This window comes from Saccoglossus kowalevskii, chromosome 6 (assembly GCF_978046115.1).
Source record: "Saccoglossus kowalevskii chromosome 6, keSacKowa6.1, whole genome shotgun sequence".
Classification (NCBI taxonomy): Eukaryota; Metazoa; Hemichordata; class Enteropneusta; family Harrimaniidae; genus Saccoglossus; species Saccoglossus kowalevskii.
In genome coordinates, this window is record NC_140646.1 from 18,058,903 (window position 1) to 18,130,991 (window position 72,089).

Consider the following 72,089-nt stretch of genomic DNA (forward strand, 5'->3'; position numbering starts at 1 on the left):
ATGTTTAATGTTTACTACATTTTGCAAACAAGTATTTTGATTTATTGAGTTCCCGGTGACTCTTGATTCTATTGGGTTAAGATTGGTTAATTTACGATGCGACTGGAAGCATGGTCGCCAACTTGATTAAGTCCTGGCAAATACACTGCTGCATTTGTACTTTTGTGAACTCAGCAGCCCTGGAATCCAATATTACATATAATAACGTGAATAATTCCTTCATTGCGTTTTCAAGTTTTCCCCGTAAAGACGTGTTATCACCACTTCAATAATTTCGCAAAGTGTGCTGTCAGTATAGACAAACAAATTGTGAAATAACGCATATTATGATACTGGTATTGTTTTTAATTTAGTTATTATTCCGTCTATTTACAATTTACATTATTTGAAACTAAACTGACTTGAAATATGTTATTTTAAAATACTTCCTACTAAAATTACCAAGATGGTGATCGTAATAGAAATACCACCACTATAACAACATGACAAAACGATTATTTCTCTCGCCCACCCATTGTGCTAATAAAGAAAAACCTTGCTCTGTCTTATGACATTGATATCACAGTACTTCAGCCAAGGAAAGTTCACGACTGTTCACAGCAGCTCGACCTATTCTCGATACAGTTGCTGTTCTTGACCATAAACAATTTTCTTGTTTCTAATAGAGTTGTACATATATTGTTGTTTGCGTAAATTCGTGTCAACGGTCAGACTGCGTTCCACGTCTTGTATTACACGCTTCGCCATTGTCTGAGAGACTGCAGACATCGACAGCTTTCTCTCTGACATGTCGTGCCTAGATGGTGTGTCAGGGTGGTTGACAATTTCGTCATGTCATGAAGTTTTCATTTGATGTAAGGCCACACTGATTTAATTTTATGGATGACATCCTCTGGGGACCCCAAAACTAATGCGAGAGGGCGAAAAAAAATCCTGTCAAAAAAATGCTGCTAAAACCACAGGACTACGGAGCTGGTATTACGAATTGAACCACGGAACAGTGTATCAAAAAAAAACAAGTCTTTATTTGTAGGAGGCACATGTTGATGTACACATCTCGTACTGTATTACTGTCACATGTATAACCATTTCAGACAAGCTCTAGTACATGTAGTCATACTGAAGTACCTTCAGTCAGAAACACTGCATTCAAGGTACAGCATGAACACCATTTCCAGTGCAAGTCAAGGCGGAATGTACATACCACTACTTTATGACAATAACTAACAAAACATTGCACTGTGTGTGCAAGCAAATTATCCGAATCAGAAAATGAAATAAAAAATAAGAAGAAAATATTTTCTTCACCTCGAAAGAGGACTTCGGCCGAGGAGCTCCTCTGCTTTCGTTGCAGTTTTGACAACTTCAATGCGGACAAAGCAACCGAACTGACTTGTCGCCTGACCAACTTTTAGGCCATCATACACCTCCACTCTTCTCCCATTTCTTTCATTTTGCAGGGAAAACGTTACTTTGCACAATATGTTCTTAAAGTTGTCTGGGCTAAATTCACTCGAAAACTAATGCGCGCGCTAATGTCATAAAATTAAGTCGGTGTGGCATAACCCGGATTTCCTCAAATTCTAATCAGATTCAGATCAACCTTAAGGTTTTATTTAGTCATCAGTTTAGCTTTTTTCGATGCCCCTCAGTTTCAAAATACTTAATATAGAGCAACAGTGGCATAGCGAAGAGACGACAATGCAATGTCACTAAATTGAAAGTTATTTGCAAGAATACGAGTGTTATTGTACAAGTGTTATTGTTTAGGTTAAAAAGAACATTGGCATTTCGGCGATTTTTGTGTTTTCTAATTTCAAACATTTAAGCATTTTGAAAGTATAACGAAATGATATTGCATTTCCAAAATACCTTTCTTGGCCACTAAAATGATCACGGTTTTTTGTGTTTGCTAATTTATTGTCTATATTAAACTTTGGCAAAATGTTGTACGAAATACAAGGAATTCTTCTGAAAGTTTGAAGAATATTATATCATACTCAGTGTATCAACAATGTAGATCCAGTTTGAGAGGAAATTGTACAAATTCAATACATTTTGCATCGTAGTGAGTTGTGAATACAATATTCTTTAATTGACATTTAAACATGTCCACAACAAATACGTGTTCAGTTTGAAAGCAAACAATTTGCATACCATTTAAGTAATGCAGGAATTACCGCAAAACAGATAAAGCCCCACACGTCAGACATGCTGTGTGTTCCATACATTTTAGGAAACTGTGCTCCCTGACATGACAGACATGGCACACTTACTAAAATAAGTGAGTGTTCCCACATTATCTTACAAACTGTAATTCTCACACTACGTGAGAGACTGTATGCACACTCCCGCAGTGAAACGACCGTCTGTGTTCAATACAGCCTAAAATTCTACACGTCATAGCAACGACGACCACCGTTCTTTAAATGTTTTACAACCAACACGGTTCTCCAGTTATTCACAGGTTTGTCTTTATTGATGGAAATTTTATCGTATAATTTGGCCTTATTGTTCGAAAGATCGAAAGTAAATTATAAATGTAAGTAGCAAATTTAGGTACTGTTTAGACGCTAATATTACGTCAGCCTAATTACTGTATTCACTGCCGGCCTCAATGTATTAGTCCTGGCACCTTTTCTTCTGGTGGTGGGTAGTAAGACACACGTACTCCTCCTATAAAACTGTCCGCCGATTATAAATAAAATGTGACTTGTTTCCGTGATTGTCGACTGGTTTATGATACCCTGGGTAATATGCGTTTGGAGACAAACTAGGGTCGGTATTTAACCAGAAACATATAAATTTGTAAGCAAAATATTTGCGCAATTTTACTGTAGTAAGTGCATCAGTATGATATTAACCCGTTCAATATCTGTATTTTATATCATAACAAAAGTTTACTAAAATGGATTGACGTACTAGTATCATCGGTGTATAGTTTGTATGTAGACTATCTGACACTAGTCTTTAATTATTCTTGTAGTATTAATAAACAAATTTGCATGTGCAATAACTATTACATTTACTATCAGCTTCAGTGATAAAAAGTCAGCTATGCAGATGGATGTCTCTACGTGAATAGACAACGACCCGCTGTGTGGCATTATAACAGCCCCGAGGGTGGGACGTCCGTTGTTAATAAAGTTACTAGGCGTTCGTTGTGGTTAAATAGTTGGAATAAATCATGCAAAATATAGTAGAAAGCATACATGGGCACTTTGCATTTTTCTTAATTACAGTAACTGTAATACAATATAGTGAGGTCGGTTCTTGAACATATTCATAATAGATATATTTCTATTAGAAAATGGCGTATCGCGTGCAATTTCAGTATCGAGGCAACATTCAACATTTTACCCTTGGAAACGATTGCGATGTCAAAAATACTATTGACACTATAAGCTGTCAAGTGAATTTGAGTTTCTAGCACTGTACAGCAGGCATTAGGGGTCAAATGGTAATGCCCCGTAATGCTATCGAATACACAGGCTCAAATTTCAAGTTGTCTCCGGTAGGTTTGAATATTGATGATCTCCCCGGTTAATCACTCCAAAATTTACATAACAAATTAACGCTGAAATGAAAGATTTTTTTTTGTTATGCAGATTTAATGTTTTCATGATTTCATTTTTTAAAGTAAACTTTGCACAGATTTAAATTCGTTTTTTGCGACAGGTCTGGACATCAAGAAGTGTGTAAATATGGGTAATCAAACGTTTCATTAAGAAAAAATAACTTTATAAAACGTACCTACAAACATGGGACGCATTTTCAAGATAATGTGTGGTACGCCAATTCGGCTGTGATGTTGATTTCGTATAGATTGCAGATTATGTAACGTAAACATTTGCACTTAAACAAAACGAGGCGAAGACAAAATGCCAGTTATCTAACCATTCACTGTGCACAAGTTAAACCGTGAGTTGGTAGTTTTTAATAATAGTACTGACGGCCTAATGACGTCATAATTGGATAGATGAAATAATGTATGTTTCCTTTGTGGAAAACATTTACTTACCGTTTAATTTGTGACGTCAAATCGAAGTAACTATCGAGATAACAGGTTTCAAGTAATTACGCCTTATAGCATGATTGCAAGATAGAAATGAAATGTATATGCAAATGTCGAATGGCGTGTCGGTTTCAGGGGGTGTTGCTTATGACGGTTACATCAACTGACGTATATGTGGTATGCAGTACAAACGCTGCCGGCGACTCTGTCTAATAAGGTCAAATGAATGTAGGTCAACTTTACGGGTTATATTTTCAGCTGTATATGGCAGACTCGGAAACGTGATTGTAAGCTACACACACAGTAACGGTAGGATACAAGTAATATTTCGGGGCAGTGGGCTAAATGCGGTCGTGGGGACTCGGGTTCGATAACAAAATACCCAGCTCAGTGTTGCATGTAAAGTTAGAATGTTGTATTAACGCTGAACAAGCAAAAACACAATCGTGGTTATCGCTACTTGGATACAGTAATACACAGTAATGTGTCACGTAACGCAGTTATTTCTCAATAAAAGTCTCAATAAAAAGTAGAAAATACAATTACAAGTATTCTGTAATGTGCTATGAAAATGTATTACAATATACTACTCATTACGTTGTTACTATAATGACTAACAGGAATATCTATGCACAGTAATGTATAGTGCCACTAAGTGCTACAACCATATAGGCCAACACATCAGTCCAGAGTACTGAAGAGAATGTATGGCATACACAGTAATCCTAACTTACTCAATACAAATGGCTACCACATACACAATACAGTATTTACTAACTAGAAACACTGAATGCAGATAGATACTACGTAATAGGTACTAAGGCTATGAATGCCTGAGTATTCCCTCAGTACATAGAAGTATATACTAGTAACAACAGAGATCAGCACTCGGATACTAAATACAGGTAAAATAAAAGGAAAATACTTCAAAGTTACTATAATTGAAAAGATTACTAAATACAACAGTATGCATTAGCTTAACTGTAAAATACTAAGGCTATCGTAATGCAACGTATGCTCTCAAATAATACACAACCAAAGCGGTCATCTACAATACCGTAACAGTAGGGAAGTACAAATAATTCCCACACAATCACTGAAATAGTATATTCACAGGTTTATATAAACAGAAAATAGTTAACTATTCAATAATAAAATATTGTTTGAGTTCAACTACTGAATACTAAAGACATCCAAAATACAAAATGTTTTAAACATGCAAAGCAGACCAAAGTTCCAAATTATGCATGTAACACTACAAGTATCAACTATAACAATAAGATACCTCAGAAATAGTTTGGTTTAAGTGAATACCAAAATGACACAATTTAAGATAATTATTCAGTAATATCACTCACCAGAATGGTAGTCACAATATGTATGTATAGTAAAATACACAAATCCAGGTAAAGCACTCTGGACTAAATAAATGTATACGACACAAAATAATTATCGGTAAAGAAATATCATGCAAAATGCAAACTACACACTGGCTTACGCAATGCCAGAGCAGGCGAATTACACTAAATGCAGACTAACGTTATAGAAAATAATAAGTTTGATCACAACGTAGGTCCGGGAAAGGCACAACAGTAAAATGTCACAGTCAATTTATGCACTTTCTACTTGATGCTGAATGTCACACGAATCAAAGTTTGGTAGATGTCTGGGACGGTAAACAAGTCAGTCCAACTGGATGACGACAACAGAAAGTCACGTGATACGAATGGCGGGAATTTCCACAACGAAGAACAGTCTTTACTTTAGTTGAAATCTCGACGGGACAACATAATTGGTCGAGTCGATCTACTGGAAACAGTTAATACTGGCGTACAGAACTCAAAATGTCAACGATTGTACTCACAGGAACCTGGATACTTGGTTCAACCACGGTTTCGTTCAACACAATGGCAACAGCAGACTGCAACCTCTGCGGTCGATCCACACAACCACAACTTTCGGAAAAGACTTCTGCCAGCCACTAAATTCCACGCAAACACGATTTCGCCTGTCCCAAGCGTTCCACGACATCCATAACCACTTTAGTTCAGCCTTTGGAAGGTATTCAGTCGATTTAACAGGAAAATCGACTTGCCCACACAGACAGAAACAATTCGAACATGACACACTAACCCGCCATGTTGACCGACACCTCGACGCACAGACTTAAGCATAAACAAAGTTATTCGCACACCATACTATAGATGGCGCTCTCACTATAGACCGCCACACACTCCCCCACTAGGAGAAATGTCGTCCCGACATTACATCACCAAATTGCAAGAAGACACCAAACATGTCAAACAAGGTTTACCCTTTAGTAACAATATCTATTATAGCACTGCACAGATCAGCTTCAGAATTCTTAGAAAACTGATTCCTCACTGCAATAAGAAAGTCTGCTTTCGCCATCCAATCAGACGTTGCAGTCACCATTTGTTGAGAATAGCCATAACGGTCAGGAGGATTAATCGTTCTCTTTGATCTTCTCAACTGAGTGTCAGACACCTCTGGCTCCAATACATCAGATTCTTTGACCTCATCAGGACTGCCACTGCACTCAAGTGATTGACGCTCTGAGCTAGTTTCTAACACTGGCTCCGTGACATCCAATTCACTTTCTTGGTTCTGTTCAACAACTACTTCATCTTGGCTATTAGATTCAGTAGGTTCAGGATTAGCAGTACCCTCACTCTCAATCCTATCAGGTTGTCGCACACATGATTCTGCAGTTGGAGTTAACATGCTCAGTTCAGGTAGTGCAGACTGATCATCACGTCCATCAAGGATGATTGAGACAGAGTCACTTGTGTTGTGAACAGTGTCAGGGACACTAATCTTCGGGTCAGGTTCTGCAGCTTCAGAAGTTGCATACACTGGCACATTGATAGGAAAAGTTGGTAGAGATATATCATTATCGTCCTCCTCAGAATCAGAACTGTCAGTAGTAGTATCTTTATCTTCTGACTGTCGACGCTGTATACGTGGCAGCCTCCTGGTTCTACTTGGTCTACTGCATGTCGGTTGTGGACATGGCAGAGCTGTACATGGAAGTAGTAAGTTACGATGCAATGTGCGTAGTTTACCTCCCCTGCTATTCTCAGGTTGTACCACATATACTGGTATATCATGATTGGGTCTCTCAACCACTTGATAGGGTGTGCTCTCCCATAGATTTGCTAATTTGTGCTTTCCTCTAATCTTAACGTTCCTAACCAATACCCGGTCACCTGGTTCTAAGATTGACTCATGTGCCTTGAGATCATATCGTTTCTTGTTACTACCAGCAGACTTCTCTGCACCTTGGCGTGCCAATTCATAAGCAAACTTTAACCTGTCCCTCAGTGCATGGGCAAACTCGTGATGACTTCTACTTTCTGTAGTCTCAGGTTCTATACCCAAATACAGGTCAATCAGTAGTCTAGGGTGTCTCCCAAACATCAAGAAATATGGCGAGTAGCCCGTAGTGTCATGCCGGGTGCAATTATAGGCATGAACAAGCGGCGCAACATACGATTTCCAGTCCTTCTTCTGGTCATCACTGAGGGTACCTAACATCCCTAACAATGTGCGGTTAAATCTCTCCACCTGTCCATTACCTTGTGGCCGATAGGGAGTTGTTCTGGTCTTCTGTATGCCAGAAATCTTGCAGAGCTCACGAATCACCTCACTCTCAAAATTTCTGCCCTGGTCCGAGTGCAAGCGTTGGGGAAAACCATAATGGATGATGAGTTTTCCCATAGGTGCTTAGCAGTAAGTCTTGCCGTTTGGTTACGAGTTGGTATGGCAACTGCATATCTCGTAAAATGGTCACTTATTACCAATATATTACAGATTCCGCCCTTGGACTCTTCAAGTGTTAAATAGTCCATGCACACGAGCTGCATAGGTTGAGAACTGTGAATACTAACCATTGGCGCTATTGTTGGTTTACCCGAGGAGGCCTTTCTTAAAATACAACTCGGACAATTTCTGATCTTCTCATCCAAATCATGTGCCATGTGCGGCCAATAAAACCGAGAACGTAGAAGATCTAAACCCCGTTCTTTCCCAAGATGACCTATCTTATCATGAAGTCCCTCCATGGCTACTTGACGATATTCTGGTGGGAGGACCAACTGCTGGTGTTTTTGTCCATTACTATCAGTACGTTGACGATATAATACACCATCTCTAAACAAGAAGTGGTCCCATTCCTTCAGCATTAACTGCACATCTGCACTCTCATTTCTCCTTTCTGCAAAGTTAGGGCACTTGTTCTGTTTGAGATAATGGATGAGTCTCATTATCGTAGGGTCTTTCTGTTGATGATGTTGCCATTCTTTCATGGTGATAGATGGTAAGGGTTTTGTGCCTTGAGGTGAAGGTGGATCCTCAACTGTTCTGGGCACTCCATCAGGATCTCTGCACACTGACTCAACTAGTGGTAGCGACTCTTTTAGAGCTTGTCTGTAGTTAACGCTACAAATATGGTATTGGCAAATCGCTTTGATGGCATCCTGTAGAACTTCTTGACTGACCTCTCTGTGTTGGTCACCAGGATGAGGTCGCCGTGAGAGCCCATCTGCATCACTATTTGTCCTTCCTGGCCGATAGTGAAGAGTAAAATTGTATGTGGACAATGCTGACAACCATCTATGACCGGTTGCATCCAGTTTAGCTGTGGTCATCACGTAGGTTAACGGATTGTTATCCGTAACCACCTTGAACTGGTTACCATAGAGATAATCATGAAACTTGTCTGTAACTACCCATTTGAGGGCTAAGAACTCCAACTTGTGTGCTGGATAATTTCTTTCTGATTTTGATAAGCTTCTGCTGGCATAAGCAATGACTCTCTTCCTTCCCTCTTGTTCTTGACATAACACCCCACCAAGTCCTGTGTAACTGGCATCTGTGTGGACCTCAAACGGTAAATCATAGTCAGCGAATGCCAAGATTGGAGGTGATGTCAGACGATCTACCAGCATGTCAAAGGCGTGTTGACATTCCTGTGTCCATTTGAATTCTGGGGGCTGTACGTTTGCACCCCTAGCCTTTTGTCTGCTTTTGCCTTTCCTACCATATGGTCCTCCCGTGAGAGCATGAAGAGGAGCAGCAATGTTTGAAAAACCCTCCACAAAGCGCCTATAATATCCGGCAAATCCCAAGAAAGATCGAACTTCTGGTACATTCTTAGGTATAGGCCAGGTCTTCAAAGACTCAACTTTCTCCGGGTCAGTCTGGATACCCTGTGCAGAAACAATGTGGCCAAGGTACTTTACTCTCTCCTTAAAAAAATCACATTTAGAAGGCTTAACCTTCAGGCCATATTCATGTAGACGAGTGAGGACAGCTTCCAGTCTTTCCATATGCTCCTCGAAAGAGGATGAATAAATGATGATATCATCCAAATATACAAGACACAACTTCAAATTGTAATCACCCATACATTTCTCCATAAGACGCTGAAACGTACTCAGACTATTACATAAGCCCATGGGCATTCGGCTACACTCGAAAAAACCTACAGGTGTTGTGAACGCAGTCTTTGGCTGGTCTTCTTTGGCCACTCCAATTTGCCAATAACCACTCTGTAGATCAATGGATGAGAACAAACGAGCCCCCTTGAGAGCATCCAAGGTTTCCTCAATTCGGGGCAAGGCGTAGGAGTCACGGATAGTGCGTGCATTTAACCCACGGTAGTCAATGCATAATCTGGTAGAATGGTCCTTTTTCTCCACCAGAACTATGGGTGCTGCCCAGGGACTATGGGACTCATGGATGACCCCACTGTCCATCATACTCTGTAACAGTTCTCTCAACTCTTTGTACCGTGATGGTGGTATTCTGCGGTGACGCTGCTTGATAGGTGGGCCTTCAGTTGTTGGTATTTCATGTTCAACAGCAGTTGTAAATCCAAGCTCATTCTTATGCTTAGCAAATACAGGATCCATTCTCTGCAACAGCTCCTGTGCTTGTTCACGCTGACTGGACGTCAATGGAGACTCACTCAAATCAAAATGCAATGGACCATTGGGAGTCTGACTGTAAGCACGAGCTCGGGAAGTAAGCCCTGGATCAACCCCTCTCGCACACTGACCATAGGTCTCATGGTGAGAGTTGACCGTGTTCATCTCTACTTTAGCAGATTGTCTGTGGGACACTGCTTCATAGTTCACTGGGTTTCCAGCCCAAGTGACAGCATGTATCCCACCGATCACATCACCTGGTCGGATTGTTATCTGTTTGGATGATGCATTGTGGATGTGTACCGGGACAATTGATTTCCTACCCTTACACTTCAATGTAGCAGCCACAGGGGCAACCACCAAACTGCCTGACAGCCTGGAACACTCTGTTGATTCCACCACCGTAACATATTGATCACCAGATGGACCACCCTTAGTTTTACCACTGATGATAGTTGACATTCCTGGCTCAATTTGAACAGGTCGCCGCAAGTTGGCTCTCACATTTCCCAAGTTACCATCACTGCCTAAGTATTTCTCTCTTGCACACATGCGGCGATAGGCAGCAGCCCATGCCAAGGATTCGGTTTGCTTTCTGGTTGATCCTCGCTGGTTCTGCTGATACTGATGACACTGATGGATGAGGTTAGTACCAATAGTCAAGGGCACATGCTTATTGTATCCGTTAGGTGGAACAACTAATGCCAGGACACTAAACACCTCATCACTTCCAAATACCTTAGGTGGAAAACTAATATCAATTCCAACGTAACCTAAGAATGGAACCTCTTGACCACCAGCACCCTCTACTTTAAGTTCTGCAATGGGCCTGATTGGACAATCAAACAGATGCTCCTTGTGAAATGTCTCACTGATTGTAGTCACCTGTGAGCCAGTATCAACTAGACTGGTACATGATACACCATTAACAAAGGCAGTCTCTTCATTTGGATCACCAACAATCTTCCCCAGAAGAGGTCTGACATTACCAAGCAAAATAGGTTTAGTCTCAGGACTGTTGGTACCCTGGAAATTACTTGTTGACTTAAACTTCTTACTTTGTTGCTCTGTGGTCGGGTTTCTACAGCCGGTAGATACATGCCCTTCTTGACCGCAATTGAAGCATTTGATGGGTCCACGCAGCCTTTGCCGTCGACCCTTCTCCCTTTTATGGTCAGAAACATTCTCTGCACTCTGTCCCTGCCAAGGTTGAGGATTCTGTTTCCTATCAGATTCTCTAGCACTGTCTGGCTCCTGACTGCCACTGAACTCCAACCTAGTCAGTCTATCTTGCAAGGCCTTCACAGTAGCAACCAGTTCCTGGACCATTGTACTGTCCTCAGACACCATGGAGGTGGTGGTCTGGTGTGCTTGGCTCTGCTGTCTTTTGGCAGCAATTGGTGCACTTGGTTGCTCACGAACTTCTTGCTCGGCAACTCTGACAATTCGTAACAATTCATCAAAGTCCCTTGCTGCCTCATAACGATGTCTGGAGATATTTTTAATCCTCTCATCTTGTATGCCTTTCCAAAAAACTGTTCGTAGTGCATCATCAACTGCCAATGCAGCAATTCCACCTCGCTCACGAGCTCTGTGGATGTCTGACTCAAGTCGACAACCATACGTAGCTATGGTTTCTCCCTCTTCCTGTCTGCTATTGTAGAACTTCTGTAGAAGTGTGGCTCCGGTATCTACAACACCATATATACCTTCAAGCTTGTGTACCATTGCTTCTATGGTAGAGTCGGTTCCCATACGCATGATAACTTGTCCAGCCTCACCTCTCACTGATTTGCGAATAATAGGAGTGAGCAGTTCCTGGCTGTTTATGTATGCCTTATCTTTCAATAAACAATGTACCTCATGTTTCCAAGACTCAAAATTTGCATCACCCTTCGCTTTAGGATCACCCGAAAAAGTAGATACTCGTGGTGGGTGTATCAAACTAGCTGGGAGAATAATAGGAGGTGAACCAACAATCGTGTCCTGTCGTCCAACAGGTGGACCCGGCTCAACATTATCATTACTTGATCTCATCACCAGAGTCGCTTGTCTTCCAATGTCGGGATGAGGTGGCGGTGTGGGTAGGCTCACTTCAGGCTGTACATCAGAGTCTGTTTTAGAATCACTAACAGTAACCTCATGACCAACCATCTTCAGAAGTTGGATCATTTTTGCAATGTCCTCCTGCGACAATGATGGTGTAACTTGACCATCACCAGCAGATTCTCTCAAGGCAAAATCACCAGATGCACCCACAGCACCACCACTAACTTTATGTGCTGGTGCAAAGTGAGACAACATAGTAGCCGGAACACTAGAAACAGACAACTTCCCATCACCAACCTCCTTAGCATGCAATGACTTAATGGCACTGGTTGCGATTGCCTCATCCCTATACTGGCAAAACCCACAACCTGTATGTCTACCAGTCTCAAAATCAAAAGGTAATAAAAACTCAACAACTTCACCAACCTCTGACAATATTGTCACCATCTGATCCCTATTCAATGATGCAGGAATATGATCAACCATAACAGTAGAGGCCACATCCTCAATGGAAATTGTTACTTGAGATGCCATGATGCTCACAATAGAAAACGTTACCTATGTTAATAAACGGTATAAAGATGGTTAAACATAAAGCATGTATGAACCAATAAACAGTTCAGAAAAATTACAGTGCTCATAAAATAATGAATAACTAATAATATGTAAAAAAAAACTACACTAAGAGTCCTGACCACATGTGCCAAAAAATGTGTACTACAAAATGTCTACTCTAAGAAAATACACTTGTAAAAGTACATTACATGTATTCAAGTGATACAAAATGTCTGCCCACTAGCCCCACGTTGGGCGCCATAAATATGTAAGCTACACACACAGTAACGGTAGGATACAAGTAATATTTCGGGGCAGTGGGCTAAATGCGGTCGTGGGGACTCGGGTTCGATAACAAAATACCCAGCTCAGTGTTGCATGTAAAGTTAGAATGTTGTATTAACGCTGAACAAGCAAAAACACAATCGTGGTTATCGCTACTTGGATACAGTAATACACAGTAATGTGTCACGTAACGCAGTTATTTCTCAATAAAAGTCTCAATAAAAAGTAGAAAATACAATTACAAGTATTCTGTAATGTGCTATGAAAATGTATTACAATATACTACTCATTACGTTGTTACTATAATGACTAACAGGAATATCTATGCACAGTAATGTATAGTGCCACTAAGTGCTACAACCATATAGGCCAACACATCAGTCCAGAGTACTGAAGAGAATGTATGGCATACACAGTAATCCTAACTTACTCAATACAAATGGCTACCACATACACAATACAGTATTTACTAACTAGAAACACTGAATGCAGATAGATACTACGTAATAGGTACTAAGGCTATGAATGCCTGAGTATTCCCTCAGTACATAGAAGTATATACTAGTAACAACAGAGATCAGCACTCGGATACTAAATACAGGTAAAATAAAAGGAAAATACTTCAAAGTTACTATAATTGAAAAGATTACTAAATACAACAGTATGCATTAGCTTAACTGTAAAATACTAAGGCTATCGTAATGCAACGTATGCTCTCAAATAATACACAACCAAAGCGGTCATCTACAATACCGTAACAGTAGGGAAGTACAAATAATTCCCACACAATCACTGAAATAGTATATTCACAGGTTTATATAAACAGAAAATAGTTAACTATTCAATAATAAAATATTGTTTGAGTTCAACTACTGAATACTAAAGACATCCAAAATACAAAATGTTTTAAACATGCAAAGCAGACCAAAGTTCCAAATTATGCATGTAACACTACAAGTATCAACTATAACAATAAGATACCTCAGAAATAGTTTGGTTTAAGTGAATACCAAAATGACACAATTTAAGATAATTATTCAGTAATATCACTCACCAGAATGGTAGTCACAATATGTATGTATAGTAAAATACACAAATCCAGGTAAAGCACTCTGGACTAAATAAATGTATACGACACAAAATAATTATCGGTAAAGAAATATCATGCAAAATGCAAACTACACACTGGCTTACGCAATGCCAGAGCAGGCGAATTACACTAAATGCAGACTAACGTTATAGAAAATAATAAGTTTGATCACAACGTAGGTCCGGGAAAGGCACAACAGTAAAATGTCACAGTCAATTTATGCACTTTCTACTTGATGCTGAATGTCACACGAATCAAAGTTTGGTAGATGTCTGGGACGGTAAACAAGTCAGTCCAACTGGATGACGACAACAGAAAGTCACGTGATACGAATGGCGGGAATTTCCACAACGAAGAACAGTCTTTACTTTAGTTGAAATCTCGACGGGACAACATAATTGGTCGAGTCGATCTACTGGAAACAGTTAATACTGGCGTACAGAACTCAAAATGTCAACGATTGTACTCACAGGAACCTGGATACTTGGTTCAACCACGGTTTCGTTCAACACAATGGCAACAGCAGACTGCAACCTCTGCGGTCGATCCACACAACCACAACTTTCGGAAAAGACTTCTGCCAGCCACTAAATTCCACGCAAACACGATTTCGCCTGTCCCAAGCGTTCCACGACATCCATAACCACTTTAGTTCAGCCTTTGGAAGGTATTCAGTCGATTTAACAGGAAAATCGACTTGCCCACACAGACAGAAACAATTCGAACATGACACACTAACCCGCCATGTTGACCGACACCTCGACGCACAGACTTAAGCATAAACAAAGTTATTCGCACACCATACTATAGATGGCGCTCTCACTATAGACCGCCACACAATGTATATAGCACCCTGCTTGTCAAACAGTTTCAAGTTATAATTTAAAAATATGCCAAAAACAATGAACAATTTTCTAAGGTGGTTCATGATGAGTCGGTCACCGTCTCGTGCGCATAAAGCAAATAAACCAACGAATGCAACAAGGTCACGCGGCATTTCAAATAAAATATTTACCTCCCATGGAGTTGAGTGATAGTTAGACACAGCGAAAACCAGCGAAGTTCGATAATTAGATACTATTAGTCACACCGTTTGTAATGATTCAATCACGAAACTGTCTAGACAGAAACAATCCAGACAAATATGACTGACGTTGATTATTATAAATGACATTTCGAAATCAAATTTTTATTAACATTTAATTCGGAGATTAATTACAGAATATATGTAGATGACGTCGTTATTAATTCACAATTATATATATATATGTAACGTAGACCACTAATATATAAATATCCACGAATAAGCAAATAATTATCAATCACTTATAATAATACTACATCGGATTTTAATCAGATTGACCTCGTTGAAACAACAACCTTCTTTTTACAGATTATCAATTTACCGATTTCTGTACAAAATAATTCGCAATAAAACTTTACATAACATATTGTGTTCCTTTATTGCTAAAGTACAATATCAACGTGCTTCTGCATTATTTTCTAGCAGAAAACAAGTTTACAGGCCTCTTATTAACAATTTATTCGATTATTTTTTAACTTGTAATGACAGACTCAATTTGGAACTACACTATTATCTTAGTGTAATGTCATCATCTATACTGAGAAGATTGTAATTATAAATATATTCAAATTAGATGATTTTTCTGCCAACCGAGTCATGCATTTCCCCTGGCAAATACAGTGGTATATTTTCTATGTTTCGTAGAAAAGCAAATTAAGCGTCCTACCATATTTAGTAACTTTAAAGCATATGGGCGTAACAATCATTTGCGTAGATCAGTAGAAAAACTTACCCACTCCTTCTCCCATACTCTACCCACAAACTTGGTCGTTGTATTTTTTACATGTTAATCTTTTATTGCAAAAACGTTTCTCACAACAAACTAATCCAAGAACCATAAGCTATAAAGCAAAGTTCTAACAATGCACATATATTGATCATACTTAACGAACGCAAATTAAAGAGAAGATTTGTTATCAAAACTTCAAACTTACTTGCAACATTTTATCGATATGACATTTTAATTTTCGTAGTTCTTTTTATATATACCATGCATACAAATGTGGTTTCTAACACTTATATTATACAGTATGCATTTATCAAGTACTGAATACCCAAACTCAAAATCTTTGTGACCATCATAGCAAAGGTTCCTCCCAAACGTCACCTTGGGAAAAGCACACTTCTCCCGCGCTCTCCACATAAATAATTAACTAATATCCTACATCTATTAAAGCAGTCTGCTTTTAAGGCAAAATGATTGGTGTTTGATAATTGATTTGTGAGTGATTGTGGTATATCAATTTCTTCTGATTTTCATTAAAACCCCAGGATAATGATAACCGAGTGAAACTTCATCGAATAATATATGTTTGTAATGTTGCAATGCTTAACAAAGGGCCTTTCTGTAGCTGAAGTGCTTTGCCTCGTCTGCCAAACAAAGCATTTCGTTTCGAATTATACACCGATTCTAGCGATTGTGATATTTAAATCGTTATTGATGAACTGCCTAACACGTTCAAGTCATGTTAGTTTCTTCCACGTGTTATTATTAGACTATTCAGGAACGCATACGTTCTACTCATATCCCAACCTCATTTCACCTCATTGCAAGAATTGCAAAAATCAAGACCTTGAGTTAGCCATTCCAGCATCTTGCGATGTCTCATCGACGAACCAAGAAACTGAAATTACGAGTCAAAGTAGCGCTATCCCATCCAGTCTTCGGAAATACTTGAAAAGAGAGAATACATGTTAAATTGAGACGAAATTATTTACCCAACTACTGTCGGTCAAGGGCTTTTTGCCATATATATATATATATATATATATATATATATATATATATATATATATATATATATATATATATATATATATGGAAAATTACACTTCCTATCATGTTGCTTAAACGTTGGTTCTGTTGCGTGTCCCCATTCATACGCATGTGACCTTCGATCTCGTGCATGCCTCGCCCGTGCTAATTCCATTCACATGCACATTCTAACTTTGTACTCCTGTGACGTTCATTTGACTAATCGTACTTGCCATGCAATTGTCAAGGTTTCCTGTTCAAAGTCCCTCCGCGTTCAGCAAGCGACCTGAACCCGTCTCCAAGCTATTACTCCGGTTCTTTTTACACACTCCTGTCTGAATTCCAGTCCGAACATTCTCTGTATTCGACAGTTCCTTAGAATCTTTCTCAAAACCACCGTCATCCAACATGGGGAAGGCCAAGTCAACCAGAAAGTCAACTCGCGCTACACGGAGACCAGCCCGTCTTGTCGATTCCCCAACGATGTCACCAACGCAACCAAGATCAACTCCAAGTCGTCTATCCAACAAACTCGCCAAACGATCTTCCCAGTTATATCGTCGACCTCATTCGAGCTCGAATTGCAACGGAGCTCGCATCGTTGCAACCGGTAAACAACACTCGGTCCATAACTGTAAATGGTTTGGAAGAGCACAGCGTCACAGCACCCACTAACTACTGAGATGTCCCAAATTCGTCATAAAAATGTCTCCATTTTCGGTGATCGATTTGACTACAGAGCCACAACAGCCCACCGCTTCTCACGCAAGACACTTTCCAACATCGCTACTATCACAAATACGTCAACAAACGGCAGTCATTAATTTTCAACTTCACGGCATCCTGGATCTGAGACAGATTTCCGGCGTAGGTGGCGCACTCCCCAATACGAACTCAAACATGGCTGAACCCATATATCAACAACCAGCCGTTCAGCTTTCCAGATCAGCCAAACAACCAGCCGGACTATCAGCCGCCATCGCACTAGCAGATCTTTATTTGCATTATGTAGACTCATCAAAGCTTTCAGCTATTTCTCATGATAAGTTCATCGAACTTAGTAATTTACATCCTGACACTCTCAGGCCTTCAACTACTCAGACTTTGAAAACAAACATCAGCTTCGACCCGGACAACCACGGAATTGCGTCATTCACAACCCAGCTGAAACGAAAAGAGAGTTATGCATCTTGGTTAATCAAGACTCTAGGAAGATGGCGAAGGGACGCATACCAAGTGTATATTGACACACCTTCGTCAACGCTACAAGCCGTGCCTCACATTCTCCGTGGACATTCATCATAGGTGCCTCCTCATCCTACCATGCGAATTCTCAACCTCGAGTGACTCTCATGCTGGCATTTCGTTTGCCACATCTACGTACACGTGTTATGCCGTCGTGCTACCTTTGACCATCCAACTTTGTACTCGCTCCATATTACCTCGTTCCATTTATTTAAGATTAATTATATTTTTCTTTAGATATTTACCTTGACATGTTCGTATCATTTATTTCACTTTCAGTCGTAACCACCATCTTTCGCATTTTATATATCACAAGCAACATCACAGTTATGTATTTTAATGCCACAACATTCCCATGTGGGCACCACACGCTGCAAGTCTTCGTGAACTGAGTCAAACATGCACGGAAATGGTTTCCGCAACGACGGTCAGATAGTGACTCCTGTGTTGACTGGCCTTTATCAAGTACCGTTGACAATTCGAAAATGCGAATAAATATTTCGTAAATTGCTGTTAAATTACCTTAGTGTTGCTCCAAGTGTGTACAGGTAATAGGTCAATCTAGAAGGTACTTCGATATCAATTTAAAACATCAAAAAGAATAAATAGCCGCCAAATCGTCTTAAACGACCTTTTGAATATATTTTTTCCATCACAAGAATGCCTCATATATAAGCAGATTACAGTCAACCGAAAAATCGACAGCAAACTGCTTAGAAAGTTATGAAAAGCGATTGCAAAGTTGGTAGTTTCATTCGGGATTGTTACCTGTGATATCATATTAACAAGTCCCATGGTTGGAAATTCGAAAATGTGAATAAATATTTCGTAAATTGATGTTAAATTACCGTAAAGTTACTCCAAGTATGTAGAGGTCATAGGTCAATCTAGACGATAGTTGTGCAAGCGATTTCGATTTAAAACATCAAAAAAGATGAAATAGCCGCCAATTCGGCTTATTTTCAAATAATCCATGCAGCTGTGTGGTTAGGTGGCCGACAAATGTTTAAAGTAAAGCACAATCGGGCGTGGTTAGTGCTTGCAAACTACCTGTAGAATATTATTTTTTTTTTGTTTCATCACACACACCGAAACGATATAAGGCAACGTTCCTGCATTTGTTCTTACTGTGATGTCAATCATTTATAGTAAAAAAATCGTGTCAATTTTGTAACTTTTTTAATTAATAGAAAGTTTTCAAATTCCTTTTAATTTTCACGAATATGTTGTTGATGCTGTCGGCACGTAGTGGGTTTTACGCTATTAAAGCATCATGCAAAGTTGTTCAAAGTGATTGCAAAGTTGTGCAAAGTTATCGCAAAGTTGGTAGATGTATTTGTATATTCGACCTAAGTTGTTGGCGTATATGAACGCGCAGTTGTGAGGTCGACGAATTTATTAAAAGCCAGTTAAAAGCGGCAAAGTTGGTAGTTTCACACGGGCTTGTTACCTGTGATATTATATTAACAAGTCCCATGGTTGAGAATTCGAAAAGGTGAATATATATTTTGTAAATTGCCATTAAATTACCGTAAAGTAATTCCAAGTATGTAGAGGTCATAGGTCAATCTAAAAGATACTTGTGCAAGCGATTTCGATTTAAAACGTCAAAAATCAAATCAAATAATCCATGCAGCTGTGTGGTTAGGTGGCCGATAAATGTTTAAAGTAAAGCACAATCGGGCGTGGTTAATACTTGCATGGGAGACTCTCTGAGTAAACTACCTGTAGAATATTAGTTTTTTTGTTTCATCACACACATCGAAACGATATAAGCAACGTTCCTGCATTTGTTCTTACTGTGATGTCAATCATTTATAGTAAAAAATCGTGGCAATTTTGTAAGTTTTTTAATTAATAGAAAGTTTTCAAATTCCTTTTAATTTTCACGAATATGTTGTTGATGCTGTCGGCACGTAGTGGGTTTTACGCTATTAAAGCATCATGCAAAGTTGTTCAAAGTGATTGCAAAGTTGTGCAAAGTTATCGCAAAGTTGGTAGATGTATTTGTATATTCGACCTAAGTTGTTGGCGTATATGAACGCGCAGTTGTGAGGTCGACGAATTTATTAAAAGCCAGTTAAAAGCGGCCTATAGTTGTTCACATGAGGTGACTGTAAAATGCTAGAACACAGCGTGCAAATTTGGAAAAAACGAACAAAATGTTGGCGGAGTTGCTTGTATATTTTACCTAAGTCATTATCATGACAACCCCGCAGTCAAATCTCGAAAACATTAAGTACATGTTCTGAGAATGCCTCATATATAAGCAGATTATCACAACAGTCAACCAAAAAATCGACAACAAACTACTTACAAAGTTGTGAAATGAGATTGCAAAGTTGGTAGTTTCACACGGTATTGTTACCTGTGATATTATATTAACAAGTCCCATGGTTGAAAGTTCGAAAAGATGAATAACTATTTTGTAAATTACCATTAAATTACCGTAAAGTTACTCCAAGTATGTAGAGGTCATAGGTCAATCTAGACGATACTTGTGCAAGCGATTTCGATTTAAAACATCGAAAAATATGAAATAGCCGCCAATTCGGCTAATTTTCAAATAATCCATGCAGCTGTGTGGTTAGGTGGCCGACAAATGTTTAGAGTAAAGGACAATCGGGCGTGGTTAGTACTTGCATGGGAGACTCTCTGAGTAAACGACCTGTTGAATATTTTTGTTTTGTTTCATAACACACATTGAAATGATATAAGGCAACATTCCTGCATTTTTTCTTACTGTAATGTCAATCATTTATAGTAAAAAATCGTGGCAATTTTGTAACTTTTTTAATTAATGGAAAGTTTTCAAATTCCTTCTAATTTTCACGAATATGTTGTTAATGCTGTCGGCACGTAGTGGGTTTTACGCTGTTAAATCACCATGCAAAGTTGTTCAAAGTCATTGCAAAGTTGTGCAAAGTTATCGCAAAGTTGGTAGATGTATTTGTATATACGACCTAAGTTGTTGGCGTATATGAACGCGCAGTTGTGAGGTCGACAAATTTATTAAAAGCCAGTTGAAAGCGGCCTATAGATGTTCACATGAGGTGACTATAAAATGCTAGAACACAGCGTGCACATTTGGAAAAAATGAACAAAATGTTGGCGGAGTTGCTTGTATATTTTACCTAAGTCATTATCATGACTACCCCGCAGTCAAATGTCGAAAACATTAAGTAAATGTTCTGAGAATGCCTCATATATAAGCAGATTATCACAACAGTCAACCGAAAAATCGACAACAAACTACTTACAAAGTTGTGAAAAGAGATTGCAAAGTTGGTAGTTTCATACGTGATTGTTACCTGTGATATTATATTAACATGTCCCATGGTTAAAAATTCGAAAAGGTGAATAACTATTTTGTAAATTGCCATTGAATTACCGTAAAGTTACTCCAAGTATGTAAAGGTCATAGGTCAATCTAGACGATACTTGTGCAAGCGATTTCAATTTAAAACATCAAAAAAATTAAATAGCTGCCAATTCGGCTAATTTTCAAATAATCCGTGCAGCTGTGTGGTTAGGTGGCCGACAATACTTTAAAGTAAAGCACAATCGGGCGTGGTTAGTACTTGCATGGGAGACTCTCTGAGTAAACGACCTGTTCAATATTTTTTTTGTTTAATCACACACATCAAACGATATGAGGCAACGTTCCTGCATTTTTTCTTACTGTGATGTCAATCATTTATAGTAAAAAATCGTGGCAATTTTGTTAATTAATGGGAAGTTTTCAAATTCAATTTTCAGGAATATGTTGATGATGGTGTCGGCACGTAGTGGGTTTTACGCTGTTAACGCACCGCGCAAAGTTGTTCAAAGTGACTGCAAAGTTGTGCAAAGTTATTGCAAAGTTAGTAGATGCATTTGTATGTATGACCTAAGTTGTTGGCCTATATAAACGCGCAGTTGTAAAGTCGACAAATTTAATAAAAGCCAATTGAAAACAGCCTATATATGTTCACATGTGCTGACTGTAAAAGTTGCGTGCAAAGTTGGAAAAAGCAAAGGAAATGTTGTCGGATTTGTTTGTATATTCAACCTAAATCTGAATCAAATCTGCGACTGGCATCACAGAGCAGGTTTCGGCGACGACGCTTGACTCTGGCTCGCACCCATTCTGCTCTCAGCCAAGACTTGGTCTCTCGTGTCGTTTCCTAACATTAACAATCGTTTATTGGAAGAAGCTGACAATTACCATATTTAAAACAACGAACACTTGACTAAATGCAACCTATTTCTAGAACGAAAGACACAACCGTCTACATAACCAACCAACCAATGTAGCATCAACTTCGAACGCATCCACAACGTCGTCCAGCACAAGTAATCGAAACGTCAACCTACCCAAGCTTCAACTACCGATGTTCAATGGCGAGTACTTAAAATCGACATCATTCATCGACATGTTTAATGCCGCCGTGCATGACGACACTTCGCTGGGATACATTCAGAAATGTCAGTACCTTGCAGCTCAATTAGAAGACGACGTAGCATAGAAGAATATAAATTGACTAATGCAAACTACAAAGAATGAATGCGACTCTTGGAGCCAAGATATGGGCAATCACACAAAACAATTTCGTGCCATATGAAAGCTCTATGGGGACTTCCCAAACCGGACAAAGCTAACGAAAGTATCCACACATTCTACGATTCCCTCGAATTACACACCAGAGAACTGAAGGCATTAGGAAAGTCTGAAGACAGATACGACTTACTCGTTTTTAATTGTTAATTGTTTTTCGAAAAACTACCAATGAGTATAAAAACACAAATATCTCGTGACCACGGTAACCTCGTGACCAAGAAATACAGGCCAACCAAGCAGCTTCGTATATAAATATCAACGATGAAATCCCGATGTCAACCGCATTAATCTTTCACCTACGTCCGGCCCTGTGTTGGTGAAAACGTCTTCAGTTACCCGTCACCGTTACAGTTATCGTTAATATTCTATCAGACGAAGGAGCCCAGCGCACTTTCATAACGAAAGAAACTACCCGTTGTCTAAATATCAGAGACAACAAATGTCTGACTTAACATCTCAGCATATGCGGGTTTGGTAAAGACAAAAAACTGGGTACGTGCGCTAAAGAACGTATACAATTAATTAAAAACAAATAAAGGGCATATCGACATACAATTTCTCGTTGTGCCAAACATCCACTCACACATACAAAATTACGTCCATTCTGCGGTATGGAAGTACAAAAAATTGCCACTCGCATCACAAGTAAACGCCGAAGCCACGAAATCGACCTGTTAATCGCCGTGGATTATTACTGGTTCATCATTGAAGATCATGTTGTCATGGGAGACTGACCAACCATAGTCGCTTCAAAACTTGGTTGTTCATTATCCGGCCCTTCGAAGTAAGACAACGTTTCTGCCTTTCGTATTCGAAAATTTTTTCATTGTTATGCTATTCACACATCGTTATTTTTTCACATCTTTGAATTTTGAAGTAAATTTCAATGCGTTTCTGTAGATTTTAATCTGTTTTGTTACCTTAAATCGTTGCACAGACTTTTTGGCCGCCCGGAGAATGTCGGGAATTCATTCTTTCATTTACATTGTTTATACAACATGTTTATGTCAGAGTTTATATTTGAAGTAAATTTCAATGCGTTTCAGTAGATGTTATTCTGTTTTGTTACCTTAAATCGTTTCACAGACTTTTTGGCCGCCCGGAGAATGTCGGGAATTCATTCTTTCATTTACATTGTTTATACAACATGTTTATGTCAGAGTTTATATTTGAAGTAAATTTCAATGCGTTTCAGTAGATGTTATTCTGTTTTGTTACCTTAAATCGTTTCACAGACTTTTTGGCCGCCCGGAGAATGTCGGGAATTCATTCTTTCATTTACATTGTTTATACAACATGTTTATGTCAGAGTTTATATTAATCCTAAGGTCAGGTAATCTTAATCCTTGGCCGCACAACTTAATTATTACTGCTGGCTATTCAATAATTAATATTCACCTTGTAACTTCTTTATTGCGTAACTTTACCGTTAAGTAATATAAACGAGTTTTAATTGTGAATACAATTCTTAGTGAGCAGTCATACCTTGTGTCGCCTAGGTATTAACCACATATTCCTTCACCTACCCGCCACTATACGATCTACCTATACGAGCCACACAGGTAATAGTGTATATGGAGTCTTTTAATTCTAATTGGCCAAATGTCATACGAACATTTTAAGAAAATGTATTGCAAACATGAGTTTTAAGGTGTCGTCCAATGTAATTAGCATAGGTGTCATCAATTCAGAAATTATGGAAAATATTGTTGCCAGGCTAGTGTATTGTAAAAAGGATGGTATCATGTTGGCTACAACTGGGCTCTAGAAAATCATTATTGGACTTGGGAATGATCTAAGTTGATTGGTTCGTGTAGAATGCATAATTATACAGATTGGCGCGATTCAGCTGACTTGCATCCTCAGCTCGATGCTCCAGTGTACACCAGGGGAATTCAGGCACAGCGGGCCAAGACCAAAACGAAAATAAGCTGATACCATATGACAAAGACACAATACAAGCAAGCTGTATAAGAGACACGAGTAAGCAGATCAAAGACACACAATATATAACAAGGTTTTGACAGAAACATGTGACCTCGCCATGATGTTTGTGTTGAATGAAGTGATGTGGTGTAATCTGTAGCCGTATTATCACAAGAGAGTGAGTGAGTGAGTGAGAATGCAACATACATTCACCATTTCGTGAGTAAAAATAATCTGTACACACCCATAAAAGTCAGGGCGAGGCAATTTCGTGGTAATTAAAACATTCAGTGATTGGCTAACTGGCATTCAGTTACATATGCAAATATTTGGTGGCACGCAAATGCAGCAAACAGAATAAATTCAAGAGTTGTTCGAAATAAAAACATCACAGTATAATCCACCGTTATTACGCTAAATGTGACGATCTTCGTCACTGATTTTAACATCAACATCAAAGAAAAAACGTGATATACATATATATAACAAAAATATTGTGCATAACGGCAGTGAAAATACAGGTCGGTCAGAAGGCCCAGAATGCAGTTGTCATAACTTACTATGATTTGAAAGACTGGTGGAACTGAGGAGGCAAATAGAAATGGAGGAATGAATTAAAGGATACAGAATATGGAAATAGAGAACACAATTAAAACAGGGAAAGTGAATAACGAAGCCCGGAAAGACCACAAAATCACCAGGAGATAATGAGCTACCATTGTAGAGACATAGGGCACGTCTGGATAGTGTACCCAACACCAAGAGGTCGTAGAACATATAGTGTACTATATTATCTTGTAAAAATAAAATAAGCGAATACAAATTTGATGATTTATCATTCACATTGAATGTCCATGAATGAACAACGTCGGGTATGTATGTGGAAGGCAAAATAGGGGGAAATTCAGCAGACCCAATAATCAACACCATTACTGTTTATAACACCATTGTGACATGCTTGCACAAGAAATACGCTATAGAATGTGTGTTTATATCACGTTGCTATGTGTAAATTTCCAATCCTCTGAACATATTGTGTGATCAAGAGTCTTCTTTTTTTCTAAAAAAACACCCAATAGTGTGATTATTCTGATAACCCAGATTTTTACCATATTGTGTTATATAATGATTGTCACGTGAATTTGGGTATAAACTGGCATTCTAATATATTTTGAGTGGTCAGAGTTTACCCGTAATATTGTGCACATTCTAGCATTTCTTTTTCAAATTCCAGGACTAAATAGAACATATGCATAGATTGCTGACAATTTTATTATATTTCAACGAACCCTTCATTATTTCCGCACATAAATGGAAAAAAAAAATACTATACTAACAGAACGAGGCGGAGCAAGTGGCATTTGAGGACGCATAGATGATGTCACATGTTCGATTCCAACTCTATTCTGCAGCGAATGTGCAGGTTCCTCACGGGTAGTTTTTTTAAATTTACAATTTATTAACGTGTATAGCAATAATAATTCGTATTAGTACGAGGTTTCCCTATTTTCAATAGTTGGTCATATATCCGCACTCTGCAGTACTCAGTCATGTAACCTCGATTTAATTGTATACGTAAGCCAGTTTCTTGTGGGATTACATGTTTTCTAAAGAGAAGATTTCAACCAATAAAATAGCTGGATTAACAATATTATGTGTGATATAATGAACACATTTTAGTTTCTTCTAGCTTTGCATGATTCTCATGGTCTGGTTTTTTGTTTCTCTGTGTCAGATTGTTCTATCCTAGTCCAATTAGACTATTAGACAACACCTGAATATATTCAGTGTTATAGATCTTCAAAGAATGAGCAGAAGCGAAGTTGTACATCCTGACCACAAAATGACCACTTCCTGCTGCACAAAAACTTTTGGCAGATATAATATAATTCAGCCAGCATTATTTCTATGTCTAACCAACTAACACAGTCAAACACTTTCACCATGAGCCCATGAGACAGTTGTATAATATGCAATTCTCATTGTGATATACTTGGCATTACCAATTTGATCGTTTCGTTTTTCAGCCTCTGATTTTCCAGCATCTTTTATACACCATATCATGCATTTTATGGTATGATATCATGTATTTTTGGTATGAATGGCTAGTCCAAATAACATTTATTCAAACAATCAAGATAACCTCCTCTGTAGTTGGTAGCTAGTACTACAGGAACACCAGAAAAACAGTGACCGAGAAACTCGTGTTTGAAAACATAAACCTCCTCATATGGTACCCTCGATAATGCCTTCGTTTGCTTGATCCAATCAACTATTAATTCATATCACGATTTTGATTTGTTACATATTTGTTATAGTATCAATATTTCTAGTGGTGTGCAACGAAACGTTCTCTTTATTTGTTCACATATGATAGTGTATGGTTGTTTATAACGGTAAATGAAGTTATTCCAAAAATGTATTCAAGTTGTGCATACGATTGAAATGTTATCTGTCAAATACATTGTTAAAAGGCTCAGAATGTGCTTAAAACTATACCAATATTACAGTGATTATTACAATTAATATTTTGAATTTTAAATTATAGGAATATATTCAAGTTTATAACTGTCTTTGCAAAATAGATCAAGTAAATTGTAGCAATTACACTAATGTATGCTTCATGTACATTTATAAAGAATTGAAAAGGGAAATATTAAGGAACACTTAGATCAGAAGTACATAATTATTGTGTTTTTGAAAGTAATTATTGAATATTACATGTAACTTATTCTTAACAACTTATGGCTTAAATGCGATAAGATCTTCCTTTCTTATACTGAAAAGCAATATGTCCCCTTCCATTTTACATAACATTTTGAAATACCCCCATCAACTCCTTTTTGATTTCTGGTTTGGAGAAATATCAGAAATTCGACGCTGCGGCATACCTTTGACGGTCTCTGAACCAAGGAAATGGAACTTGGATACAGATGTAACAACTGATTAGTCAGAACATTGTACATTTTCCAATACATGTTCTGATCAATGTTCAGGTGTGAACAAATACTTTGAAAATCCAAACACTACATATACAGGAATAGTTTTCAATACACGCATTACTATTTGTATATGTAATTCAAGATGCAGTTTCTGACAATCGCAGTATTATATCAATGTTGTGTTTTTTCCCTTGCACGTTCAATTGAACCTGTTTATAATTCATAGTTTATAGTGTCAATCACGCTATGTATGACAAGTTAAAAAATAAAACGCAGCAAATGTACATAGTCTGCAATAAATCCATAGCCAAAACCATGGATCAAGTAACCGAGAGTGGTTTATTTAATGACGATAACATGATACGCACCTGAAATCATCCAGATGAAAAACATGCCACCTTTGACCAGATTATCATTGTACAATTGGGCCAATGTGCCCTCTAGATTCGTTAGATGATAAGCTGATTGTGAAACAACGATTAAACCGAATTTGTTATTCTCTTTTTCTAAATATTCTCCAAAAGTAGTTGCTTGGAAGTCAAATTATCTTTGACTATGTACGGGTCAGCATATTTCACTACATGTAGAATAGACTAAACTATATTACTGGATGTACGTGGTTTAGACAACACAACTTAATAACATACAAACTCATACAAACATATTGTACAAGTGGTTGAATTAGTCCACCAATTTAGCGGCACATCGAACATTTATTCAGTGTCCCGTTTCTTTGCTGGGCCGACATCGGGGGGTCATGAATATTGCGCTTCAAGTGCGTGCAGCGAAATATGTCTTTGATGAATTGAGTGAAGAAAACACATATTCCAGTTCCAATATGGTGCTGACAAGGTCTCAATGGCAATTCAATGGCACAGTTAATGAGCGTCAGTTTTTTTGAAGTGGTTCCCACAGGCTATGGATCGATTCTTTTGACTATCAAAATGTTCTCAGTTTACACCCTCGGAAACTACCCTAAATTCAGCCACTACGTATACATTTAAATTTTACTAAGTCTAATTGTTGTCAATCAACACTGTAATAAGCATACATCCGTGAAAATAATGATTTTCAACGTGGAGGCGATGATTTTGAATAGTATGAAATTAATGTTTTTTTATCGACTAACTATGGCCGTGGCATGAGGTAAGTAGGTACATGCTAATGAAGTATGTTTATGAAGGTTCCGATGAAGCTGTAAATAATTAGTAATTTATATCGTCGCAGTTATACGCCGTGTTGCGGTGGCGTTCAAAACGAATGTCAGATATTTAGTCCAAATTTCTGGATCGGTGTTTTAAACATTTGCACATGTCAGCTTATAGTGTATAACTACGTGGAGGGCGTCAAATTAAAAATACGTAAAACACAAACCGTTACAAATAAAATACAATATAATGAAAAAAATGTATAAAGTGTATTGGATAGGAACTTATGATCACTTTGAAGTGAGTGGAAATTAATGTTAATGTTTTAACTACGTTAGTCAGTTATTTTATCGCTGGTTGCTATGGACGTTAGCGTTGTTGGAAACACGTCCATCGCACTCCTGTGACGAATGTTGATCATATTCATCTGGTAGTGTATCTGTATCTAAAAATAGGTTGCTTTTAATAATTTGTATGCATAGTAATGAGATCACGTGACCATCCTATAATTCTAAATTTACATAGAAAAGAATACATTGACTCTCATATGCTGTTCTACCATGCAATTCTTAGCATTCCATCTTGAAAGGCACTTTTAAGAATGGTTAGAATTGTCATGGTATGTCATGTCATGGTATGATGTCATGCAAAAAAAATCAATTATCTGCACAAACGATCTAAACACTGCCATATAACAGTTAAAACAGTTATGCTGAAGTAAAATAGAAAATAAATGATCTTGTCACGAAGATCTGATGAGAATGTATTTTAGAATTTGTCATTTGCTCATGAACAATTCAATGCATATCACTTGACTATGACATTTTAATATCATTTTTTCCTCGTAAATATAATAGCTCAGTAGTTATAAGGTATACATGCTGCGTTTGGTGTTGTGAGTACCCCTACGCTTTCTTTTGCCATTTTTCTTTTCAATATTTGCCAATCCAGATGTTGCACCTTGATTAAAGTCGCCTAGTCCTTGCCAAGGTCTGAATTACTGGTTTACAAATTATGTGAACACAATACTAGTTTACAAAATATGCCACCGTTATATGTAGAAATTACACTTAGAATATGAAGGTAACTGTAGAAATTACTCTCCACAAATGAATACAAAATATAAAAACAACGGTCGTTATTTCATCATCCTCCACAGGCACTGCTAGTCCCAAAATACGAATGTTGTCAGTGAATACTGATGGGCATGTTCCCACAACGCTCCAAACCAACAATAATTCATTAAACATTGCATGGAAAATTTCGGGAAATTTGAAATGAAGAGCGCCATCACTTGAGACAGTCACTTCCTTATTTGACGATGAACGTGCACGTTTTTTCTTTTTATAATTTGAGAATGAGAATAAATCAACCAGGTACGAGTTATGATAAATGTGAATACGTACCACCACGTGACACGGATCTTGCTGCGTGTGTGTGATTTGTTGTTTAATTTAATAATAGTTCCCACACCTACAACAAAACAACACTCCAGGAAGCCACTTGATTGCGTGAACGCACAGTATGAAAATAAATTGATAACAATTTAATAAAATGTAACATAGATATGTCATTAAAAATCGATTGTATATTGTGATTGAGGTGGTTATGTTTATATCAAAAAGAAAACAACACACTATTTGTACCACTTGTGAACAATATATGAAAAGGTTTCCGGAATTGACTGGATATAAGTAGAATGCTAATTGAATATGAGTCAAATTTGCGTATTCTAAGCGATGATCCTCCGACCCTACCCACCACCCGACATATATGTTCCCATTTCTCTACGATCCAACGTTACTTCTATGAATTATACATGTCACACTACGATTAACGACGTTAGCAACATAATGGTCGAAATGAAACAATGTTCGGGTGTCAAATCAAACATAATTTGCATTGATTGTTTTAAGCTAGGTTTAGTTGTAGAGCACCATTTTGACTGGATTTAATGAATTGCATACGCTTTCGTAGCAAGAAGCGAATCAGTAATCTAATCTGTTGCATGGCATTCGAACTAACAATGACAGCCCCACAAATGTGACCACGAGTTTTATCAGCTTGCGAAATTGAGACCATGCTGGAGAAAGATAAAATGCATAGGTAGAACGTATATAGGTTTCTTCTTTAATTTGTGTTAATGTCTGATTTTCAAGGAATATGTTAGTGAGTATAAATCGACAAGCTACGAACGAGAATGGATTTGCTTACGAGTCATTGTGTGTCACTAGTTTAGTTGTGTGTTTGTGAATGGTTCTCACGGTTGCAACACAAAATAATTTCAGAAAGGCACTTGATTGTTAAAAACATCTACAACTATTATAAATAGCACCAGGACAAATCGATAACAATTTGATAAAATGTAACTGATCCCCCACAATTGTTAGACATACATACACATGCCATTAAAGATCGGGTGTGTAGTGTGATTGATGTGTTTGGTAATTGTAATTTCCGTCATCATATCAAAAAGCAAACACCATTTTTACCAGTGCTTAGTGCACACATATGTAAAGTTTACGGGACTGACAGGACATAAGCAGCATGCTATTGTAAAGAACTTTATTTTCGCTTGGCATTTCCCAACTCGTCTAAAATCAGTGAAAATAAATACAAAAAGATAAAATTTATTTCAGCTAAAATATTTTACAGTATACTAAGTCAAAAATGTCGTCACGTCACGTCAAAACTGCATCGTTTGAGTTATGCACACAAGACACGCTGCCCACCAACCACATATACACATATTCCTCCACACACTTTACTCTTATAAATGTAACGGTATTATATTGTATGTACACACATAATTACTGTTGTAGTAGAAGAGCTCTTACAAAAACATAGCCTAAGTCACAAATGATGGTGTTTGATCTGCCTTGTTTAAGATTACCAGAAACGGATTACACGGTAGATAGAAACGAAATGAAAGGAGCAGACCAGCATCATCAAATGTTTATTCAAATGAGCTTTTGAATTCGACAATAAGGTAAATTTTAAACAATATGGCCCCGGTTATTTTTACACAAATTATCATGTCATGTACAAACTGAACCTTTTAGTGGCAGTGGTTGAAGTTGGCGGGTTGATGCTGGTACGAGAAATACAACCACATCTGCGCATGTGCCTCTGGGACTATTCAATAGAGCAATAGAAGTAAACGTCCGTCTGGTGGATTACATATATTTCGGACTGAGAACTGTTACACTTGAAAGTTCTGATTGTTAAACAATGAACATCTATTGACTGTTTCAACGGGTATTGTTAATGGTTAATTGGTTAATCATATCTTAATTTGTAAAAGACCTTCAGGGGAAATAAATGTTTAGCTAATTATTTTTTGTTTCCATTTTCACTATTATTCAGAAAATATTGCATTTTTTTCTAAATATACAAATCGCGTGTTCTATCTATCCACTATTATTTAAAGAATTACTGATTCAACAAGTTGGCTTGCTATTTTCATCAATAGCCGTTTTCAAATTACACCAGTGAAACTGTATACCTACACATAAAAAACAGGTATCGTCATAAAATTGATGATTTTAAATTATATTAATTTCAAAATTTGTACCACTCAAAAATTGTTTTCAATTGTGTAGATGCATTAATAGGTATCAAGTTACTTCCTGTTTATCTTGTCCAAATATGTACTTGCAATGTTTGATGGATGTACGGGACAGATGTTTTATTACGTTTGTCGCTCTATAAATTCGATTCATCCATTCTCAAACATCGTCACTTTTGTCGAATTACAGGTCGAATAGCTTATATAGTAAGTATGACATCTATGTCGTCGAAACATAATATTTCAAGTAATGTATTGCTCTTAATAGAAACATTTCATCTTAGTCGTTTATGTGATTTATTGTCTATTTTTGCTTACAGATTCAAATGACATTGGTAATATCAGAATGAATTGTCTGGTGTCAGTAATCCTTCTTTCATCGGTGTCGTCCATTTTGGCGCAAAGTATGTAGTGAATCCCGGGAGTGTACTTACGTATATGTATGAACACGTGGGCATGATAAATTGCAGTATTTCGTAATGAAAGGGACAAACATTCTTTCAATTGAGTTATACATACAATTGATGCATACAATTTGTTGAGCGGGAAATGCTTTTTATGGATTTGGCGGGAGTCGTGCTACCAAAGTTAGACTACTAATGTTCATACACGAGACCGCGTTTTGTCAAATTATGTTTCTATTCACTGTTGTAACTAGATTCAATTCAAGCACAGATTCAAAATTGGAATGTATGCGCTTATTTCACTTCAGTTGGGTATTAACAGTGCCATATTATAATTTATGCAGCTTCGTTTAAATTTATTCACACATTGAGAGGTATCTGTCAGAGATCGGGGTTTCTGTCAGGATTTGAGAGGCCTTTCTATCTGGGCCCCCCTTTCAATGTTTGAGAGATCTGTTTGTCAGGATTTGAACGACTTCGCTGGAAGGGTACCATATTAAAACCAGAAGCCTCATTCGTTTTTATTGAATATAACATAGATATTAATTTGTGGGGCTTGACTCAAATAATTACGTGACCAATTCACCTGACGAGCGAGCTCCCTGAATATTCTATTTAATTTGTGCATCGTGGTCTCAATATCAAAAAAAAAGATATCACATGAAGAGTGCCCGTATTATTCTGTATCTTGTGGTTCAGTCTACTGTCATGGAATAGTAATCATACAAATTGTATTTGACGCAGTACTTTAACTCTAGTGAATATCACTTTAATTAACACTTCATATTACTTTTCAGACGCTTCACAGTATGACACTGTATGTAACCGTGTACCTGGCAATACCGTACAATATCACTTGTTCACGGATGAAATGTTTTGGCTCGAGGCTCAGACGTTCTGTGAAGACAAGCTTGGGGGAATCCTGGCTAGAATTCCAAACAAGGAAACAGACGATCTCATACGTAATCACATAATTTCTTCTGGTGCCGGCGATGTCATTCAAACTGGATTTTGGATCGGTTACAATGACATTCGAGCCGAAGGCGGATACGAGTGGGCCGGTGGTAAAATCTTATGTCAAGATTACATGAACTGGGCGAGAAAGGAACCAAATAACAATACCAAAAAAAGGACAGAAGGACAGGATTGTGTACAATTGAGGTGAGCGCAATATAAATCTATTTTCATGCAGTGGTTTACTGTTTTCATGTACTGTCATGCAATGAGTTAATACCTTTGTTTAAAATTTGACATCTAAATGACCAATTGAATGAGTACATCTCAGCAGGCACTCATCAGGATTTTTCATTTTTTTCAGGGACTGTAGATGTAATATATGCGAACATAGATATTTAAAATCGGTGTGATTGTTAAGTTTCTCGTGTATTATACTACATTTTTCAAGAAAATATTGTGCCTTCCCTTTCAATTTCTTCGCAATACTCATTTTAATCTTCAATGAAGGATGTATTTTACATTCACATAACCACATGAAGGTTATATCTAAAGTAACATCAACTTGTAATTAGAGTGAATTATGTGCTTTCATAAAATATATAGTTCGATGTGATTTAAAACAATTCTTCTTTGAAAATATTTAGTGTGGATTTTACTTTCTGAAAAACTCTACTACATCCTTAAAACAACAATATGAATGATATAATAAGTTTTTTATATTATAATGCGCTATTGTGATTGGTGTCTTCTCAGAAAAAGGGCTAATTTTCAGTGGGATGACGACTACTGTGACTACAGAGAGAAAGGGTTTATTTGCGAGACAGCGGGTAAGGATAACACTACATATTATTTACTATTTCTACTTTCAACACGTAATCGCCTAGCTTCATGCCACTACACGTCTTCCCCTCGGCCACCGGGCATCCCAAAAAAAGGATGCTTAATAACCGAGCTTATTACGTGCAGAGAACATGAAACCCGTCCACGCGATCCGCCGATGACACCCACAATAGAATACGCGAGCGCCGGTTCGAGTCACGCACGCAGTACGTGTTTACTATAATTATACGTAGTATTTTAGTAGACTTGCTAAGGGGGTAAACGCTGCATTTTTTAGTACAAATGTCCTAGTTGGCACACATGTCCCTTGGGGCAATTGAAAATTTTTCATCCAAAGAGACACTCTGCATCTATGCAAATAAGGCCTAATTTGCATAATTTATGCAAATTATTAAGAACATTTTCTAAATATTATTAAAATATATTTATTCATGTCAAACAAATGTCTAGCTTGATATAAAATATCTATGGACCAAGCAGAAAAATATCATGCAAAATAAATCTTGTATTTATGCAAATAACCAGCTAATTTGCATAAATTATGCTAATTAGTGCATGAAAATTATTAACTTTCGAGGTTTTTATGCACTGCATTTCTCGGTACAAACTTGCTATTCGGCACACGTGGTCTTTGGATCACAAGGAGAAGATTCAACCTAAGAGACACACTGTCTCTATGTAAATAACACCTAATTAGCATATTATGCATATTAGAACCTCAAAATACAAAATTCACCAATGGTAAAAAAAACAGACACAAAAAAAATGGTCTTACTTTGAATGATGTCCAATTAGGCAGTAGAGGGAATCTGAACTAAATTTTACTCAGTATTTGTTTAAATAACCCCCAAATTGCATATAATGTACATTGCTATGTGAACGTGGGAATAAACAAGCAGCATGTCGACTGAGATACAAGGGGCGTTCAATAAGTAATGCCTCTGACTCACTTCCAGTTGTCTGATCTAGATGAAATTTAGCATCTGTAATGATTTACATCTCTATGGGTTATGTTGCTAAAAAAAATGTAGTTTCTGATATACAGGTGTTTGAACTGAGTCAGGTGTGAAATGGGGCCAGTGATCCGTTTTTTGTATCTGAAAGCACGCACTCCAAAGGAGACTATTGATGAAATGAAAGAAACTTATGGTGGTGATGCCCCATCACATGACCTTGTAAAACGCTGGCATTGTGAATTTAAGGTAGCGAGATAGTTTTTTGGCATGGAAAATGTAAACATCTATAATCGGAGTAAATTTTACAAGAACCTATACAATCTATATATGTTTGGAAAGCCCTTGACTTGTACTTTTCTATTATTAATATTTTGTGAACACTGTGTTTGTTTTAGCGTCACGTGATTCTGAAAATCGGCGCGGCTGATAATCAACTAACGTGAATACATTTTTAAATGTCAGCTCTACGGTCATGCATGCGGCCAAAAACTTTACACTGTTTTGAAGCAAAGGTCATGAAGTTTAAATCCGTATTTCTATTTTTTAAATTAACTTTTTTTTTCCTCTCCGAAAATGGAAAATTTCAAGCACGTTTTTTGGTGTTGAAGTTAGTGTATACCGGTGGTTTGCGCGAGGTTTGTGAAGATACGCGATAGAATTTCGCAAAAATGTAAATACGGATACGAAGCCAACATATTCGAGAGTACGGAAAGCCAAACGGCGACATCGTAGCGCTACTCACTGAAACGCCATTTAAAATTAGGTCAACGGCAATTGCCAGAAATCGAACACCGAGAAATCGGCACTTTTATGATTTTAAACTTTAATCAAGGTTAACTCCCGTTTTAGCAGCAACAATTATATAGGTTGGCAGTAAATAAATTACCTTGAAGGTTGTTTTCAGAAAAAATCATGATTCGACATTTATGTCTGTGAAAAAACTGTATTTTTACCGTTTTCTTTCACGCTATGGAGTTTTGACACGGTCTGTGCTGATAACGAACGGTGACGTCATTCATTACAGCTGGGATTATGCAAAGTGGGCGGTTCTGTTTGCAGGTAGCAAACAACACAAATACTACACTGGGCTGTTGAAGTGTTTGTCAACATAGCGTATTTATGTTTAGGCCGTTTTATTTGCAAACTTATTTTCTTGAGTATTACACAAGTTTCAAAGTCTTTTAGAGACACAAGAACACTTTCCGACAATAATTATCAGACTCCCGCGAGCAAACTTGCGCAGATTACGGTAGAATAAGAAAATGGAATGACGGCTGTGGGGTAAGTTTTTTCATGTGTGGAATTGGAAGAAATGCAGAGTAAATTTTCAACACGAAAATATTGTAAATCATCATCCGACGAGACCGTTTTTGTTGGACTTGTTATTTTCGGGAGGGACCTTTTGTAGTGTTCGTGCAAGTTTAGTTTTCATTTTACCTGAATAAGCCTAAAGCGATTTTCAGACAAATTCGAAGGAAACTCTGCCCCTCCTTACCAAAGTGTTCGTCTTACAGCACATTTACATGCACTCTTTTTGCAGGTACGTCGGACTTTGGTTTGATTTTATTTTAAGATAGTAACAACCACCATCAGCTAAATTCAAGTCCATTATGTTCGAAAATAATTGTGCTGCATCAAGTTTTAAACTTGCCACTTTATCGTGAAGATTCTGGCGATCTCGGCAAAGGAAGCTACCGTAGTGTGGCTCCCCAACAGCAAGTGTATTGCAGATAACTCTTTTTTCTCATGATGATAACAGTGATCAGTGATTGACGACTCTTTCAACGTAATTCGACCAATGAAAATGCAGTGTTCTAAAATATTGACAGACACTAAACAACCCCACGTGGTTTCTTGTTACGGCTATGACGGGGCTTCAAAGTGTCTTTTTGTCGTCTTTTTGTTGCTTTAACCGGACTTTTCTGGTCTGTCTATAATTCACACTTACGCATTGAATACGTCGTACTATCTTGGGAAACATCCTTTACCATTGTGAGTACCGCCGTTGAGGAAACGAAAACTGCTGTGAATGACGGTGGAGTCAATGAAAGTAAATTACTGAACAGCAAACTTCAAGAGGTGTTAGCTGGGGAAGCTAACTGTGGAGAAGAAGATGGCGAATTTGACTTTTTAGACGAAGACAGTTTGAAGGTGAAGATATCACAGATGCCCTTCAAGTATTTGTGAATGACGCTGACGAATCCGACGTTGGGGGCTTTTAGTTTTACAGCCAAAACAAAGTCAGCTTGGACTTTCAGTTGGGAGACGTGACCCCAAAAACAACGCAGCGAGTGATACATTTCGAAGACAAAAATACAAAACAATCGCAATCAAAGACGCCGACCACGCGCGTTAGAAATAAATAGAACACGCTGTTTCACTGGCTTCTTTCACTCACGCAATATAATTATGCTATTTCCAAACGCTTATATTGGTCACTGTAAAAGTGGATATATTCAAACCAGCCATCAAATTAAAAATTCGGATCTCGTTGAATGTCAATCAACACGGAACTCGGTAAGGGTCAAGGCCCCCTGATCTGATCCTAAAAAGCATATAATGTATCAAACAGAAATAAAAAAAAATAAAAAATCTCCAACTGTGACATTGTACTTTTATTTTGACAACAGATTTATTAAAATAACATTTAGAACATAAATTTGTCTTCCCAAAATATTTTTAAAAAAATCTTAAAAAATACCAAACTGCCGTTAAACGGCCCGGGCGAATTTATGGCAAAATCCGGTAACATGTGATACACTCATGTACTATTTTGTTTATACAAAATTTGTTGTGTTTCGAAAGTGTTTTTTGTTTTTGTTTTTGCTGTACAGCTTCCTCCTCTTGAAACGAAGCAGTGCACACATCTTATCAGCTGTGTGTAAACTACAAACAGATATCTTATCAGTTGTTTGTAAATAGCTTAGCCCCAGTTCAGTTATGTTTGTTAACCATGAATATTAATGAGAAGCACTCATGGGGTGTACACTGGATAAACAAAAAACTTGGGTATTTGTTTGCCCACAAGGAAAAAACCAGTTTACTTGTACAAGATATTATTTTTTCAATAAAATAAATACACTAATGTATGTGGCATGCCTTATGGAGCTATGCTTGTGATTTTCAAAAAAAAATGTGAAAAGTGCCCAAAAAACTATTCCGCTACCTTAAACATAACCAGAAGTCCGTGGAAACAGATCCCAGACCTGGTTGTCCCTCTTCTGCCATTGAGGCATCTGTCCGTTATAAGTTGAGGCGGCCATTTGGAAGATCGACACATTACTGTTCGCCAAATAGCCCAAGAGGTCAATATTAGTACAGGGTCTGTGGAAACTATCATTTATGACCATTTGCATATGCATAAGGTGTCTGCTAGATGGATTTCCAGAAGCAAGAACGCGTCGAGTGCTCGAGGATGAATTTGGAGATGTGCCAAGAAGATGAGTCAAAGTTTTTCAAAAGACTGATTACACAGGATGAAACTTTGGTCCATCACTATGATACAGAGACCAACGCACAGTCAATGCAGTGGAAGCAATTGGACTTACCACCTACATGGCAAGGCCATGCTCACAATCTTCTGAGACCAGCACGAAGTAGCGATGACAGATTTCCTGTACCACCATTGATTAAATTAAGAGAAGCTATCAAAATCGAGAGGTAGGGCAAGATCAGCAAAGGTATCCTCCTCCTGCAGGACAACGCTCCAGTCCACAACTCGCATGTCGCCAGATCAGAAGCATGGGTGTGTGGCTATGAACTCCTCCTCCACCCCCTTACTCTCCTCACCTTGCACCCTCTGAACTTTCATCTCTTCCCAGCCATGAAGTTGTTTTTGAAAGGAAAACGTTTCCCAGCCTTGATTTTTGAAGTTACGACGTGGTTGGAAGACCAACCTGGGGTGTTCTACAAATACGGTGTCCAGAGCTGCATCAAACGATGAGAGAAATGCATAACTCTGGGTGGTTCCTATGTAGAGAAATACTAATAACTGTGCCAAGTGTCATTATTCTCCAGCTATAGGAAATGGGTCAGTGGCATTACTTATTGAACGCCCCTCGTATATATGTAATATAAAAGCAATCGGACTTGTTTTTTTAAAAGAAGTCGAAAATATCACTTTTTACCAAATATATTCACCAAAATGAGAGAATTGAAGAAATCAGCATGAAATTAACAAATCTAAGAGAGGTCTACCCAAGGTACATATAGACCAAGTATCAAATCATTCAGGCTTGTAGTTTTCAAGAAGAAGACGAAAAAGTAAAACATTGAAACGGACAATCACTCATATGATAAGCTCCGCTTTAAAGAGAGAACTATCGTTATTTCAATAAGTCTTCAAAGATATTACTCTCAAACATTGATAAATAATTTCTAGAGGAATTAATTCACAACTACATAAATATTGAAACTTGTATACTTTGTATTGAGATCTCAGTGCGTATGTTGAGTTGCCTTGCTTTGTAGTAGTAAACATTTGTTAGCTGGCAATGGTGATGGTGCGGACACTAACAGTAGAATTGTCCAATTAATGATGACAAATAAAGTAGTATGGCACAAAAATTGCAGGAGCGCAGTATAATCAACAGAAAGTGGATCTGGCCAAAAGAAAAGCAGAAGTTAGCGTACAATGTCAAAGCCCGATTAAGGTGAGGTGGCTGAATTCTTGCCGGGAAAATGTGCCATGATCATCAAACGTGAAAGAAGATTATCTCAATACTAAATGTTTCTTCTGTGAGAAAGCCAAGAATGTGAAGAACTTAAGAAAGCCATTGACACTTGGTTTGATGAAAAAGTCCATGATGCGACAAGGATGACTGGTAATGGGCATCTCCAGGATAAACTGTCAATAGATGACATGATTGCTTTGGATGCAGTTTATCACCTGACATGCACACAGAAAGGCAAGTGCAGCAGACCAATCTTCTAGTCAATCCTATACAGCCAAAGTAATGAAGGCCCGAGCTTTTCAGGAACTCATAAAGTACATCAAAGATCATTGCACAACTGGCATAGTTTTCAACATGGCTCATTTGAAAGCGCTATATGATAAGCGTCCTGCATCTCTTGGTTACCCTCAGAGTCAATGCCATACAACACGACTATGATATGATATTACCAGTCGTATACCTGATATCAAAGCGATCCAAAAGCCATCTGGTAGCCGGGTTTGGTATTTGATGAGGACCTCAGGCAAGCGCTCTAGGAGATGAAGAGCACGACACGAGAACAGACATGAGAATATTGGCACAGGCAGTGAAGATCCTTCGCAGAGATATGTTGGACAAAAGGCAGCCATTCTGGTTCTTTCAACATAAACCCAAAAGCGGATTCTGTTGTGCTTTTGTTGAGATCCTTTTTGCATATGTTGTTAGATGGTCCTGGTATTGCTGTTGACATACCTCCTGCTTCTTCAGAGAAGATTGTATCGTCATTGGCTCAAATGATCATGTATAATTCTGTAGGCAAAGTGTCATCGAATCCACAGAGTATGCTACGCCATCCACGTGAACAGGAAACTCTATTATCCATCATGCTAGCAATGAAGGTGCACATGAAAACAGGTAAGGAGAGTCTTGTGGATACACTTGCAGAGCGGGGCATTGTGTGTTGGGAACATGAAGGTTTCGTTCTACGTTTTCAAGCCATCAAAGGAGTCTTCACAACAGGAGGGGTTGAACATTGATTACAATCCATCATCTGCAACTGCATCCTCTCAGTCTGTTTTGCATGGGACGGGCATCAGCACCCTGCAGCACTTCTCAACATATCAGGTACATACAGAGCAGAAGATGGTTTTAAATGCTTCACAAATGGGTCAAAAGACCGTGAAACCACTTCCAAAGCCGCCCCTGTACCAGTTTACACTACAATACAAATCATCTCAAGAAAGTTGACCCAGCTGTACGTGTTGTGTGAACAGCCCTGCACGAGCACAAATAACTTAATTAAGTATAAGAAAGAAGAAAATGCGCCAAAAATGGTCCTTAGTGAGAGTAGAAACTCTGTGAAACAGACACTCATGAGTTCATACATACACACACACATACACGTCTTACCGTAGTTGTACCGCCACACATTGAATTCACTTTTAATATAGTTGAATTCACTTTTAATATAGTTGCGACATGAACTCGATTAATAAGTGATCCTATATAGGGTTGCGTTTTAATTGGAGTTAAACTCAATTACAATGCAATACAACGTAGAATTGCATTTTAATTAAATAAAAGTTGGATATCCTGTGACTGAACATAAGGATGTTTGCGAAGCTTAGGTTTAGTAACGGGGGAAGGTATGGTACAATTATATTAATATTAATATAAATTGTACCATACTTTCCTATACTAAATCTAAGCTTCGCAAACTTGACTTAAATTCGATTGAATATTAATATAAATTATGAAACATTGTGAGTTTCCATTGTGAGGCTCCACTAGTTATCAGAACTAATTTTCATAATTTATGCTAATTAAAAGGTAGTTTGAAAGAAGAAACAGTGTTTTGCATTAAAGAGCCTTTATTCACTCATTTCTGGATAAAATCAATATTGATTTTAATATTTTGAGATTATCCAATTTGAATTGTTCTAATTTGCATAATTTATTCATTATTCATACCATTTATGAATATTTATGAATAGTTTATTTTGGTCAAACTTTATAACCACTTCATATCTGGAAAATTTGTTATTTAAAATTTGGTACTTTTTGCTTATTGGTGAATTTGGTATATTTAGTTTCTAATATGCATAATATGCTAATTAGGTGTTATTTACATAGAGACATGTGTTTCTTTGAATAAATATTTTTCCTTTGATCCAAAGAACATGCTTGCTAAGTAGGACATTTTTACCAAAAAACTTAGTGCATACAAATTCACAAGAACCTCGATAATTGACAATTTTCATGTACTAATTAGCATAATGTATTCAAGTAAGGTGGTTATTTGCATAAATACTTGATTTATTTTGCATAATACTTTTCTACTTGTCCCATAGAAAGTTTATACCAAGATAGACATTTGTTTTGGATGAATATATATTTTTTAATATTATTTTGGGAATTTTCTAATTACTTTGCATAAATTATGCAAATTAGGCCTTATTTGCATAGATACAGAGTGTCTCTTTGGATGAAAATTTTTCAATTGTCCCAAGGAACATCTGTGCCAAGTGAGACATTTGTACTAAAAAATGCAGCGATCACCCTTTTTTTTGCCGTTAGCAAGTCTACTATTTACCTTGCCGTTTATTCGGTGTTATTTGCTTACTTTACTTCCTATGTCGACAGCAACTATGAGTTTACAATTATTTCTCAGTACTTATTCACTGTTATAATGCTGTACCATTACTTTCACCATCATACTACAGCCAGATCTGAAGGCCTTTGCCGCATTCTGGCCACGCTGTGTGGCGCGGATCGCGTGGACGGGTTTCATTTACCTTGCCGTTTATTCGGTGTTATTTGCTTGCTACACAATGTTTCAGGTGTATAATATATAGATAGAGGATTGTTATAGGCAATTCAATCACAGTACCCCTCAGGACTATTCAAAAGAAAAAAATGGGTTTGCGTTACAGTTATTTTAGTCATGTCTATTTGACAGTTTCACTAATTCAAATAATGTTCAGTTATTGTTTCATCTAATCTTTCTCGCTCGGTTCTAAAGGAACAATACCAACATATTCAATATGATAAATGTTGCATTTAAAGTCGAGAAACACTTTCGTTATAACTCACTGTCGTCATCACTCACATTATGAAAATGAAATAGAAATGAAATCTTGATCATTTTCGGTAGTGTATGATAATATCTTTTCTTGAAAACTACTAACCCGTTTGCTTGATAGTTCGTCTGTAGATGAAAATTTTTGCTTGTTTTCATCTAAAAAATGAAATTATAGACCAGTTCTAGTTCAATTAATACTCGGAATGTAGAACCTTCGATGGACTTCTATGAGAGTTGTAATCTGGTGATAACAATTGCAATCACCATGATAATAATCGTATGAATTTTAATAGTTATGATAACTATAACTAATCGTGAAAAAATACTACATGTAATGTTTGTATATAACATGATCGACCTAATATACTAAAACAGTGGGGCTGTTTCAACCACATGGTCGCGTGCAAATACTGTCTATATATAACGTGCAGTCGAGAACAGTCTTTGTGTGAAGTGCCCCCCCCCCCCTGTTCTGCGCAAGTACGTGTCATGTTTCAGTAAAATTCAATAGTTTTGCAGGGCCAACAGTACTGCCATAAACCAGAGGTGCATTATAAAGTGTCACCCCCATAATCTGCAAACGTTTATATTAATCCCAATTCCACCTGTCACTGGGGAGTAGACTGAGGTTGAATAAAATAGAAACAAAAATTAAAAATACTGTTTGAGTAATGTTGTGAAACTGATTCACCCACATAGTCATAACTTCATTACCAATCAACGTACATACCAAATTAGCGGCACTGCAAATCTTGACGACTTAGTGATTTCCCCGTGGCGTTGAGCGTTAAGTATAGAAATAAATATAATAAATAAACTGTAAGAAAAAATAACACGCGGTTAACTAATATATTAGAATTAGAAACTGTTGAATGTTTTAAAAACAAAATGTCTAGTCTGGTTGAAAGATGGATGGCTTACACATTTTGCAACAGCTAAAAAGACTGCGAAAACAGGTACAAAGGCTATCATTACAGATGATTACTTACATTGCTGCAGTGCAGGAGTATGTTATTGTACAGCTACACATGTTGTCACGTGGTTACGCATTTGCCCGTCAGCAACTTATATTTTTATCCTATACGACCACTATGCTGGTGTCTGTGCAAAACAGGAAGACCCAGTTTATTATCCGCACGTAGCTACTAATCAAATGGTCTTCTTGACTTCAATGAGTGAATGTACCCTCCAAATGTTGGACCTGCTTCTTATGTTCAAGAGCATCGGTGTCATGCAAATACCTGTTTTCTCTATAGAAGAACAACCCGTGCACCAAGCCAAGGGAACAAAGCCATACGCACGCACTACTATTATCAATACTGAATGTGAACATCGTTGGACTGAGTTGATATTTAACTGGAATGTAGTGTTGATACGGTTTCTGTGCATTTTGTAAACTCGTTCAAGTTCGTTGATGTGTATTTTTAAGCTATGTACTATAGTATACATACGAACAGAGCATTACATTTGTTCACTAGTTTTGTTGCCATGACTTCAGTAATAATAGTAATATTGATATTGCATGTCAGTCACCGTTTTAGCGACTATCCTCGCCACACGTCATTCAGTTTATCACCAACAATCAACTTCGACACGCCACGAAATGATTCATTTTGTGACGCAAAACTAAGCACGCAAGTAGGCCGCGTGTCTGGGACCGAATTGAATGTCATTGGTAATTCAAGCAGGCCACATCAGGTGAGTTGACATCTTCGACGAATTCGTATTTCATAGGATAGAGGTCATATTACTATAGTTGGTTTACCATTAAGTTTGCAATTACACATTCACTTTTCAAGGTGAATATTATTAGATTGTATGGTTAAAATTAAAATGTTGTATTATTTATAGCCCGTTGGTAGATCGATATAAATCGGATTTATCAGTCGCCATCATGAATGTAACATGTTATGGACAACAACATTCTCTTTGATATTGTCTACTGATTTTTTTAAATGGGTTAAATCTGTCCCCATATATCCACAAGATGGCGTGTTTAATTTCCGTCAAAATTTGGAAACGATAAATACTAGAATAAGGCAATGTATAATTAAGTTCTACGACTGATTTGCGTAAGTCATTTTGAAGACCACATTATGTTCAATGAGTTCACAACTGATGTCTCATGGTTGACAGGAACACAGGGTGTGTCTGAAATAAGGTATTTGATGTATTGCGTACTTTAGCTCTGTGTGTTCCCAAATTGCATTTCAATCTATATATATATATATATATATATATATATATATATATATATATATATATATATATATATATATATATATATATATATATATATATATATATATATATATATATATATATATATATATATATATATATATACAATGAAAATTTTCACTGAACATCTGACATGATTACCCTGGGTAACATTGATGGTGGAGTGTAATAAATACGTTTGGTTCGATTAGAAGAATAGTAGAATCATGGTTCTATACATATAATGGTTTGATTCAATGCCTCACAATCCGCCCAGGCTGTTCAGCTGCCAACTATTTACGTTGGGATTATATGTAGTCCTATTGTTCGAATTGTTACTAATACTGTCAAGCTGTTCAGACTGTTTCCGGATTATACTCTCTCTTTATTTGTGTTATTTTTTTGCAAAACATGTCTAACTAAAGCAATATGTTGTGAAATGTTGTATGTATAAGACATTGGTGTTAAATAAACTACGGGAGATTTAATCATCTGTATATTTTTAGTTAGTTTACAGCGTTGAGTTAGCTATGTTTCGCTTTATATCCGCTACTGGTGTTTGGCAGGCCCGCAATCATGTTCGTTTGTCGAGGCAACCAACACATGGTGTGCAATCAAGGTAACAGACGTGGACTGTCGGTTAAAATTTTACGAGTGAAAAATCGACCACAGGTACATCGATGATGTAATGCTAAACTAATTTTCTGTGATTTCAAATAGCCACAGACATAACAAATGTGTATTTTAAGATTTTAATTATAATGGTTTGTATCACATGAAATCCATTTCAATGATTTCTACTTTGCAACTGCAGTACCGGTGTATCCAAACGTACACTACTTCTGTATTATTTATTGTTATAATTACTTTAAATAATGTATAAAAAAATATGTCTTAGCAAATATATAAAAAAATATTATAATTTTAATTTGCATATTAAACTAGTACCTTGGTAGATATTGCAGCCTGTGAGAGACGAGATACAAGATCTCATAAAACTTTTTTTAAATATTTGTTTTCAAACTTATTGATAATGTCACATACTTCAATCAATATTTCAATAAGATGAAACCACATTTCCCAGTCAGACATTTTAAGTGTTAATTTCGAGACTGGAGAATTTTTGTTATGTGACAACTTGTTATTAGGTATATAGTTGCAAGATGTCGCATATTACAAATTAATCAATATTTTAATATTGTGAAACGTTAGTTTCAAGATTCCCTCTTGGTGTAACTACTTATTCATATGCAAAACAAGGACTACAAAGAAAAGTGAGTCAAAGCGAAACATAGAGGTAGAACCAAAATCTATCTAAATATACAGGACAGTTTGTCTCTTGCTAGAAGCACTACGTCAAAAAAGGCTTTCACTTTTTTTATATTGGGCGTTGACCTGCAGATAGACGGTCTTCGGTGTGGTGTACGCCATATTCAATGCTTATAGCCACACTACCGAATAGGACTTGAGGGTGTGAAATATTAGCTCTCACTGCTTATGCACTTTCTTCTTTCCTTGTATTAAACACCCCCTGATGCTCTAATTGTATCACTTTTACTGTCAGTTTAGGGAGTACTGCAGGTTTGTATAGCAAATAAATAAGCAGATTCCTTGTTAACTTTGGTGCACAGATTTCATGCTAAAACATGACAGACCAAACATGTGATACTGACGATGGCTTTTTACTAAATTTCAGATTTTTTGTTCTGATTGTAGAAGTCGCGAATAGTTTTTGCGCTTTCAGAGAAAGACTAATTTGCCAACAAGAGTTCCCTGAAACTTGCTAAAAATTACCCTGAAAATGAAAACCTGCACATTCAATTTCTATGATAGCGGCCACATGAATTAAATACAATCCCCCATCGATAGTAATATATCAGAACCATTTTTAATGGCTAAATCAGACACCACACACTCTGCAATCATTGGATCAGATTACTTTGTTCGTATGAAATTGGACAATGAGTATAGGGTAATATGGCGTATCAAGTTGGTTTCTAGAGAGTACTCCCAGACTCAGTTGGTTAGAAGGAGTTCATCCCACTTCCCACCGACTACAGCATGATACATTACTAAACAAGACAGATATTCAAGACTATAATATTTCATCACCGCTATATCAATAAAGGCCTTCGCTGCATCAACACCTGACCCGATACGATTTTGTATTTCAGCAATCTGAATCACAGAATAACCATACCACATAAAGGTCCAGTCAGTCCTATCGTTGTGTTTTAGAACATATGTTTGGCAAAATCTTTAACCTGCATTATTACACTTAACACTTTTTAGAATTTGGAAAAATTCGAAAACTGTGTCCTGGTGTTCAGACACACAAAAATCGTAAATAAAAAGATTCACGACAAGAATGCTTGGAGGGGCTTTACTGACCTAAGAATAAGTGTCTAAATTAGATATAGTGTTGGTTCCACACAAATTCTGGTTGGTCCGCGGCCCATGTTACTGGTGCTTGAAACTCTATGGTCAATGATATCAATAGAACGATGACGTCCACAACAAATACAGTAGTCGTGTTTATCGTAAGTCTTCATAACGACGTGACATTTGTCACAACGCTTGCAAAATAGTCATGATATATTTTTCTTAGTAATCGTATTCTTATCAAGTACATGGTTCTGGGAAAGCACAGAATTCTCATGACTGTGGTCACAGTGAATAGAAAGTAAATTCAAAATGATCTCATGTGATCGGGTTTAAATATGCACTTGGGGGTCACTTGTCTTTATTTTATAACTACTTATTGATTGGTACTATGTGATATCATGTGATTTGTATGATTGTAAAATGATATAATTTTTTAATTTGTAGGTACACAATTCAACCCGGTTTAATAAAGTAATTAAAGAATATAAGCTCAGATCACATCGACGCTATCTACTTCCAGTACATATGTTTTCTGCGGGACCCAATTTTCATTTCGAAAGTTTTATGCGTGCTGTCAAATACGCCCTCTCAGAAGGGCGAGAGATAGTGGAAATACCTTTCCGCACACATGGACAAACGCAAACAGAAGATATGAAAGGATTTAAATCGTTTACTGAAACATTTGACGTTGATAAACTACGAGAGTTGGTTGACATCGTCAACATAACGGAGTACAACAACGCGTGTAATAGCACGGTCGAGACTATTCTAATGGATCCTTTCGCGAAAACAGTAACTGGGTATCGTACAATGAAAGAGTTCAAAGAAAACTATGCCCATCACAGACGAGTATTCGCCAGCCGTCTTAAAACTATTCTTCCGGATGTGGACTGTATTCCCAGGAGTTCTCACGAAGTTCAAAGGTCTTTAACAATGTCATCCGAGAAAAGATGTTTAGGTATTTTCGAACCTAACTACATAGAAGGTATAGACGATTCCATGAGAAACGTATTATACAACCAGTCTTACATATACAAATATCTAGCACGAGCTACTTATATTCAGGAAATTGCTAGAAAAATTATAAGACTGCTTTGTGCTCCTGATGAGGGGAGCTTTATTGCAGTTCATTGGAGGAACACAAGCGGTGAGGCGTAAGTACTTTAATTAAAAAGTGTCAATTCCCCCGGGACTGCACAGCGGAACTATGAGATACTGTCTATATTAACAATGTACTATCACCTAATACTGTGTGAATATCATAATATTAATGTTTTTATTTGATGTGTTGATTCTCTTCCATGTATTGCTTGAAGGAAATTATTATAATTCAAGCATTTCAAATTAACTCTTGTCATATTTATTGTTTTGGACGCAATTTACTGTACAATATATCCGTAATGATGTACGCTTTAATTGTAGGTGTGTCCAGCGGACTCAGTCGAGTGAGCAATATAATAAATATTGTATCGACAATAACATCAAGCAAATCAATTACGCTGGTAAGCGATTTTCGAAACATCTGAAGACTCTCGTAAAAAAAAGAAGAATAAAGTCAGTATACGTCGCTTTCCCTGCTTATGCCAAGGTGAGATAAAATTGATATTTTGTATGTATTTTGAATAATGAATACGACAAAATAACAAAGTATAGTATACTAAGAAAACATACTCATATGCAGTACATATCTACTTCGCTTTACTGAATTAAGACTATATTTGCATAATCGACTCAACATCTGCTCGACTGAGGGAAATAATTGTACAAACTGTTGTAAAAATGGTGCATTGAAGTAATATTTTATAAAATACTTTGCAGTAGATGTTTAATTGTGAATCCCTTATCACTGTATCACACACACATACTCATGCATATTGTGTGGGAAAATAGATAGTTGTTTTATAGGATATTATGAAATACCTGGCAAGAGCTAGGCTCACCAACATTGTCACGTGGACAAATGTGCTAATGAAATCTTGGCCTGAAATCTCGGCCTTTGAAAACGACAACTACGTCATATCGTTAATAGAACAAGAAATATGCTATCGTGAGTATGAACAAATAATAATAATGCATGCACAGTTCTCGATATTCAGTGATCCGTTGAATATATATGTTAAAGAGTATATTCCATAATTGATAAGTGATTGAACTTATCTCCTCGACTCTTGCAATCTCTGGCAGCTAAATCAATGAGGTTTTAAGAATTTTTGTTTCGCTCTTTGTTTTATTTCCATTAAGGTGCTAAGCTATTCATCGGATCCCGGTCTTCAGGGTGGAGCTCCATTGTGTCGTTGCAGCGAAATGCCACTAACAAAGAAACTATGTTTATCCAGGACTTTTCTGATATAGGAATGCGAATATAACGACACATGTAGAAGATGTGTGAAGTGCATTATGACAATATATGTTTAAATGTATAAGATATGAGTCACAGGTATATGCACATCATAGCTGTTTTCTTGACAATTTACATAATCAGTTTTGTTTGTACCGTGGTCAAATCGGATATGCAAATTTAACTAAGATGTCAACTTATTTAGAAAACTTGTTTATTTACTGGTATAATAGTTTCACGGCAGCTAAAATTGAGAGTGTTAACCAAGAATAAAAGAAAGATGTGGGCATATTGTCCAAAAAATCCATTTCTCACAGGAAATGTCGAAAACAAATCGCTATGCTGGTTGATACAATATTAAAATTGGTTACAGTTTTCGGTTTTAGTCCCCCTCCAGGCGCCATCCGAAAACGGGGACTTATGGATTGACCTCTGCGCCTACGCCCGAACCTATATCTTAGACTTGGCTGGACCAATTACATTCATTCTTACATAATATTCTACATATACAGATCAATTTGTTTCACGCTCTGATTGAAGATGGCCGAATGGCGGCCATTTTTGTGCTGAAAAATCATCGAAATCAAGCAGTTGTGGCATTCCGGAACCGGATCTCGGCTGTTTACAGATGGATTTTGTTCACACTTGGTACATTTTGTCTTACTTAATGCTTTCCCAGAGCCATATGTTTTAATTAATTAATTGTATTTCTGAATATATTCATTTGCCTCGGTGATAAAAAAATATTTCTATGTCTCCCTTTTTCAAGGTTTTTTTTATATTCGATCTATTTGTTAATTTTATCTCTTTGACCTGTGCCCTACCTATAATAAAGAGAGATAAATACGACACTGATAATCAATAATGAAAAACAAATTCAGCATTGTGATATTTTAAAACATAATATTGGTAACATCCAGACGTTAAACGAGACTTTTAGGATTGTTGCCGTTTGGCGCTTGTAATGCCTTTGCTATGTATGGCGTCATTGGGACGCGCATTGCATTGTGCGTTGTACTAAAAATATACAATCCAACATGGCTGAATAGCATGACCAAAAGCACTGTGTCGACTATTCATTGATAGGGAAAGACATTACAAATATTAGTAATTATTTCGTTTGAGACCAAATTATATGAATGCGACTTGTAAATAACGTAGGAAATACAACATACATTTAATGTGAGTAGCGCCCTCTGGCGTCAAAATGCTGTTGTGACATTAAAATGACGACCGCATAAATATGAAATGAATAAAAGCGATGTCGTTCAAAGTGTCTGTGAATTGATATTTAGACAACAGACAATATCTATGCTGTGACGTTGTGTAACACTTCGTCACTAAAGTAGAGTTGTATTATCCACCATTGTAATCGTTATGAATCCAAATATCAGTATAACTGTGAAAGCGCCCTCTGTAGTATACACTATATTTGGAAATCACGTAATTGATTTACACTATAAACAATAAAACTATGTAAAACCGTATGCACTGTGGTAAGCATAGTTACAAGCTTGCTCAATAATATTGGAATTGACTACGAAAATATAGAGATGAGTTAAAATGCTTCCTATTAAAGTCGGCATTTGATTCACGACTTGAATTGCTATAGTGCATCTTGCCACTTCATGCATTGTAACATGATGTTATGGTGACGTATATTTGAATAGTAAAACCTTCAGAATCAGTTTCTTGTACAAACAAAATTATTAAGAGCCATGAACTAAATATGCAAATTAGTCACATGTCCTTTTAATAATTTATATATCTCATAGTCATGCGCAGTACAATACAAGTAACAACAAAGTCAAAAACCGAAGTCATGTGTTTCTTCAAAAGCTAAATCTGTTTGTTTTCGTCAGAAATTGAGCACGAAATCCCCAGGGGTCACCCAATATTAAAACCTTACACCATGTGCATTCTTGCAAAAAAAATAGGCCCTAGGACTGGCAGCACATTGGCAAACCATACCCCCTATTGCGGACGCAATGTAAATTTAGTACCCCCTAGAGCAGACATATTAAAGAAAAAAAACACCCCCTATTGCAGACATATACTGAGAACATCCTATCCCCTATTGCAAGCATTCTCTACCGGGTTGTTTGCATTCAAGTGGAGTGTGATCAACTCAAACAAGCTATTATGGTTACTGTGTATGAAACTCCTGTTGGTGTCATTCGTTGTTTTATGGGTCCACCAATTTGGGGCCTACGGAGGTGTATTGAAGTGGTTGTTGCAAGAGGGGGCCTACAGCGGGCGCAGCAACCCTGTGTGTTTATACCTTGGGGCCTATTGCAGACATTACCATTTTAAAGGGGGCCTATTTACCTCCGCTTTAGAAGGTAAAAAACACCGCCCTTTCTCACTAAATTTGGAACGCACATGGGGTAGTTACGGCATATAGAGTGACCCCCCCTGGGAAGAAATCAAACTGAAAATCTTTGTAAAATCGATCCGGCAATGACATGTACTCGATTAATGCCGAGTCACAATCGAACTGATCAGTTGTTACTTGATATTCGTTTCAAAATACACATGAAAATGCTCTACGTCCCAAACATGTCCAAGAGTTTTCGTATTGTATAATCTGCATATAAATAGATTAGAACGGTGGATTAACTAATCGTTGGACAGAATTGTAATTAAGTCACTGTACTTTTTCACACTCATTAGTAAAGACTGGAGACATAAGTAATAATAAGAGAATACCATAACTTCTGCTTGACTTTAACAATATTTTTTGAATAAACAATTAAATGCAACAACTAGTGTTCCAGTAATAAATATAGACAATACAGTCAGTGCAACAATGTATTGTTTTATTATTATAAACAATATAATACAACTATCATGTCATTCAATACATACACATATATAATATAATAGATAATATTGATAAGGTAACCTACAGCGCAGACCGATCAAGACACTCGAGATGCATCGAGTTACAAACATCAAGTTAAATGTTTTAGGACCTACTCCGACTTTTGCAAAAAAAACAAACACTCAAATTGGATGTTCAAAATTAATTGTTCGCTAAAATTCAAGTTAATAACTCAAATTTTAATTAACAATATGCGGACCGTAACTGTTAATCGAAATTTTAGTTACCGACAAATAAATGGCAGTTTGTTGTTGTTTAACGTCCAGATTTTGTAATTCGAACTTCAATTAACAGTTACGTCCGCATACAGTAATTGATTTTGACTATGTGATGAATCTATGCGATTTGCCAGCCTGCTTTAGTTTATGGGCGTGTTTATAAAATCGAAACAAAGCGACTCGTTATTGTTATTGTTGCCGATGGAGACGAGCGAAAATGAAGCGACTCAAATATTTCGATTGTTTTATTTACCACGCTCCTTTGCGAAAAACAGCTGTAGGTCAGAAGCTATTCTGTGTGGGTCTTTACTCTAAGACTATACGAGAATACTTCAAAGTATGCACAAAGACAGTACAACTAGAGTATCGACCGACGCGCAGCGGAGGTCGATGCGCGGCGTACTGTCTGAGTGCATACTTTGAAGTATTCTCGTAATAACCTTATTATTATACATCTTTTCCTTCCAAGGATACATCATGGGAATGCCGAAATTCAAACAGTTTAGAACATAATCAGAGACTTCTTTGTGTGGAGTCCGGTCAAACTCTGCTGGCAGCCATGGTTATTATTAGAGGACACGCGCGTAATCATTCCATATTTGGAATTCGCATTTCCTTATATGGTAGGATGAAAATACCCCGTAAAATACCGAAAAATTACGGCACGCTGTAGTTTATGGCGTTACGGCGACAGATGTATAATAAATAGTTTTATTAAGACTGTTTATTGACACATAAGAGCCATGCTTTCTCACATATATTTGCGTAATACACGTGCGACACAAACGTGCACCACAATTGAACGTCAATAAAAACAAACTATTTCCCCACATCACACCATGGAAACCATCAGCAGTCAATAATATCGAGCGCAGCAGCGAGGGTGACCAAAATAATGCTTAGTGAGATCGTATTGCGCGGTATCACCATCGCATCCCGATATCTGGAAAGTCTTGGATAAACAACGTTTCTTTATTATTCGCCGTTCTCTGGCGTTCTACGACGTCTGTCCATCCTGAAGACCGCGATCCGATAAACAATTCAGCGCCTGTCGTAAGATTAAACACATGAGGTGCACATTAATATAGTAAATACATATGTGACAGATAAAAATATGTGTCTTGAACGACACTAGAACCACAGGCCTGTATGTAGTTTACTATTTCACAGAATGGGTGCATTGTGTACTGCTGAATCACGTACAACTGATTATGTTGGTATATTTATGTGCATGTGTTTTGGGCCTTGTTTTCACCTTTCACATGACATTTAAATATTAAAGGGCGATGGTCATCGCGATCCGCATGCGCGACATTTTGTGTTGATAAACATTGATTTTCCCACAGTGCAATGCGCTCTTCTAATGGAAATTACAAGTGTGAGATTTGACCTTGGCGCGACTTGCACTAATTACCGCCGGTGACTACTTCGATACTTTCCGATCACCTAACAATACCTAATTAAAGCTTTGTAACATGTCAGTTTGTACTCGTTGATCTGTGCAACAGTCAAAGAGGTATGTAAATGTATGAAAAAACAACCATTGCGAGCGTCGCTGCGAGTTCGCAATGGCAAAGAAAATGACGATTGAGAGTTCTCAATGGCAAACAAACAGTCGACTGAGAGTTCAAGCAACACATAAGACAAAAGACTGATTTATATTGTTGAGCATTGCTGTGGTGGAAAAAAGTAAAGTTTCGAAACGTCGTGTGAACCATCAAATGTATGCCGACAGTCAACCAATGGTAATGTGGATTCACGCAACCCTGCTGTTAAATTGTACCAAACATGAAGCGGAGAGATTTGACACAGCATAATAAAAGTCAAACTCCCTTGCGAGGACGTTTTATTTGGTGAATTATTTGAGGGGAAAAACATTGTGACAGGATGTAATTCACAGCGTTCCACAGAGCCATTGTATTCATAGTTCGAATTATAAAAGATCTACTCCGAACGTGGCTAAGATAAAGGTCAAAGGGTATTATACAGATTAGATACTCTCTGAGTAAGCAGGTGAAAATTCTCCCTCTGCATTTCAAAATAGAGTTTTATCATCTCTACTGAGCTATAAAATGGCTGCTTGAACATATTTTTACAAATGCTCAAATGCATATTCAGCAATGTTAAAATTGTTATTGGTTTATTTATATTATCGCGAACTGGAACATTGTTGCCTGGCCCATTTATTTTGACTTCTATTACAATACAAACTGCAAGCTCAAGTGAAAGGGGTTGTAGCTAGTTCATGTAGCTGAAATGAGCTCATGTGGGCTAGTTAACGTGTACCGCTAATTACGGGCCATTACGGGTGTCGTACTCGGGCTGGTGTTAATCATCGGGTGAAGTTATCACCTGAAGAAAAAGAAACAAGTTACTGACTTACTATTATTATGGTTCAATTCCTTTCTAGTACATGTACATGGTATCAAAACTGACCAGAGGGTAAATTTGCGGAAACAAATGGCGACGTCACGTTTCCGGTTGCGTTCGCAAATGAATTGAACCGCTTAGGAAATCCCATTTCTGCATCAAGCTCGAGACTGCTCAAAATTATCAATTTCGTAAACAGACGCATCGAAGATGAATGTCGTATATTGGAGTACTTAGTAAGGCCGCTCATTAAAATTACGTGTGATCTCAGGAATATAAGACCGTCCCTTCCAGATCAAACAAACATCTAGTTATCTGGGAAATATGTACAAATTATTTATTTCTAACAAAAAAAATTGACGCCCAGGTTTTTATATTTGTAATGATTCAGATTGCAGTGCAGTTTGCCGATGAAACGTACCGCTGTCTGCAGAATGCACGCCACGTTCGGGGTCGTTTTGTCATTCGAACTATGAATACAATGGCTCTGCGGAACGCTGTGAATTACATCCTGTTTTTTCCCTCAAATAATTCACCAAATGAAACGTCCTCGCAAGAGAGTTCGACTTTTATTATGCTGTGTCAAATCTCTTCGCTTCATGTTTGGTACAATGTAACAGCAGGGTTGCGTGAATCCATATCTACCATTGGTTGACTGTCGGCATACCTTTGATGGTTCACACGACGTTTCAAAATTGTTTTCTATTTTCCACTGCAGCAACGCTCAACAATATAAATCAGCCTTTTGTTTTATGTGTTATTGTGAACTCTCAGTCGACTGTTTTTGTGGCATTGCGAACTCTCAATCGTCAGTTTTTTTGCCATTGCGAACTCTCATCGTCAGTTTTTTTGCCATTGCGAACTCTCAATCGTCAGTTTTTTTGCCATTGCGAACTCGCAATCGCCTGTTTTTTTTTTTCGCCATTGCGAACTCGCAGCGACGCACGCAATGGCTGTTTTACCGTACATTTACATACCTCGTCAAAGTCGCCATCTTTGTTTATATGAGATCCATATATCTCGTGCATGCGCGGGGCGACGACTACCGCCCTTTAATTATAACATTTCACGTAGTCTAACTCTTTTTTTGTCGCGGGACATTTTCTGACTGGTTCTTTTGCAGATTGTCTTAAATAATGTGTTCCTACTCGTGTCAATTTTAAGAGACCATTACCTGCCTATGACTTCCATATAGTTATGGAAAATAACACATTGCTTGGATTCGAACTCTCAACTCAAGACTCACAGGCTAAAATATTGTCCTTTGATCTACCAGGAATAGAATATCAGTGGTCGGTTCTCGAACTCAGAGAAGTTCAGCAAAAAAATGGGTGAATACACTTTTTATTTCAACGGGATTACCGTGCCAGCCATATTCCGCCAAAATTGGGAGGCTTTTTGTGGGAAATATCCTCTCATAGAATACAACGACCGACTGTAAACTGATCGTGCTGGTTGTCATCGGCTTGTCCGACGTTTATATGCGTCTTATTCTGCATAGCAAGCGATATCACATCAATTTGCATATTTATAAGTGACGTTATCTCAATTGTCTTAAGTATTCATGGATGTAATGATTTAAGAGCTACCTGTGTTCTTATATACAAATCCAAATTCTAGTATAATTGGTTAACTCAATCGTTGAGCCATCGCAAATGCGGAAAACATACTCTCGTTTCAATGAAATGATTGAAATCTGTTAAACTTAGGGTAAATTTACATTAAAAACACACACTATGCTGGGAAATTGTCTCAATATTTACAATTCCCTTCCCATGTCCCAGAATTCGTTTCATGCCAAAGCATTGTACAAAAAACGCTGATACAATAAAGAGAGACACCATTCCCGCCCGTCGCAGCACTGCCCTCCACGCCATGTGAATTAATGTTTTATATACTCACGGTAACTTATTTCTTGTTCTACTAAGGAAATGACGTAGTTGTCTTTTGATATCGCCGATATTTCAGGCATTGATTCAAACTTTATTAAAACGTCTGCCCAGGAAACAATTTTCTTAATTCCACTTCGGGAAAAGTATTTTAGAATATCCTGCAAGTAAAAAATGTTTAACGACACTAAGTGAGCTTTGATCTAAAATCCCCTATCAACTTCTCTGGTACACCTGGCAAGCAAGATCGTTTCTTGTCCTGTGGTCTTCGGCCTACTTACTTTGTAAAGATTGGGGAATTAGGAATAAATACACATGCAAAAAATTATTTCAATTAATTTTACTATTGAAAACTAAGGGGCGAGTACCAACCAGCCTAATATAATACAACAAGAAATATACCATTCGAATTATGTGGCCTAAGTATTTGTTACCTTAGCATATGGAGGAAATGCAACATACACGGCTGTCAACTTCCTGTCAGTCATGATTGTTTTGAGGTGTTCAGATAAGCGTTCCGCAGCATAGTTGATTTGTTCAATGTTATAAGCAGCACAATATTTACTATTGTCATTTGGGGTCATATTTTGGAAGACGCATCTGGAATATAGCAGTAATATAACAATGGTCAGCGGCACAAAATAAATTTGAAAAACGAGACTCATGTTTTGTTGCATCAGAACATGAAACAAGAGATAAGATGTGTAATGTAGACCATTTTGAACCTCATCTGAAAGTAAAAAAAACACCATATGGTCGTGTTATATATAAGTTCAATGTATGTATCAAGATGGATAATGGTCGTTCATGTAAATCTGAGATCCAGATCTGGTATGCCAAAAATACTTGATTTTAATGGGATTTTTCAACAATAAAATGGACACCATTCGGCCATCTTGAATTGGATCATCAAACAAATTAATGTGCAAAGGTGTGACATGATGTTTGGTATACAAAATGACCACCAATCGGCCATTTTGAATCTAATCTGAAATACAAAATGACTAACATCAGGGTCCCATAATGGCCAATGTACGTACCAAGGTTGAAGGAAATCTAATAACACACGACCGACATCTGGTTCCAGAATGGCATAACTGTTTGATTTTGATAAATTGTTAACATTAAAATGGCCACAAAACAAATACACGTGCGTATATGCGGCAATATGTATGAAGTTTAAATACGAACAGTAAAGGCATGCTCTCTGACAGCTCCGGAACCACATTCGCTAAAACAAAATGGCCACTGGTTGGCTTTTTTTTTTAAATCTGATATGAAAAGCAAAATGACCTGCATACAAATCTCATGATGCCGAATATATGTATCAAGGTTGAACAAAATCCATCAATACGCGACTGAATACTTAAATTTTGAAAATGTTTGGATAATAAAATGGCAACCATTCGGCCATCTTGAATCAGATCATGACACAAATGAATATGCATATGCATCCCAAGATATATGAAGTGTGTGTGTGATGTTTCAATGTGATCAGCCGAGGCAATTCTGAAATAAAGTTCTGGACAGACGCACGTGAACGAGGACTTAAAAAAGAATGTTTTAGCACAAATTCATGGCAATAGATTTAATTTTGCACAACACTGTACTCACGCCTCGCCAGTAGTATTTCTCCAGTGAACAGAAGCAAATCTATTTCCATCAGAACCGCATAGTCGTCTTATAATTGTTGAAGCAATATCCACGACATATTTAGCCCGTGCTAGGTACATGTATTCGTACGTACTGTTGTACATATCTTGATTGTCGCTACATTCTAAGCCTGTTATGTATTTCGGTTCGAACACTGCTAAACATTTACTGTTGGACGAGGATGATAACAAGTTATAGACTTCGCGAGGGTTGCGCGGAATACTGTCAGCGCCGGGAAGTTGTACGTCTAGAATTTTCTTGAACGTTCGTACGTGGTGTTCATAGTACCCAATAAACCCATCAATGGTTCTCTTCACAGGGAATGATTTTGGGAAAGGATCCATAAGTATCGTCTCAACTGTATTATTACATGCCTGTTTATATTCCTCCATAGGTACAACGTCAATCAACTCGCGTAATCGATTTACATCGAATGTTTCGTTAAACTGTTTAAAGCCTATCATTTCCTCTGCCTGGGTCTTTGTGTGGGTGTGGAAGGGTATCTCCACTATCGCCCTGTCTTCACAGATTGCGTAGTGCACGGCGGCCATAAAACTTGTATAGTGGTAATTAGGACCGGCGAAAAAGAGATGCACCGGAAGAAGATAACGCTTTGTGGATACGCTTGGGGTGATGACGTCATCGTGTTGTGATATACTTGTGTTGTTACGAGTAAAATTTTGTATCTATAATATAAAACACAAACACAGAGTGGGCGCGTTAAATATCATATCGGTGAAATGAATATCCACTAGCGGGAGAACGACTGATCTCGGAAAAGCTCGACACCAACCTGTTTTAACATTGCCGAACTGATCGCGCCGTCAGCATAGTTGTTGCGTCCGGACTTGGTTTTCTCGTGATAATATTTTAGGAATTCAGTTGAAAAAAAAGTCAAGTGTACCGTCTGTATCAGCATCATTATCGTAGGTATGGCAACAAACACCACGAGAACACGCCTTCCCGTAACCATCTTGATACATGCCGAATATTCTATAAATATACTTATACACTAAACCAGCTTTTGTTGGTTTAGGGCTGGAGGCAGATCCACCTTTCAGTATTCCAAGTCAATAGAGTCACGTGATCACTTTACCTGCGGGGATTTGTCTATACGGTGGCCCACAAGTACAAGCTATTTGATATTAAAGCATATGACGATCAGCAGGGCGCAAAGTCATCTATAAGAACACAGATATAGGCTTCACAGATATTTCAGTATGTCATGGATTTTTTTTGAAAAAGATTTTACTACATGGCATTAATGATATGACTTGTATTCGGAGTCCGAGATTCGACTTGTGCATAAAGAAACCTGTACATGACAAATAATGACCTTTATAAATCGTAACAGCGGTGTACACTTCGGTAATCGTACACTAGTAATTAATCATTTCACGGCTGTTTTTGACAATAAAAATAGGACTTTTTTATCATTATCGTATTATAATATTAGTACAAACATTATTGGTATTTATGTGCAATCGCTTGTGTGTCCTTCATTCTCATTCCAGACGCCTTTCAGTGACCCGCTGATACCGTCATTTAGTAGTTATTTACCATTGAGTCTGCCATACAATAAAGAAATGAGGTGATGGTTTGCGTAGAGTCATATTTTTCGTAAATGTTCTCAATTTATTGAAATTAAATATTCATTTATTTACTTGATTTAATAATAAGGATTTGAATGAGCGGGAAATCGTCATCAGTATTTTTTATCGTACCGAAAATGCGTCCAGCTGTTGTTAGTCGCATGTGGAACACGTCTGACATATTTCCCCCTGCAGTCATACACAACAAATACATAAACTCGTACTGTGACCTTGGCCTTTGACCGCGAAATGTAACAAAGTCTTGTCGGTCGCACAGGAAATAAGTGTGTCAATTGTAATAACACTGGCTACAGTATTTTCCCCAGGTCATATTCCATAGTACAAACACACATACACGCACATTGTGATCTAGACCTTTGACCTTTTGTCCTGAAATTTGTCATATCCTGTGGTTTACATGACGGACATGAGTTTTAACTTCTGAATATTCTGTCTGTAGCTCAATAATATTTGTCAAAAATGTGACCTTGATCTTAGCATATTCACAATGTGGCTGGGGTACAAAGACTCTTATGTTCTTGTCAACTCACAGGACTGATCAAAATATGAATATTTACACTGAAAACGGTATATTTTATATACAGTTACAATCAATAGTTTTCAAGAGGGTGTGCTGTTTTGTACGTTGGTAGCAAAACTATAACATGTATCACGGCCGACGCCCACCCCAAACAAGAAAGATCACCCAGTCGCTGCCATATTATAATATACGACAAAATCCGTGATGAGAGACGTATTGCTTCAGGTAGTTTTGGGGTGGTTTATAAAGCACAGCACGAAGACTGGGGGCAAGTGGCTATTAAAAAACCCATTCGAATAATTTCAATCTCAGATAAGTAAGTAATATTTTTTAAAATCATACTTACCTTGGTTATTTATGTTGAGCGAATGTATTTGTTTGTGTTAACACTATAAGGTGATTATTTAAATTGATATAACGTGTTAATTTATGTTGACACCACGTGCAACATAAACACTGTTCATTGAAGGAAACACCACGGGTCAGAAGGCTGTTGTCATGGTTTTAGCTAATTATACACTGGCAGCTTTAATTCAATTTGAAGTATTGGGCAAGATTAACATAATTTCCTAATTTGCACCATATGTGGTCCATAGCTCAACTCTTAGCAACACACTGAAACTTCCAGACAAGCTGCTTCATAGTTTCCAGCAGGAAATTGTGGCCAAGAACACTATATGTCTTGTATCACAGTAACTGCAGAATATCACCAGCGGTAACACGATCGCTTATTGGCTACTGGCGCTGTCGCTGGTTGTTCCTAATTGCGTATTTTCTGCTGAGCTAACTATGTAAATAACAGTATAAGAGAATTGTATACACTGTCATGTAGTTGTTGACTAATGTAACACGTATGTGATTTTGTTAACGCAAGGTGTGAACATTTGTCTGCAGTGACCAGGAATAACTTTACTCATAGCGTGCCTTAAACTGAAAATCACGTTTAAACTAAAGCTAATTTAGAAGTAGGCCACACTGACAAAAGGGTAATTTTGGGTAACCTGGTATTTTGAAAAAAAGTTATTTCATTTTTAGGTATTTTGGATCTTTTAGTTAAAAAAGTAGTGCTTGTATATCCACCATTGAGTCTGTTTTAAAAATAGTAATTAATACCAACTTTTGATATTTAATTTTAGTATATTATATATTTTGATTTACGTTTCGTTAATTACGAACCATGACTATACCAATAATATAGCACTACATGTTACTGAAATGATAAGTATACTTGGTATAAAAATTGATAAATTAAAGGGGGAAATCAGCCAATTGTTAAGTAATTTGTATTTTAATAAAGTAACCTCTTTTTCTCCATGTTGCAAAACATTATCCCATCGTCATAATACCCAATCAAGTCTTTATACTCATGACTATTGCATCACCATCTAACAACTATTGTGTATAAATAGTTTAATAGACAACTTATAACTATTGAACCGCAACACCATTTTAAAAGTAAATAAAAGCTTTCAAAAATATTTTACAGACATTTTCTCCCGACAAAGCTCTAAGCGCTCAAACGTCAGGTCTACACTGAAGCACCAGTTGTTGCGTCAAGTTTTGTATATTCAAATAAGGCTGTGTGGAGCTCACATAGAACATAACAATACATGTGTGATAATACGAAACAACCACTAAATTGCGTAATTCGATTTGTTGTATATGTTTGTCCTCAAAAGTGAATTTTAATTGAATATATTTACAGGGGGCGTTGCGAACTAGAAGATGAAGCAGCGAAAATGATCGATGTTCGTTAATAACACTATTCAGTATTTTGATTGACCCATCTTACTACTGTCTTGTGCTAGAGTACATGTGCCATGGTTCCATAAAGAAGTACCAAAGTAAATTTATTTGATAATCCATGGGCAATGAAAATACGCATGATATACAATATAGTATTAAGAATGAACTACCTCCATGAGACAGCTAACATTGTACACAGGGATTTGAAGGTGGACAACGTTCTTGTAGGAGAATGATTTAAAGCAAAGGTGAGTTGTAATTATTATATTGAATATAAATGTTATTTTGACATTTTATAGTTCACAATTTCTATGCATAACATGTGTGTGTACATCTCTCAGATTTCAGACTTTGGTTTAGCAACATGGAAGAAATATATCCAGATGTATTTCATTATAAACTTTACCGAAAGCATGTGTTCATACATGGGAACAACATCGCATATACCACCAGAAAACCTGAGTGATGTGAATAAAGCACCAGATTACAAATTCGACGTTTACAAGTAAATATGTAGACGTAATACATTCGCTCAGACCTACATGGTGAAGTTTATGATGATGTTGATTTTGGTAGTGGTGGTAATTATATTGTTTCAATTAAACAACGTGTAATTTGTGTGCGATGATGTTTGAAAAACCATTCAATATATCTGGGTTATTTATGGTCAATATATTGTTACTATTGCCTTGAATAATGCACTTGTTCTTTTATTGTCAGCTTTGCTGTGACTCTATTGCAAATTGTGACAAATAAAAAAAAATAAAAGTAAATATAAAAATATAAATTATTAACGATGCTTCTAATCGATCAGTAGAGCGATCTCATAAACTGCGCATGGAATATTTTATTATTTACGACAGATGCAACAAATCAGAATCATTTAATAAGAGCAGTAATACGGGGTCAACGAGCTGATACTAAATTAATTCCGCCGAAATGTCCGGGTGCCATGCGAAATGTGATGAAAGTGTGCTGGGACGACAATCCTAAGAAAAGACCTTCTTTTAGAGGTAAAACCTAAAAAGAGAATGTATCTGACAAATATAAAGCATTGTAAAGTATTCGAAAAAAAACAATTGCCAAGCTTCACGTCACGACATGTCTTGAATTGCTGACTTCTTTATTCCTATAATACTACTATGAAAAAATAAGAAGCAATGACATACCCATCCATTTATCCAAATGAATTTCTACAAAATACAATAGAGAAGAATGTTCTCCAAAAATTGGTTAAAAGACAGAGAAAAGCGAGAAGATGTTCTTGATTGTGGCTAATATGAAGTTGGAAATGCTGACTGTTTTCGAAAAACGAGCCGCTCTTAATCTCATTGATTATTTGCTTTATTGTAATATAGTGTTCTATAATGTGATCAATCGTTTCTTGATACATTGAGTTGTATTTTTATACTTATTTTTTATGAGATGATTGCGGTTTTTGAAATTCGGTTATTTCTACTTATTTCAAAGTAGTTTAATTAAGCCATTGTAATTCGTGTTGAATTTTGAATTTGACTTTAAACTTAAAGGAAAAAAATTGAAATCTGTGAAAAAGAAAATTAAGATGCAATACTTGATGCAGTTGGGTATCTGAACCAACAACTAAAAGTGAGAAGTCATACATATTTTGTAGAACTTTTGTTTTATATTGGAAATCTATATTAATCTGTTTCATCTGGAATTTTTTTTCTCATTTTCATGCTGCAGGACAGTCCGAAGATTTTTCATTCAAGTTTGCCTTCTACTAAATTTGTCAATGATGATAATTGTAATAGTGTTCACTGTATGGATCAACTACACAATGATGGGATGAAGTTTACAATAGTAAAACAGGATAATTTGAAATATGCGGATAGTAATATCTTTATTGCTCCAGATTAGAAAGACCAATAAAGTCTGAAGACCAACTTCTAACAAAAATAAGCTGGCCCAAATTTGTTATCACGCAAATCGATATTGGAACAGCATTATATTAACAAGTTTTTCCCCAAACAACTAAAGGAATTAAAGTATAATAACTTAAATAATGATTAAAATTTCAATCAGGTCGTATTTCATACATTTGCCTGGAAAATATTGCGATGATGTTATATTTACATCAGGCTATGCAGACCGAATCTTGGCTGAACAACTATTTTCCCAGAGAGAACTTACTAACTTTTTGGTCAGTTTATCTGTTTATCTGCGCAACTACCCAGGACGCCTATTCTCTGTACTCGGGCTTCCAACATGTTCAAATCTTGACTTCATTTATTGAGGAAATACCAATTAGATACTTGGTAATTCTCATAAGCAAGCTGTAATAACTCTGATTGACAAGAAGGGAAAAGATCGTTTAAAGCTGCACAATTGGCACCCTATCTCGCTCTTAAATGTTGATTATAAAATCGGATTGAAGGCTCTGGCAAAACGAATATCCAAGGTTCTACCTCACATTATTCATGAGAACCAGGCTGCCTACGTTCAGGGGCGTTATATTGGAGAAACGATTCGTAATATTGTGGACGTTTTGAACCACACCAAAGATAATAACATTCCCGGCATTCTTTTATGCATAGATTTCCAGAAGGCGTTTGATTCGATTAATTGATCTTTTTTGAATCTGGCGCTCGAGAAATTTAATGTTGGTCCATACTTCATTAACTGGGTCAGATGTATATATAAAAACGTTTCTAGTTGCATTATGAACAATGGGGTTATCTCTGGTTATTTTAATATCAGTAGAGGTACTAGGCAAGGAGATCCATTATCGCCTTACCTATTTTTGATCGCAGTCGAACTTATGGCGATTGCAATTAGATATAACAATGACATTAAATGTATTCATATTCACAATGATGTAATCAAATTGGAGCAATATGCGGATGATACCACTGCCCTCTTGCATGATTTAAATTCAGCCAAATCGTTAATTTCCGTTATAAAATGCTTTGGAAAAATGTCTGGTCTTAAAATTAATAATGACAAAACCGAAGCTATGTAAATTGGGTCACTTCGTTACAGGAAAGATTAACCATTGGGTATTAAATGGCCTGACACGCCTATCAAGATACTAGGAATACATATCTCGTACGATGAAATGCGATCAAAAGAATTGAATTTTTAAAAAAAGAATCGTAGAAGCTGCCGGTTGTTTTAATATTTGGAGATCCAGAAACCTCACGCTTCTAGGAAGAATACAAATCGCCAAAACATATATTATCTTAAATTCTTGTTCCCCGCTAATTTGTTACATGTCCCAAATAATTTATCAAACAAATGAATGGCTAACAAAAACGAAAAGGTGCGTAGAGATAGATTAAATTTGGATCTTAATGGGGGTGGTTTAAGAGCTCCGCACTTGCCAATTATGATTGCATCATCATAAATTGTGTGGTTGAAACGACACTTAGTGTTTTACCAGGATTGTTCATATCTCCACAATTATATGCATAAATATGGTGGTTTACAACTATTTTTATTATGTAATTATGATATTAAATATTATACGGACCTACCAATTTATTATACAGAAATGTTATTTTCCTAGTCACAAGCAAATTCCGGTAGCGAGTCTTGCTTTGTCTGGAACAATAGAAATGTACTTATTAATAATAAGCCAATCTTCAACAGAAACATGATGCAAGCTGAAATATGGTATTTTCAAGATCTGTTTGAACAGACTCAGGACAGTTTGGGGTCGATCATTTCAACTTGGTGTCTGTCACTTCAACTTGCTTTCAAGTGTGTTCTGCTACGATACGATATTACAGGCTACAACCATCATTCTGTGAGACTTGTATGAACTGCTCTGCGATCTCCTGCTTTTAGCGGTGCCCCCCAGAATACCAACGTTGCTCTACAAGCAAGACTCCTGTATTTCTACGTCGTTGTGTTGCAGAAGCCATTGACTGTCGTTCATTAATACATCTTGGAACTGTGAGTTATCACCAAAGCACACTTCCCTAAGCAATCCCCTATTTTAATGGCTTTATTCATTGTATTTTTCTGTGCTTTATTTCTTGTAATTATTTTGAGAGGTATTTAAGCCAGGAGCTTTAACTCGATATTTTGGCGTATGTGTATTTCATTTCCAGTACTATTGTCTTGTCTACCCCATACTAGCAGTGAAAGAACCCCCTGTCCAGTGTGAGTTCTGTGGGTGGCCGTCTCAATTGCGATAAGCAGGCCTTACACTGTGGCAAACTGGGATGAAATATTTCAGCTTCCACATGTAGTAGCAATAAATTCATAAACGAAGGTTTTTCAGTATAAAATTATGCAAAATGTTCTTGCTACCAATATTGGTTACACAAATGGGAAATTAATGACAGTGATAAGTGCAGTTTTTGCAATGTGCATAGTGAAACTGTTTTTCATATATTCTGTGGTTGCACCCCTGTAAAATTGTTTTGGGCAGACATTGTCGAATGGTGGAACAAAACTAGTAACATGCATTTACAGTTGACAAATGATATTATCATTACTGGATCCTCTAATCTTCAGATTATTTTGAATTACATTAAATCCATTGCAAAACATTTTATATATGATTGTAGACAATACAGAAAAGTATCCTCAATCAGACTATTCATTTGTAAAATTAAAAAAAGTGTTTAATTTAGAAAAAAGTCTTGACAGATTCATTGACAAAAGTGCCCTATTCAGAAACCGATGGGGACCACTTACGCAATACTTAGCGGACTAGTTTACTTGTCTAAGTAGCAGTTGGCAAACAGCATTGGCTGTTGTTTTTGTTTTGTTTTGTTTTTTATAATTTTGTATGTAAATGTTTTTGTTAAATAAAAAAAATTAGATAGGTATGTGTGTGATAGCTGCACTGAACCTAAGCTGGTGATGTGTTGGTCAATTAGTAATACTCTTCAGCATCAGCGTCATCATCAATTATCGTATTCCCAACGGGCGACAGTTTTACGTTCATTAATTACATTAAACAATTACAAGGCTCTGCATAAGACGTTAGTAAATCAAACAGTGCCATATTACATCGACATATCATTTATGCATGCGGTCCCATGGAGCTATATCGGTTACCAATTACATGCCGCACTGAATATCAATATGATATTAATAACTATAAATATTTGACACAGTTCCAAAACGTGACATATGACAGGATATTTATGTTGCCAATACAGCATTCATTGGAAATAAAGCACTAGTACACACCTTAGTATTATTAAAATATGCACCAGGTATCAAGCAATCAGAAGCCAGGGGAAATTTCTATTTTATTTCTATTTTTACAAAAAAACGTATATAATTGAAATATAAATGTGGCTTTATTTGATGGTTTATGTGCATTTGCTAACATTTTTTATCCAAAAAAATTAAATCGTGATTATACCCTACTGTTCATAAATAACGGAATTTAATTTCAACTGAGCATGACAAGAATAGAAAATAATAGAAAAATAGATGTTGACTCCCATGCGAAGAACACAATGGGAGTCTTTTCATGTTGTAAGTCCGTCTTTGTCTGTTCTACTGTTATCTCAAGGACCAATTGTCTGATTTTAATTAAACTTGGTACATAATAAATAATGCTCAGACCTGATTTGTTCTTAGTTGAAAATTGTGCAGATTAATTCCCTAATTTGCATAATAATTAGCCAATTATAATACGCTTGTTTCTCCTTCTTTAATGAAACTTGATACATAGCTGCTCTGAGAAAATTACCAGACCTGATTAGTTTCCAGGTGAAATGAAAAGGCTTAAATTTGGCTAATAAATAAGTACTGATTACTTATTTATTAGCCAATTTTAAGCCTTTTCATTTTTTCCTAAAAACTATTCAACTGAAACTTGGATGCATAATAATAACTTAATTTACATATTACTTAGTCAATATTTAGCTTTTCCTCCAATACCTCAACTACACATCAAATTCAATGGCAACTGGGATAAACCGTTTACATGTTCAGTTCAATGTTATGCTTGCTAATTGCCTAATTTGCATAAATAAATTTATATTTACAAAGAACTATCAGAGTACCACTCAAATAGTTGCTTGATAATCCACATATCTGATGACTTCAAGGTTGATGTTCATGCGTAATTATCAACTAGTTTGTATATATAGATTCACGGGTCCTTCTTATTATGCATAACTGTAATGTACTAAGCATTGCTGCAGATAGTGGCATGCAACCAGTGCTATAATGAAGGCATCTGACAATTCGATGTGACTAATTGATAATTAATATTTATTGGCATGGGACCTCAATAATAAGCATGACTGTAACATATTATGTACTGTTGCAGATAGAGACATGCATAATTCTATAATGTTGTTGTCTGACAAGATATATGACCAAAATATCAAGTTTTCATATATGGTCGTTATTTCATTAAACATTTATAATTGAACTGAGCATTTATTGTTGAACTTTTGAACCACCCTGATCATTGCTTGTATATGCTATATTTGCTCTTTTGGAAGGACATTTATTTACTGTAAATATAAATTTACAAAGACAAGCTGCAATAAACACAATTTTTGGCTTTATGTGTATTGAAGATGTTCTTCTAGTATAGTAAATACAATGTTCCTTATTTGTACTTCGTGCCTCCAATAACTTAACCACATGGGAGTTCTTTTTATTTTGAATTATATAGGGTACTCTCTATGATGATGAACAGAAAACCATAGGTGCAATGACTAATGGAATAGTCACCAATGTAAGGAGAGATAACGATGATACACAGTGTCATTATGAAGATAAATCCACACAACATGAGATGAACAACATCAGCAATAGTTTGCCAGTATGTATACATGTTACTATAGATAAGTTTACATTTTTTGTATGGAGTACATATTTAATTTGAAAAATCGACACTTATTGTGTCTATAGCACGTTAATGTATTTCATCTGTAACACTACGATAAAGACTTTCAGTTTTCGAAATTGTGAAACTCTTTCGTTTTATGGGAGAAAATCGTACCCTTAAACAATTATTTTAACGAGAAATTTATATTAATAATAACGTAATGTATTCCCTGTGCACCCATAAATAATTTTCATAATTACCGATTGCACACGAATATTACAGGAAAAAAGATAATTTGCTATATCCACTATATTTGTAATTGTGTCTCATTTGTCTTGAATTATGACTGAAAGAGGCTGAATGAAACTATGTTTCTGCATAAAAATTTCACGATGTCGAAAACGGAATTTCGTTATTGCAGTGTTCTGTCTTAGAATTCTATATCAAGAGTGAGTTTGGTATTGTTTTAAAAAAATGGAAGCGGAATTTTAGTAATGATCATTGTGTCTTGTCATACCAGGTGTTTAATGAACTTGTTGCAACTATTGATTCACATACTCTGGGTTTATCGGAAGAAAGGTTGAAGTCAGTTCTCGAAAATGCTTATCGGGATGACATGATCAATGAATGGGAAATTAATCCAAACAGTCATATATTTACTATCAGGGGAGATCTGAGGCAGATGAACGATATCAACTTTAAATTAAATGTAGTCTGAGGATCCTTCTGCTACATGCTCATTGTCGAATGCAAGTAAGTTATGTTACTATGTACACTAAGAATTTATCATCCACTTCTGTTAGAGACAGACGTGTTGAACAACCCATTCAAAAATATCATACTCATAGAGGGGACAGTCTTACAAAACTCTTGATGGTTAGTCAAACATCTGCACAAATCGGCACTCAAAACTCATCGTCAGATGTCACTACAATCAAAGAAATCAATGTTGACCAACAACTTTTATTGTACATATTTTATGTATACGCTGATGAATTGAAAACGTATGAACCGTGAATATGGTGTTAAATTTCAAAATGGTAGATCTTTCCTGACAGTTACTTCGACACAGCATGCAGATCGGGGCAAAGGTGTTATGAAGGCATCATAAAAGAAGCACACAAGTAAAATATAATAAAATAAAAATAATAAATAAAATAGCAGTAAAAAATATTAGAAACAATCATAAAATAATAATAAGTAATTTTTAAAATGCTGTAAAAAAATAACGAGTAGAATCGTTCATTTTATGGTTCTTACAATTACGCCATTATTACAAAATACAAATGTCCACAGGTTTTAGTGAAATAAATTCTCTGAATGCAGTACATTTAATTCATTTGCTTATTCATTGTGATCTGACTTTATAGTGAAATATTAATCATCTTTTTGTTGTAGCATCATTCCTTACTCCATCACCAAATCAAATACATTGAAGAAAACGAAAAAGACAAAAAGAGAAGTTATCCAAAGCGGATATCGGATTACCAAATGATTTTAGGCAAGCAAATATATTATATATATATTCCGTTTGTTGCATTGTGCTGTCCCACGCTATTTTAAAACATACATGAATTAATTTGAAATGTACTCAATCCCTAATTCAGCCCAAAATATAAATTTTTCAGCCGATGTATGTCTTACTTTCAATGACTTTTAAATATATTTTAAATGAAAAAGTGAAGTTACATTTACTATACAATTTTTTTTTAATATCGCTTATCTTGGAGTATTTGTGGCCCATGTGGAATTCATCAACAACAAAATGTTCTAAACTTAGTGAAAACTGACTGCTACCTTTTTTAAATTTGGTAAATTTATCAATAGTTGAAGAAGTTCTGACTTCTACCTTTTTTACAAGCTACATAGTTATAAAACTAGGAGTATTATTTATCACCAGACATGTTGGTCGTGATGATTGGGACCCAGAAACAGGATTTGATGTAAGTGTATTATATCAAAAGAAAAGTCCACATTGCGCTTGGTGATTCTGTACTGAAATACATACTCTTCTTGAAAGTATGTAATTGTCTAGAAAACGTCATTGGATGTGTCCATGCAACGCAATTGCCTTTAATTTTCCATTGAACTCTCAATCATTACTTCTAGAAAATTCAGTGAAAACAAATTACAAATGCAAGATACAGTACTGATTTTTTCATCCTAGACTGGCAATCTTATCCAGGTGTGAAGAATATAATTGACGGTGTTGGTATTTCTGAACTTCAAGGTGGGGTAGAAGGAATTAAGAGAAAACAGGAGGGAATTTGACAAGAAAGTACCCGTGGTAAGTAAGTACATGATTTTATGTGACATTTATATTTTTATTTCACAGATTTATCAGGGCCAAGTTCATTGTCATAGAATATTTGT

The 72,089-nt window shown here is 36.7% G+C and overlaps 2 protein-coding genes and 1 long non-coding RNA gene across 3 annotated transcripts; 2 read left to right on the top strand and 1 right to left on the bottom strand.

Moving 5' to 3' along the window:
* Nucleotides 1–32,389: 32,389 nt before the first annotated feature.
* Nucleotides 32,390–44,516, top strand: LOC146741842 (perlucin-like protein). Its single transcript, XM_085500776.1, has 5 exons — nt 32,390–32,421; nt 32,535–32,618; nt 33,416–33,779; nt 34,329–34,402; nt 44,362–44,516. The coding sequence occupies exons 2-5, from the start codon at nt 32,561–32,563 to the stop codon at nt 44,499–44,501; spliced, it is 636 nt and encodes a 211-aa protein (XP_085356902.1). The 5' UTR covers nt 32,390–32,421; nt 32,535–32,560; the 3' UTR covers nt 44,502–44,516.
* Nucleotides 44,517–44,574: 58 nt separating this feature from the next.
* Nucleotides 44,575–51,321, top strand: LOC102808903 (uncharacterized). Its single transcript, XM_085500775.1, has 4 exons — nt 44,575–44,803; nt 48,155–48,864; nt 49,133–49,757; nt 49,952–51,321. Exons 1-3 carry the CDS (start codon nt 44,594–44,596, stop codon nt 49,305–49,307), a joined length of 1,095 nt encoding a protein of 364 aa, XP_085356901.1. The 5' UTR covers nt 44,575–44,593; the 3' UTR covers nt 49,308–49,757; nt 49,952–51,321.
* A 2,676-nt stretch (nt 51,322–53,997) lies between these two features.
* On the bottom strand, nt 53,998–57,545 carry LOC146741843 (uncharacterized). The gene is made up of 2 exons (XR_014929795.1): nt 57,423–57,545; nt 53,998–54,198 (listed from the first exon to the last, which is right to left on the bottom strand). It is a non-coding gene; the product is annotated as an uncharacterized LOC146741843 (long non-coding RNA).
* Nucleotides 57,546–72,089: the final 14,544 nt, after the last annotated feature.

Bases quoted from the DNA above. Each gene is read 5' to 3' on its own strand.
- LOC146741842 (XM_085500776.1), top strand. From the start codon at position 32,561: ATGAATTGTCTGGTGTCAGTAATCCTTCTTTCATCGGTGTCGTCCATT. The intron at 33,780-34,328 runs GTGAGCGCAATA...GTGTCTTCTCAG, and splicing joins CAGGATTGTGTACAATTGAG to AAAAAGGGCTAATTTTCAGT. The intron at 34,403-44,361 runs GTAAGGATAACA...TTTTCTCTATAG, and splicing joins GTTTATTTGCGAGACAGCGG to AAGAACAACCCGTGCACCAA.
- LOC102808903 (XM_085500775.1), top strand. From the start codon at position 44,594: ATGACTTCAGTAATAATAGTAATATTGATATTGCATGTCAGTCACCGT. The intron at 44,804-48,154 runs GTGAGTTGACAT...TTTAATTTGTAG, and splicing joins ATTCAAGCAGGCCACATCAG to GTACACAATTCAACCCGGTT. The intron at 48,865-49,132 runs GTAAGTACTTTA...CTTTAATTGTAG, and splicing joins AGGAACACAAGCGGTGAGGC to GTGTGTCCAGCGGACTCAGT.